This window comes from Engraulis encrasicolus, chromosome 24 (genome assembly GCF_034702125.1).
Source record: "Engraulis encrasicolus isolate BLACKSEA-1 chromosome 24, IST_EnEncr_1.0, whole genome shotgun sequence".
NCBI classification, from domain to species: Eukaryota; Metazoa; Chordata; class Actinopteri; order Clupeiformes; family Engraulidae; genus Engraulis; species Engraulis encrasicolus.
In genome coordinates this window covers 22,638,496-22,710,584 of record NC_085880.1, presented here as the reverse complement: position 1 = coordinate 22,710,584, position 72,089 = coordinate 22,638,496, and the positions used below count along the sequence as shown (strand labels likewise).

Here is a 72,089-nt window from a genome sequence, read left to right as displayed (position 1 = left end):
CCGGGCGGCTGTCAAACGCGCATCCATTCTCAGGTCATCGTACAGAAAAGACACTGGATTTATTTTCTGATAGCCAAAGCAGTAAGCACAATGGTCGTCCCTGCTCATCAGTAGGCCTAATACAAAAATAGGCTATTGAATAAATTAATGATGTAGGCTAGCCTGCCTCAAAATTGGTGTTTTAAACTGTGATATCATGTTGTTGCCTAAACTGATAATAGCTATGACCAACGGTGAAAAAATATGGCCTAAGAAAAAAAAGCTAAACTGATAAGCTGAATGTCTTGCAGACTTGCTCCCGTTTTGCTTTTTCTTACTTAGGCTATTTGTTTTCAACCATAAGAAAAACCACAACGGTTGTGCACACGGCCGGTTTTGTTTCCGTGATTATCTGTCCCTTTGTCTTGCACCTGCATTTTGGATGGGCGCAGAAAGGTGATTAATGGTCGAGTTGCGCTCTCTGCCCAATTCACAATGAAGTTTCCACGGACGGCAAACAAACCATGGCCGCCAGCAAACAAACCGATTAGGTACGAGCAGTCGTAAAGGTTTACGTTTGCACTTGCGTCGAGGCGTCGAGACGATTGGATAAGTGACAGCGCAGCTCAGCAAGCAATTGGCTCTCGTTACCGGACAGGTGGGAGTGAAGCCGGCAAACGCCATGTTCGCGTAGCCAAATGCTCTCGTTCATTCCTATGGAAGGTTTCATGAGTGATTCGTCTCGTATAAGACCGTCTCTGGTTGTCAGTCAGTGAGCCATCTTCCGCCCCCACTCTCGCAGGCTCTGGGGGTGTTTTACTCTTAAGACTCTTCGTACCCAAGTTTGGGTGGGACCCATACACCACTCGTGCTGGGTCCCGCCACCATGGGTAGCTAACCCATGGTGGTCCCAGTGGGGTCTATTCCCTCCTCTGTCTCTCCATGCTGTCACAAGGTCTTCCCCTTGTTGCCAGCTGCACGTTCACATCTGGTTAACCAGATGATCATATCTGTTGTGTAGGACAAGATATAGGCTATCCCATTAGATACCTAAGGCACCGACGAGACACTTGTGCACTTCAGGCACTGTTTTTCAGTGCCTAGGGCGCTCACGCTGAAAATTTCAGTTGAGCCAGTGCACTGAAAGTGCCAGGATGATCCCCTAACAATGGCGGAAAAATGCAGTGCTTGAATGATGGACACTGCACGCACTAAACAGCGGCCATGTTGACAATGACACGGAGGAAATGTGGCATTCAGTTCAGTAGAAGAGTTTGGTCAACAGTCTCCTAATTCTGTTGTTGATGGGACACCAACCTTTTCATGCCAACCAAAGTACTGTATGTGTGATTGTTGTAATGCCATGCTCAGCAGTCACTTCCAGCGAGGGCACAGTGCATAGTGCTCAAATTTTTCCACGGCACTATGCACTAAAGACCTCAGTGCACTGTGTGCACTGTGCGCACTGACAAAAGTGTGTCATTTGAGACATAGCCACTATGACGATCAAGTGAGTGATCCCTTGGGTTATCAAGTGGGTGCCCTCCATCTTGGGTGTTTCGCTGATGGGCCTACGACACCTCAAGAGGGTTATAATAATAATAATAATAATAATAATAATAATAATAATAATAATACATGGAATTTGTATAGCGCTTTTCAAGACACCCAAAGCGCTTTACAGAGCATAACATAAAAAAACAAAAACACATACATTTAGACATACAAAACTCGACAAAAGTACAACAACAAAAATAAACGGGAGGGTTTTGTGTCCATGATGTTAGGGAAACGGTGGTGGAGAGAAACCAAAAACCACAACGGGAGTGGCGATGAAAGGCCGTGGGGATATGAAAATTCAGAAGCTCCAGTTGTGGAGGCGAATTTAGCCATGGGAGGCGGCCAAACAAGCCGGGGAAGTTTTATTGAGGGACGGCGAATGGCCCCGTACGGAGCCGCTGGTTGAGGAAGGCAATGAACAGCAAGTAGCAGGAGGCATCGAGCTGCAAGACACGATGGGCGATGCGACGACGACGAGACCGCAGACAGAGGTAGCACAATGTGTGGTGGCTGGCGAAGCCAACAGCCAGGCTGGATCACCAACAGTCCAGACCTCCAGGCAGGGGCGCAACTACAAATTTCTGGGGGGGTATGCAAGAACTATTTTGGTGCCCCCTCCCAAAAAAAACCCACTTAATAATTATTTGGCGCCCTCCAATACCCTCTCTTTGGCGCCCCCCTCTCTCTGACGCCCCCCTGCAACGCATACGTCGCATATACTGTAGTTGCGCCCCTGCCTCCAGGTGCAGCGATCGATGGAACGGGCGTCGGAAGCAGCGATGGAAGCCATCCCTTCCAGCCGCAGGTGTTGAGGAACGCAACCGCAGGTGTTGAGGAAAGCAGCCAGCCACATCGACGGGCCAGCGCACGTCAGCAGTGAATCCCAGCGTCTCAGGTTCACTCCCATCAACCATCATTCACTTGGAGCCCCAGGCCAGGTCCTTCCTTCTGGCCCACAGCCACTGGCTCCCCTTTTCAGTGGCCCTGGCGAGGTCCTTGATGACCTGCCTGTATGCCTTCCCTCGCACCCCCATCTCCCTGAGTATCCTAGATGTTGAGGTGCCTATGAATCCCCTACAGTCTACTTCCACCGGGCGTACCTTCACGTTCCATCCTTGTTGTTGGGCGTCTGCTGCAAGATCAGTGTATCTCAGGTACCATGGGTACCATGAGTTCAATGATGTACACCAGCTTGAGTGAGGAAGACCACAGAACAAGGTCAGGACGCAGGTTGGTGGATGCGATTTGAATTCTGGTGGAAAGCAGCATTTTCCTGTCCTGTGCTCTGCCCAGCTGCCCAATGTCAGGCCTACTGGTGATGGTGTGGCTGGCTTGACCCTCTCGAACTAAAAAAATATTGGCTGCCGATGGGATGGAGGGGGGGGAGCACATTTGCACTCATCTGATGGCATTCCAGCACTGCTGCAAGACTTGAGCACCTGGTTGTGTCGCCAGGGTAAGGCTGGTCTTGCATCCCACTAAGATGTGCTTTAGTGTTGCTGGCCTTGGGCACAAAGAGCATGTGGGGTCACCACCATACCATGGGGCACCTAAGTCACGCCCTCTACTTCCTGGTTCATGGGGCAATAAGTTGCAACAAGTTGAATGGAAGTGAACGAGGCGAGTTGTGGTGGATTTGTGGTGCATTGGTGGAGGTCCAAGGTTTGGATTTGTGTCGAAAAACCACTCATTTCAAGCCCAGCAATTATTTTTTTGACTCCCCATGAACCAGGAAGGAGAGGGCGTGACTTAGGTGCCCCATTGGCTTAGGTTTGCAGGTGAAGCTAAGACATCATACGCAGCTTTGATGGTAAGGCTTGCCCTGAATGCCTCCATCTCCCATAGGTCTTTCCAGGAGAGCTTTCTTTTCTCAACTCCTTCCCACGCCATCCACTGCCCCTGTTTCGTCTGTGCCACGGCTTGTGTGCGCCTTGCTGATCCTCTTCTCGTCGTACCTCTTGGACCACCAGCTTGCCCTTCTGAGTTGGATTGGCCTTGCTCCAAGTTGGTCTAATAGTTCCAAGGCCAAGACCACTCCTCCTTTAATGAACATGTCCGACAATGTCCCGGTATCGGAGTGCGGCCTTTGCCTGCTCTGTTGCAGCCAGCGGGGTCCACGATGGGTGCTGCTTGGGACACAAGTGGCTCACAGGAGTCTTGGAGCGTCATCTCCAGTCTGACCTTGGCACCCCCCTGCCTTAACGACTATTGGGATACCCCTACCCCTACACATGAACACGCAAAAAGGAGGGGGAGGGGTAAGGGGTAGGGCCAATGGGTGAATTGAGATTGAGCCTTGTACTCCTCCGCCAGGCTAGTGATGGGAAGTTCCATGTTAAAGACCACCATTGAAATTCTGTACCGAACATTTCCTTATTTGTGGACAAACAAGTAATCAGCCAGAAATTCAATAATTATTCATTACACTTTGTATTTTGTGTTACAATAACACGGGAAGAGTAAATAGCAATGTATGAAATGTTATGAAAGATATGTTGTTCAAATTCTGTATTGAATTAGTAATCATTTCTGTGTATGTCTGAGCTGACACCACCAAAATTCGCCTAAATGTTACACATTTCTGCTTGAAAAACAGCTAGTTATGTAATTGTCTAAAATGTTTTTGGTACTTTGGTACAAGGAAACTTTATCAACTTTGATGTGGTAGGCCTACCACCCAGAATTCTCTATGGTGAATCATAGTGCAATTATGAAGCGGTCAGTCAAAAGCTTGTGGGCTATGGCTGCAGCAAAACCAACATTAAAGGTCCACTCTAATAGAAAACTATAAGTTTACATGGTTTCAAACGTGTTTTCATGTGTCCAGAAACAGAACTGTAATGTACAGAAGTTTTTTTGTTCAGTAGTAAGGACTGTTTGTAAACGTTGTTTTAACCGTTTTTCAACACTCTTAGTCCCGCCCCCCAAAAACAAAAACGAGCCGGAATTGATGTCAAAAGATGAAAAATCACGTCTCAATCCACGCACTTGTGTCAGCCAAAATATCTGCACTTATTTGCCGTTAAGCTGAGGGTGGGAAGTGCACTGCATCTCAGTACACAGTGCACAGTGCAGGGAATGGAACGCCACCGGGTCATTAGCAGCGTCTTGGCTAACTGGATCTGTGCACACTGTGGGAGCTGTGAAATTTGAGTGCGGATACGATAGTGATGTTATAGTTCAAATATACTATCTCTTTGCGTTATAGAGTGCATGGTGTTCATTATCCAAGACGGCGAACAGTTTGCAAGGAAATGTTTTCGATTTCAATTAAATAGAAAGTCTAACAGCACGAGTTCTGCAACTACAAGGCGAGCTTATTAGCTTTCCCCACGTCACCACACTACCAAGCAAACTCCCAAGCACAACAACCACTGTATAAAATATAGGACACCGTCCACAGACATGGAGTGAAACAATTAGCTCCGATACCAAATCTGCCCCCCGACATTTTCGCTGTTGGGGTGAATATCTAACACCGTTACATTGTAAGCTTGACCTCAAAAGACACGTAGTAGCAACATGGGGTTTCTAAACAGTCTGGAATAGCCAGTAGCACCAAAAGAGTAGAACATGTCACACGGATATTATGTATCTGACACACTTACAATATATGTTCACACCGGTATACGGTAGCTGAACGGTCAATCAAGGGAGCCAAAGTTACGGAAAGTGTTTCATCTGTTACATACTGTATCATATTTACAGCTATTCAACCCAACCAACCCTGAAAGCACAGTAGGTCGACGAAGCTAGCAGGCTAGCTAGTCCTAATCACCGATGTGTTGACTGAGACCCAGGCGAGCACCATTAGCAGTCTCACGATCCGTTTCCAAATACAGTATCTGTCAGGGCTCCTATGAATTATAATTTCAACGATCGAACACCCCATTCTTGCCTGCCGTCAATCACATGTCTTCGTGCTGCTGTCGTTTCACATTGTTAGCCTTGTCATTTCTCCAGCTGCTACTGTATGTTTTTGCAATGGCCAGGACAACAATCGCGGTCTTTACAAATTACATCAACATACTGTGTTTGAAAACTGATCAAATCTGTAAGAACTAAGTTGTAATGTAGACTCGGAAGTACATTTTCAAACTTTATAGTCAGTCAGGACAGCGTCTCATCTCGAGTCGCACTTTGGCTTGCTAGCTCTGCCTTGTCTCGTTGGAGTAGTAAACAACACTCCCCATGGCTCTGAAATATGAGGTAACGGTGCCACCTAGTGGTTTGCCAACATGTAGGCACAACCACTACCGGCACCCACAGTAGGCCTACAATGCCATATAAAACAGCGTTGAAGCATTACAAAAAATCTTGTTTTAATTTTTGTTAAAAAAAAATCGATATTTCCGCAGTCATGAAATTCGGTGACTTGTGACGTCACATATGTGATATCCAATCAGAAATGTGTATTTTGTAAATTAACTAAAACCTATAAAATTATAAACCCAAATTATTTTATACTTAATTAATGATTCAGGTTTATGGGTTTTGAATAATGGTGCACATAACATGTAAGAATGGTTTTCTATTAGAGTGGACCTTTAAAGGGTTAATATCTGAAATTGGCATATCACCCACTCTCATCTTGATGAGTAAGTGTCGGGCAACAACAAACAGCAAAACGAAACAACCCACTATGAGGTATAAAGCCAGGTTTGGCAAAATGTTGGCCTTTTGTGTCTCAGACTTGGAAAACCAGGCTTTTTGGGTGAATGCCCCGCCCCCACACATGCATGACCCCACCCCCACTGATGTCCATACCTCACCTCCAATTCTTGTACACATCCTACAATGTAAACAAACACAAACATAAGTATGGTATAGGGTATTTGGTCAGGATAACATGAATGGGAGCAGAAAACTGGCTGCAGCACATCCGGCATAAAAGGCTCAATATCTGGAAATGCTCAAGGGATATCTAGCCTGGTCCTGACCATCCCATAATACTACAATTTCATTTCGTATTCATGGTCTGGCATTTGTTTGCTCTGAAGCGATTGTTGGAAGCAGGAAGTTTGCACTCAGTTATGGTTTGAAATTATTGGACACCTCTCACCCAATCGCTGGCAGTTACTCAACAACAACATAGCGCAGACCAATGGCTCTGGCGCAGATGTGTACGTCATTGTCACGAGCGTCCTCCCCCTTTCGCCCTAGGTGGGGGGCGTATTCGATTACTGGCTGTTTTCTCGGGGGGGGGGGGGGGGGGGTTGCGATCAAAATTCTACTGCTCCAGGCACTCCACAGAGAAGCACGGCCAGATTACAGTAGTGGAGCCAATCCTTTGGTGGAAGTACGTAGGATGGCTCGCGAGGCTAAGGGATATCACCGGGCACCCTCTGGAATCTTATTAGGTACACCTTGGGTAACAACAAACTGCAAAGAAAAAAAACTTTATCAGACGAAACTGGGTTGGGCTGATATTTGGCTTTTGGCTGCCGGACTACACCCACTGCTGGACAACACCCCAACACCCCTCAGGCTGCACCCCCGTACTACACCATGGTCAATGCATTTTCCAGGAAGTAATAGTTTTTTCTCCATCCAAGTTTCTTTGGTTTGAAGTGTATTGAGAGACAGGAGACGTGGACTCCAGTTTGTAGTAAGACGACACAGATCATATAACCATACAGCCAGTGATTTCAGTATGGCTTTAGACGGCACATTTCTGATATGTGCCTGTGTTTCTTTTTTTTAGCACATAGTTGGCGTGCGCTCAGCAGATTGTCAGTTTCTCTTTCCTGTGTGGGCTGTCTGGAAGTTATGATATTTGTGTTAAGAGTTATGTTGGCTTTGGCCTGCCTAACAATAACCGTGTTAACGGTTATGCTGACTTACAATTAAGATGAAGTGTGTCTGTGCAATGGATATCCAAAGGGGTAGTATATTACTGATGATGACAGGGTCAAGTGGGAGGGTTGTTTGCAGTATAAAATTATTACTGTCTTCTGTGGGGCTATGGCTGTTGGCAAACTAGACTGTAGTGTGTCCATTTATGTTTACATGTTTTTCTTTGTAACATATACTGAATGTTTCCTGTGTGCCCTACTACTCAATGACCATATTAGTATATCCTCCTTGACATGCCTGGGCAAGCCCAGACAAGTCCAGACATGTCTAGCTCAGGGGTTCCCAAACTTTACCATGACAAGGCCCCCCATACACCGGTGCATTCTAGTCAAACTTTCTGTGGAATCCCTTTTCACAACCATAATGTAGGGCCTGTGAGGCAGTGTCCCACTAGGATATAAAATGATATCAATGGGAATGCGAATAGAAATATTGTTCAGCTTTTTTTTTTTTGTATGTTATTCAGTTGTTTATTCAATTATTTGCTTTTTGTTGTGGCATATTTTTCCTGCCATCCTGCCGCGGCTCCCCAGGGGTCCCCGGCCCCCAGTTTGAAAACCACTGGTCTAGCTGTTCAAGGTCATTCTGTAGTGCACTTGATGCCCTCTCCTTTCTACTCCTGCATGTTTCACACCGCGTGTTCATGTACTGCTCCATGTGGTTCATTTGGATGGGATCCATAAACGCATGTTGATGTTTGAATGAATTCCATAAGAATGTTGTCTGCATAGAGAGAAAGATCAGGTGGGGAAACTACTTTGGCTCAATAGATCTTAAAAGGGGCACAATGTAGGATGACGTAGTTTGCGCAGTGCCCGTGGTATGCCTGTCTCAAAATCTACAGTCATGAAAAAATGAAAAGTTTAAATAAACTCGCTATGAGAATGTTTTTCATCATGGAAGGCCAGCAGTTGATACAAATATGAAGAGTATGTAAAGCGATTTTTCGTATGAGAAGTGTTTCCCACGACACTCGTTTGGACCGCTCTGTCAAAAGTTGTATGTCTCGAGAGTCATCGTTCACCTACTAATGACTCAAATAAGCATTGGCTGACTCGGGACAGTGATTAATTAAACTTTTAATCCTACTTAGAGCCCATTTAAATGAGTCTATCCTATGTGACAAAAGCTTTATGTCTTTTCTATGGGGAAGAGGAACGTTCAGAGTTTTTGACTTAATGAAGTGAACATATTCAAAAGGCTTAAGGAAGAAAAATCCGCACTCACAAACTGCGTTTCATTATTTATTTATATTACCACCATGTCCAAAAAGCAAACGCCTTTCGGGTATCAGGCCTTCATCAGTGCGTGGTGCGGATTTTTCTTCCTTAACTTGATACATTTTATCAGGCACCCAAAGACTTTCGTTTTTCCAAGACGTTGAGTGGGTCCTTTGCCAAAACTTATATTCAAAAGGCCACACATTCATCAGACATCACCATTGTCAAGTTTAATGTATCATTGTAAGGGGTCTTACACACTAGGGCGGTAAAGCGTCGCGGAACGGCCACCATTTTTACGGGCGTCTGTGAAAATACATAGAAACATATCTGTCCTTACACACCAACTGGCGGTAGTCGGGCGTCAGCGGCGCGGGAGCCGGCTCCGCGCTGCGCTGCATTATAATACAAAATAGAACTCGAGCGTATTTTTCACGCCGGCGACCGGCGGTGTCTCATTCAAATGAATGGCAAAGTAGCACGCTAGCTTTGGCTGTGGGGAGGGTTTTGAACCGGACTGGCCGCGCACGCCGGAGCTGTCAGCGTGAAAGGCAGAGTAGAACACACCAGACAGACTGCGTTCGTCTCATGTCCGTTCCGTTCGGCTTTGGTATGTCTGACCCCGGCCTAAAGCGTATAATCTGCTCTATCGGAATCTATTAATAATTTAATGTGCCCTGGGGCCTATTTGTGGTCCGTTGTCCAGTGTCTAGTCACATATGTGAGAACTTTTCAAATACAATATCATTGAAGCAGGCTGGCTATACTTGCACAATATGGTTGACCCTACAGGGCACACAAATTTCAGCTCCAGAGTGAAAAAAAACGTTTGACAGGTTCCAGGCCACTGCTGGTTGGTCAAATGTCAATATGTCCCTATCTGTCTGAAAGGCTAATTTCTCCTGATTAATTTGATATAACCCAATTGGGTGTACACCCTTGTAGAGAGGCATGGCAGGGGCATTTGTGATGGGTGTGCAAGTAATCGGAAATGGTCAAACATAGTCACTTGCCCTATAAAGGGTTAAGGTATGTACTGTATGTACACGGGTGTTTTAATTTGTAGTTGAGACCTTGGTTCTCTTTCTGTGTGTTATCTGGTTGTGTGAGCTCTTGCCAGTGAATTATGTGACATCTGTACTAGGAGGAGACATCTCTCCCAAGTTTCTCTCAGACAAAAGTTAACACTTAGCTGAACTATGACTTGTACGGTATGTTTCTTTGTTCTTTGGTGCGTTTTCCATTTAAGATTGCCGTGGAAGGAGAGACCGAAAGACCAAAGATTCTGGGTTAGGAACATTTTCCCAGGCATCCCAATCTCTCCTTTTAAGTCAATTGTAAATCTGATCTGATTGTTGTAGTCTCGTTGTGTATTGTGAAATTAATTTGTTTTCTTAACAATGTATCAATTCAGCTCGGTGGCCATTTTAAACTTCACCTGATGCCTGCTGTAGGCGGCGTATTGCACCATGACATGACCACATCTGCATCTAAGCCCTCTTATTGCTGAAGTGGTTTTCCTCCGAAACCTCATTTTGTATACTTCCTTCCTGACACAAGCTTGAAGCGTGCCACACTTTTTCATCTCGACGTTTTCATCTCGTTAACTTGATTTCTTCAAGTTTGTAAGTCTTGGTAAGTCTTTGTTTCTTATATTCTACATTCTCTTGTGTTGTAAGTTAGATGATTTCTTGCAATAGGACTTGTTTTTGAAATGGCTTACAGTCTGCTCTGTAACAGAACACAGTGTACTGTGACTGTACTGTCACTGTAAAAAAAAAAGTTGGTTTCAATGCAGATTTTCAAGGCAACTTACTGCACAGCGTTGAAAAGCAAAGTTTCAACTTATAACTTAAGGTTTTGGAGTACTGCTCTTATTAAGTTAAGTCAACTAACTTCCCATACGGGAAAAAAATAGTATAAAGAACTTACAGGAATCACCGTCTCAGCAGTAAATCCTTGTATAGTATTTATATAAAATATGCCAAGTATGATTTACTCCTGAAAGTAGACCCTTTTGGTGTTTCCTCATACATTATTATTAGGTGAAACTAGTATGAGTACAAATTGTGCATGGAATTTACATATATGTTTACAGTTTTTAATTCAATTTTTCCGGGTCCAAATGTATATGCATTTTATTTGTTTGGTGGCTTTCTGGAGCAGAGCGGGACGGTACCATGCTTAGGGTACCTCATTCATTAAGGAGGAGGGGGAAGAGTAGAACTACTGCTAATTACTCCCCCACCAACCTGCTGGGTAGGGAGTCGAACCGGCAATCTTTAGGCTACAAGTCTGACACCCTAATCGCTTACCCATGACTGTCCAATGAGCAAATAGAAAATGTACAAATTATGTAACTATGGACCTTTATGATACATCCACTTTCCAAACAGAAAATGTTTATATTTGTATGAACTTACATTTGACGCTGAAAAATAGAATTGAAAACTATAAACATTATCCTCCTCCACTGAGGTATCCTGAGCATGATACCGTCCCGCCGCACTGCTCCCTTGGGGCGCCATTGGGGGCTGCCCCTTGCACAGGTGAGGCAATGCAATTAAATGCAATTTCGTTGTGTGCAGTGAACACTTGTGTGCTGTGGAGTGATGTGTCAAAATGACAATGGGAGTTGGAGTTTCCCAGTTGGGCTTTCACTTCACTTTCACCACAGTATGAGGCATACAAGGAGTATCATGCATTATCTGTAAATGCAAAACAGAATTAAAATCTATAAACATTATATGAAGCATACAAAGAACGTAATTGTAACATACACATTATCTGTAAATGCAATGTATAATTTGTACTTTATTCATACAGGTTCACCTAATAATTCTGTATGAGGAAAGGAAACAGTAAAAGGGACCACTTTCAGGAGTAAATCACACATAGCATATATTTTATATAAATACTTCTGAATGAATGAAAAGAGATGGCCTGATGAAGGTCTAGTACCGAAACGTCGTTCATTAAAGAAAAACAACGAAATGGTCAGTGTGAGGGAGTTTCTTCAAGTTGTCTGCTGAGTGACCCATGGGCCATCTCCGACACACCTGCCAGCTGAGGTGTGCGAAAAAAATCCATATTTTATATAAATACTTCTTCAAGGATACTGCTGAGACAATGTGAAATTTCTTACCATTGTTCTTACCATTGTTTTTTTCCATATGGGTTTGTTCTTCTGTGCTGGTAAGGGTGAAAACTTTATTTGGCCTTTCACATTTGTAAGGATACTCTATTAGGGACTGGTGTCATACGTACGGCTTTAGCTTAGTTTAGTTTCAAAAATGTTATTTTGTTTCATGTTACACAAGTTAACCAAAAAAGTGTACATCTTTTAAAAAAAATAATGACTGATGTATGCATTTGGAAGCCACAGTGACTTGCAGTGTCAGAAACTGGTAAACACAGAAGTCATCTCAATGAAAGATGATTCCACACGCACACACAAGCACAAATGAATCTGTATCGAAACTTTTATGGACATTCTGTAGTAATAAGATTATGAACTGTACTTGTGTACTTTCGAGGCGTGGACAAAAGCACAAGCATCTAAAGTGTGTGTGTGTGTGTGTGTGTGTGTGTGTGTGTGTGTGTGTGTGTGTGTGTGAGAGAGAGAGAGAGAGAGAGAGAGAGAGCGAGCAAGTACTACATCAGGCATGGGGAAACTTTTTCATTTGAAGGGCCACTTCAACTTCCTCCAAGGTCCATAAAAGTCCTCCAAGGGCCGTTCTATGAGCACAAAACAGGAATTCTCCCTGCACTTTACTGTAGGCCTATATTGAAGGTGGCCACCTTTACAACAGACCCCACCTTCTATAGGGCCCCAGAAATATAATTTAATGGTATTGCAAATGTAATTTCTAAGATTACTTTACAAAACATCATGTGAAGCTGCATAACATTAAAATCATATCGGGGGGCTGGATAAGACGACCTCAAGGGTCATAAACGGCCCTCAAGACATAGGTTCTCACCCCTGTCTACATAAATTCATTTTGCTTTGTTGGTTTTGATTAAGTGAAAATTAAATTTCATCTTCAGAAACCCTGCGTCAACGTTATGTCTCTCTGTGTCAACAGATCATGGCTGAACACTATGAAGACAATGGCATTCAGCAGCGGGTCAACGAAAGGGGGATCACCGAGAGCTACGTCCGCGGGACCCACATGACTGTTAAGCAGCTCAAGGCTGAGTCTGAAGATCTACACTGTGTCGACTACATCAGTAAACATGTAGCTGCTGGACACAGTGACATACCGGATCAATTTTCAGTTCCTCATTACCCTCGACCTGTGCAGTTCCGCCTGTCCAAATTAGCACACGTGACAACTAAAGAGGGCATGGATGGCATTCTGGATAGGAGCGGGTTTACGGGGGGCATCAATGACCTTCTGTGGTGGGGTCTTGCGATTCGTCCAGGGGAGAGGCGTTGGGCGGAGCGGCGGTACCTGAACACGGTCTTCCCTGAACGCACTTTACATCAGAGGAGGAACCAGGAGCCTTTCCTGCACGCGTTCGCCAAGTCTCCTGCGTTCAAGAGAGGGTCTCGCTACGGAAACTTCCGTTTCGCCTTGCCACTGCAGGAGGTTCTGCAGGCGTACAGCACTCAGTTCTGTGGCGGGAAGGAGCCCATCCTTAGAGTGTGGGAGACTGTTGTGTACAAGCAGGAGATCATGTACAGTGTGCTGGTCCACAGTCCTGATGTTCATGATTACGATGACTGCCCAGAGCTGTTCAGTAATGAGGAGGGAGTGTGTGCTTACCACAATAGGAAGATTATCTGGCGTGCTCAAGCCATCTCGAAAACACACCAATTTGGGCTGATAGAGGACGAATTTGACAGGCAGTGCAGTGTAGAGGATTTAGAGTATGATGTGTTTTACGTGTGGGATCATGTGACTCTGGCCTTCCACATTCCCCAGGGTAACTGTCTGTATTTCCCCCAGGAGAGGCTTCTTGATTGCCTGAATGCATGTCCTAATGGGGAAACAGGCCTAAATGAGCTCATTGGCCGTAAAAAAGCCAAGGCCATAGTGAACGAGAGAAAGGCAGTGGCTTACAGTAAAGTAAATGGATGCTTCAATGGGTGTAATTGATCTCTTGGATAAAAAATGGTCTGCAAAAAATGTAGACTGTGATTATGTGGTGGCCCTCTGATGGCGGCGATGAAATGATGTTGCTCACTGACTGCCCAAATTGTTAGGAAGGAAGAGATGTGTATTCTACTGACCAACAGTATAATAACTGATTTATTCAGTTGTGGTTTAAAAAAAAATCTGGTCATTATTGTTTTGAATTACTGTTTTATCTACAGGCCGCACTCAGTGAGAAGGAAGGATTGGCAAAGGTATCGAACCTGGGTCGGCCACATAGCAGACGACTGCCCTACCGTTAAGCCATATAAAGAAGCACATATAGAAATAGGACAAAAACACAAACAGACATATGAATTATACACGTTTCCAAACTAAGCTTCTGTTTTTCTAACAACAATTCTGTGCAACTAGCAGAGATAGACAGTGATAAAATTTCAACACTGTTGCTTCAAACAAATGGAGAACTAGACTCAAAGTTGTGAAAAACCACAATGCAGGGGCAGTTTATTTTTAGACTCTAAGGCCGAGAGGGTGAACAAAAGGTCAGATATACTTTACGTTATTATATTTGACACGGATTATAGCTCATATACAACATGCGATTGTGTGTAACGTGTATAACATACAATTGAGCCAAATTACAACCATAAGGTTATTTGTCAGCTGTAGTCATTGGACAAGAATTGTTGTTGAAAAGGAGGATGTTTAGAATGTATGATAATAAAATATAGTACGTAGTATAGTAAAGTAAGCAACCATGCTATGATGGGATTAAGGACACAAAAAACACAACACAAGATTAATGACTAAAATGTACACAGTGTTACCCTGTTCTTTAACCATTTTTTAAGGTGTGCGCGAGTGCATGATTGAAGAGATCAAAGAGTTGCAACCAGTAGCAGTTGAGCTACTAAGTCTGTGTTTTTTTTTCTAACCAACTGTGCCGGGGAACACTAGTGTGTTGTGAGAGATCATCTGGTGTGTCGTAAAAAATCGTATAATGACTGTACATTATTCATTAGGCATGGGGGTGTTATTTTTCTTATTTTCTTTCCTTCTTATTTTCTTATTCTTTCTCATTTACTTTTGTTATTTTTGTTGTTATTCTTATTATTTTTGTTATATTTTTGCTATAACATTAACAATTGATGATTTGCCTTGGCATCTTTGTCTTCGAATAGGTTGCCAATTACGGTACACATGTCTCTACAACTGTTGTTTGCTTGTATGCCCTGTGTGATACAGAGAAAGAAGGGAATTTGAAATTACCAAGATGAAGAATAAATAAATAAATAAACAAAAATGTTTTCATGACATGGACACTGACAGTGATTGGCTGAGGAAATGGAACATGCTAGAAGGGCCTGAGCTGATAAAAAGTGAGAGGAGCCAGGCCATCGTGTCACTTGCTTTGGGTGTGCTATTAGAAGCATCTCAGGGTAGGTTTCCAGGTTTCATCTCTGTGTCGTGTGTTGTCTGTCTTTTAAGATGGCTGTTTGCAGAAACGCTGCATCAGACTTCTACATTTATTGTATCACTACATTTGTGGTTTACTGTCTTGTGTGCATCTTGAGTAAATACAGTAAATAGGCTTAAACAATGTTTAGATATGTTTGGACATTTTTTCTCTGATTTGAGACGACTGGACCTGATGGACGAGTCCAACCTCTGAGAAGGTCAGAAGCAGGGGTGGTTCTGGACCGAAATCACCAGGGGGCCGAGGTGGGGCCATTATTTTTTCAGGGGGTACATCAATTGGCAAAAGATGCATTTCTAATGTTATGAATTTATTATATGCAGAAATGAAATATACAAGGGCAGTATTAATTCAACATAAAGAGAGTAGATTTACACTATCTAGAGACTATCTACAACGCCACCCCCCACAGTATTAAAAAAGTAAATGGACCATTGAAGTTTATAGCCGTATAAGCTTAGAGGTCAGTGAAATGGACTAATGCCCCCAATGGCAACTAAGCACTGCCCCCTCTCAGCTGTATCTTTCTCACCCCAATCCTAGAGCTCCCCAACACCCCCCGGAGGTCTGTTCCGCACCCCCGTTGAGAAAGACTAATATATAGAGTAGATTCACCATCTAGGTATTTGATCCCAGGTTACTCTGTAAGTGTTGTATTGACACTACATTTCACTGTATGGGCAGGAAGAGGCCCCTGGCTCCTTGTAAGCGTCATATCATTTGTTATCTAGCTTTGCTTTGGTTAGTCGTAAATTCAACACACAGAGTAGGCCTATGTTGAATGCCAGAGCCACTGCAAGGCCATGCTTCACACAGCATGCTTTATGCTCTCTGTGGATCGGGCAAATGATAGTTTGTATGTTAAAATGTTAAGGGCTATTATTCCCTCATGTGATATTCATTCCACTAATGGGTTAGATCAGTGTTTCCCAACCAGGGGTACGTGTACCACTAGGGGTACGCGAGCACACTGCAGGGGGTACTTGGAAAAATGAAATTGTAACAAATATTTGGAGCTCAGTTACATTGGGATGGAAAAATCTATATAGAACTTGACTTGGGGGGTACTCATGGCACAACGAAAAGGCTTGGGGGTACACAAGACAAAAAAGGTTGGGAAACACTGGGTTAGATACTTTTTTGCAAAAGTCTGACGCAGTGCCTTTCCACAAAAGAGCAGAATCACTTTCTTTCAAGCCTTTATCAAGGACGTTTACAGTTTTCTGAAGGAAAACACTTCAGCAATCAAAGGGCTCCAATGCAGATTGTGGTCAGGTGGGTCTTCACACAGAGAGGCACTAGTAACCAAGGATTTTTGTGTAGCCTTGTGTATTATGTAGGCTATTGATTGATTTATTTTACACATTATTTTACTAAATAAGTTAATTTATCCCTACATTGGATTCATTTTAATTGGCCTATATAAGATTGACCAAAAGGCTATAAACCCCAAATTTAAGTAAGCACCAAATGCAGTTTAACTCTGCGGCTTAAATTTGGATGTCTTATCTGTCATAAAAAAGGTTTTAGAGCCTTTAGCCAATCCTAGGCTGCTGTAGGCCAATTGAAATGAATCAAATATATAAATGAACTGATTCAGAAAATGTGCAAATACATAAAAATACAAAAAAGTGAATTTCTCTGGATAAGTGTGAAGACCTCGCCTGCCACAGTCTGCATAGAGGCGCCTGATGGGTGGAGTAGTTGTCTTCTCAAAATTGTAAACGTCCTTCCTGACCCGGCTTCAAAGTGATTCTGCTCTTTGTGAAAAGGCGTCAGTCAGACATCTGCAGCACTATACATTATTTGCATTTCTGCATCTCTGGGGTTAAGTTGATCGATTCATTACAATAAGGTTGACGTTGGATAAATCGGTGTGGCTTACAGTTGCCATCTTGGGAGTTTCTTCAGGTCTACGCTGTGGAGTTGTATTCTTTCAAGAGGACGTTTTTTTAACATAACGGTAGGCTGCGTAACGGTACACCCCTGTTAATAATGTGCGTCTTATGGCCGTGCCAATAGGCCTATGGTTGCCGGCTACACACGTTTGCAATGCGTGTATGCTGAGTCTATTTCAAACCTCGTAGCCTGCAAATCAAAAGTAGCCTAGGCCTAGTTCTCTTCAAAAGTTACCTGTTGGTACGCAGTCTGACTCACTTCGCTGAACATTGCAGTGTGCATCTCTCGACGCGCATGTTTTGTCAGATTTGAACATTTTGTCATTTGAGTAGTCTAATGCAGACGTTTATTTCTACCCTTCCCGCGTTTAAAATTATACAAACATAGAAAATACTCAAATACCGAGATGTAACCTGTTGTAATAGGCCTATGTAGACTAACGAGTACGCTTGTCCGGACATGTTCTAAGACAGTGGAACCTGGCGTGCGGGCACCCCCTGGGGGTGCGCCATGGCAGGGGGTGCACGAAATTTTTGGCTATGTCGAGGTTGTGACCAAAACTCTGCTTGCAAACATTATAATGAAATGAGGCCAAATTAAAACATGTTTTGTCCCCATTTTCAGTCAGTAAGGTATTGATAATGCCTCAAGCGAGATTCATGATTTTAATAAAAATTTGGGTTGGGTCAGGTGTGTGTTTTGGGCACAGGTGCACTGTAGAGTAGAGTAGAGTAGAGTAGAGTAGAGTAAGATGGTGGCAAGAGAAGGTATTGCAAGTTGGCCTATGCTGCTCATTCAAACTGTGCAGCCTTTTGCCAAATCTTTTCATGAATATTTACTAGTATGACCAAAAATGTCTAAAAATGTCTATTTCTGGAAATTAAAAATGGCAGACCATGGAGAAGATCCCCCTTTTGATGTATGAAACATGCATGTTTCCCATTCATAATGAATACTTAGAATTTGATGGTGGTGATCAATATTTGTGGAAAATGTAACATTTGTGAATGGGCAGCATGTATTCTGGAAATAAACTATAAAAATATTACACGAGATAATGCTAAGGATGTTCTGTCAGACATGTCTGTCCTACATCGCCAAATGGCCCTACATCACCAAAGATAGACATCAGACATCAAACAACTTCAAAAAAAACCCAGATTTTTCAGAAAATTTCCTTCCCGATTTCTGCAATCGCGTCAGATCAAACAACCTCCAGGCCATGAATACGAAATGAAATAGTTGTATTATGAGATGGTCAGGACCAGGCTAAAAGTAAATGGCATTGGTACCACAGTAGCTTGACAATGAGGCATAGGCCTACAATCCCATGGTTAAGTAAATAATTTACCCTTTGAAATCATATTATTGTTCTATCCATAGTCTACATTTATTTAGAAATAAAACAAAATAGATTGGAGCCAACAAAACTCATTTGCTATACATTCAAATTAATTGGCAATAAGGCTTGCACTGACTTTGCTACGTCCAACAACATAATAAGACTTCACATTGCGCGATGTTGTGACAGTTAGGCTTAGATTAGTACAGAGTGCGCTCCCTCGCCAAAGTCTCCTCTCACCAGAACTCAGAGAAACATGAACAGGGCAACAGTTACATACCTAATGATACGTATGTTTTTTAAAATCACCACCTGCATTTGTTCTATCAATAAAAGACACAAACAGATAATATATCATGCCTTTTTTCTGACCGGTTTTCTTTTGATGAACAGGGCATTTCTCAGGGGTGCAGGACTTGTTTCTGGGGGGCAGCTCAGGGGGACACATCCCTAACCCCCACACCCTGGACACACCCATGATATTTACTAAGAATATTTACTTAGTAAATACTCATGTAAAGTTCATATTTGGCAGTATGCAGCACAGTTTCAATGCACATGGTAGTTGCAATACCTACTCTGGCCACATCCTATACCATGGGTCCCCAACCTTTCTGGGTCTGAGGGCTATCAAGGGCTACCCGAGGGCTCCTGAGGGATACCCGAGGGCTACTTTAGTTCAAAATTCTCCACTGATGTCTTAGCATCATTCTCAAATCACACTACTATTGAATGATAATTTGCTTATAGGTTATAAAGAATAAATAAGCTCATATTTAAATCAAGAAAAGCATTAACTGTGACTAAAATCTGGTAGTCGTCACTGTTTATTAACATCCTTGGTGAGCACCTCAGAAGCTCCTGGAGGGCTACCTGGCGCCTGCGGGCACAATGTTGGTGACCCCTGTCCTACACAGTGCACCTTTGATACATGTCTTAGCACACAAAAAGGAGAGGTGTACACTGTCAGCTGCAGCAACATCAATTTGGGTTGTTGGTTTTGTCAGTGTTTTCAGAAATAGGCCAAGGCTACGTATATAGCACTGCATTACTATTTAGAAGTACTCCTGTTGTCTTGAAATTGGCCTGTATGTGTAGGCTACATGAAAAGTGGCCCATGAAAAGTGGCCAATAGTTTCTATGTATTATGTAGTTTCAACCTTTTTCTGGTTTTGACACTGCCTCGCCTCAAGTAGTTTCAATTAGGCCTGTCACGATAACAAATTTTGCTGGACGATAAATTGGCCAAGAAATTATTGCGATAAACAATAATATTGTCTTCAATGTCTTTTCAAAAATAGGCCTATATAATGACAATGGTAGACAAACTGAAAATTAAAAGTACACCAACATTTAATCATCATTGCGCTGAGTGAAATGTGCCTATCAATATTCAGTCTAAAAGAGAGTGACAAGGAAAACAAAGAAGCATGCAATAACTTATTGTGGCAAAAAAGTTATCATGCTTGTAAAAACATATTGTACGATATATTGACTTATTGAATATTGTGACAGCCCTAGTTTCAATGTTATTCTACACAAAACCATACTAATTAGCCTATTAGATTGTGTGTTATATTAATCAAAATAATAATGATACCAATATCCTGCTAAATGTCACTTAACTATTACTGGATGTCATGTTACATTGCAATAGAAATACTATAAGCTATACTAAAATGTCATGATGAAATCATTTTTTTAATTCCAGCAATCACAAATGCTTGTGTCCATGTGTTAACAGGTCATGGCTGAATTCTACCTAAATGGACGAGGGAGAGGAGGGAATTCTGTCCAACAGCCTGGGATGGGGTGTTATGGTCCGCAACAACCCGGAATGAGGAGTTATAGTCAACAGCAACAACCTGGGTTGGGGTTCTATGAGCAGCCCTGCGTGGGGAATTCTTATCAACAACCCGGAAATGGCAGTCTGAGGGGTAGAGGGAACACCGGTCAGCAGCACTGGTACAGCAGAGGGGGGGTGATGTATCCTAGCCAACAGCCTGCAGTGGTCAATACTGCACCCCAGTATGCAGTGTGGGATTATGTGCCACAGCCTGTGTATACTGGACCACAGCCTCTCTATACTGCACCACAACTTGTTGTGAGCTATCCTGTACAACAGCCTCCAGCGGGCTATAGTGTCCAACAGCCTCCAGTTGTCTCTACTGGACAACTGCTTGCAGTGGCGAATTCTGTCCAACAGTCTTCAGGGGGCTATAGTGTCCAACAACCTGCCATGGGGAATTCTAGCCAACAGTCAGGAATGGGGTATCCTGGACAACAACCTGCAGTGGGGAATTCTAGCCAACAGTCAGGAATGGGGTATCCTGGACAACAACCTGCAGTGGGGAATTCTAGCCAACAGTCAGGAATGGGGTATCCTGGACAACAACCTGCAGTGGGGAATTCTAGCCAACAGTCATGGATGGGGTATCCTGGACAACAACCTGCCATGGGGAATTCTAGCCAACAGTCGGGAATGGGGTATCCTGGACAACAACCTGTCATGGGGAATTCTAGCCAACAGTCGGGAATGGGGTATCCTGGACAACAACCTGTCATGGGGAATTCTAGCCAACAGTTGGGAATGGGGTATCCTGGACAACAGCCGGCAGTGGGGAATTCTGGTCAACAGCAAATTAATGGCTGGGGGGACACGGGTAGCCGTCTTCAGCAGCGGGTCAATAAAAGGGGGATAGAGGAGAGATATGTGTCCGGCGTCCACATGACTGTTGGGCAGCTCAAGGCTGAACGCTCATGTTTTGAAAAAAACCAGTACTTTGGGAAGCAAGTGGCTGCAGCCAATGAAATGACAGAGGATAAAGAGATCGTCCCACATTACCCTCGTCCTGTGGAGTTCCATGTGTCCCGTATCGCTCACGTGACTACTGAAGAGGGCATGAATACTGTCATGAGCCTGATGGGATTTATTGGGAAGAGCAGCGCCATCGTGTGGTGGGATCTTGCAATTGGTCCAGAGGAGGTCGGTGGGGCGGAGCAGAGGTACCTGGACAAGGTCTTCCCTGATCGCACTGAGGAGGAGAAGAGGAGAAAAATGCTGTTCCTGCGCAAGTTCACCACCTCACCTGTGTTCAAGGACGGGTCTCGCTACGGAAACTTCCGCTTTACCCTACCACTGAAGGAGGTTCTGGAAGCCTACCGTTCTCAGTTCTGCGGCGAGAAGGAGCCCATCCTTAGAGTGTGGCAGACTGTTGTGTACAAGCAGGAGATCATGTACAGTGTGATGGTCCACAGTCCTGATGTTCACTGCTATGATAATTTCCCAATACTGGGTGATAACGAGGAAGGTATGTGTGCCTACCGCAATGGGGAGATTATCTGGCGTGCTCAGGCCATCTCAGAAACTCATGAATTTAGGCTGAAAACCAGACATGACAGGAGACAGGTCAGTGCACAGCGTGTTAACGAGAAGGTGTTTTACGTGTGGGATCACGTGACCCTGGCCTTTGACATTCCAGAGGGTAATCTCCTGTCTTTCCCTCGGGAGAAACTCATCGGCTCCCTGACTGCATGTGATATTGAGGAGCCAAAACTTATCTCTAACAACCAGGTCGTTGATTATTACGAAGCAATGCGCATAGTGGAGGAAATAAAGAACAGAGAAAGAGTAGAGTTCAATAAGTCCATTGGAAGAGCGAGATTCATTGGGAGAGACATTTTGCCGTAGCAAAACATGAATGTGGATGAGTAGAGAGGGATGAAATTGGTTCACTAGCTCAAATGTCTTTAACTACAGTATATTGTGCTGTCATGAGATGTGTGCACTGCATGAGGTTATTATTCAACATGAGCATTACTCTATTATATGCTCAAATGTACAGAGCAGCCAGAGAAGAGCAGAGAGAATCAGTTAAGGCACACTCCATCCAGCTAACTCTCTGCTCAAACACAAGCACTGCACATACAAACTGAGACACAGTAGAGCGGACAGCATCCCTACCAAAAAAAGGCAAGGTTTTTTAACAGCTTCTTCCCAGCAAGTGAGGCTGAGGGCAGAAAAGAAAAAAATATTGAACCCACTTTTGTATTCTTTTGATCTCTTTGATTTTTATCACTTTTTAATGTATTTTGTCTTCTTCCTCTTTTTTTATTTCATTCTATTTGTTTATTGACTCAGAGGGCCTGCACAAGAGTTCCTATGTGCTTGGACTACTAGTTTATGCACACATGGCCAATAAAGAACTGTATATGTAGGTGTCTGTATTTATCTTGCCAATGTGACTTTATAACAATCTTCATTCTATACACATGATACAATTATAATTTTAATGGTGTGTATTTTTTATCTTTTGTTTTATTTCATATCTTGTAGGCTTCTTGACTGTCTTTTAGTGACTATTGTATTCTATTTTAAAGGTATTTTGTGTCTAGGCCTAGTTGTATCAATGCTTGAACTCAACTGCATAAATTGACAACAAAAAATATTCTGCACCCTGAAATCCAAATGAGGGCACAGTAAAGTAATAAAATGGTTGATAGGCCTGTCTGAACCGTGTCTTCATGTTTTTTTTTGCTACTGTGTGTGTGTGTGTCCATTTGTGTCACTTTAGCCTCTTGTGCTCCTTCCTCTGACAGACTCTTCTATAATCTGAAGCTCACAAAACGCCTGCTGAATGCCAATGCCCTTTTTGGGAAAAGGTGCCCTCAGCCTATAAAAACCTAAATATCTCAGCCTCCCAAGCACAAAAAAAACATGAAATGTTTTTTTTATGATATAACGTAAAAGCTATGATCCTCATCTTGCTAGAATATGTTCGTTCAGCTCTAACATACCAACATTTTTAATTTAAAAGAAAAAGCCTCAAATCTCAAGAGTCTGAATGCAGCATCTGTCGCTCCAGGCACCTAGGTCAATGCAGTGTATACACAGCATCAGGCTTAAATGGGTTAAAATAAATGCATCTGATACAGTATCAGATAGATTAGTCATTGTAAATTAAGACCAAGCTGATTTAGCAGTGATATGCTAAACATCTTAGCATCTCAACATGATCATCAGATCTGTGATGTGTGAGGCATTTTTGTTATCTTGCGGAACTTTCATGGTAGACAAATCAAGTCCTCTTTCCACACAGCAAATCGGACACAAATATGATGTTTCATCATCATTACACATGGACCAAATCACACATGGTTTTATTTCACAATCCCAAGTTGTCAAGACAGGATACAACTGGAAGGAGGAGGAGCAGACAGGAAAGGGGAACACGAGGAGACGAGGAGGAGGAGGAGGAGAGAGAAAAGAGAGGAGGAGAGGAGGGGGGAGTAATGGAGGAGAGGCTGAAAGAAAAGGAGAGGAGAGAGGGAGGGTGAGTCGTCATTCCTATCAGGCCAAATAGTTTAATATTAAAATAAATTGTAAAATACAGTATAGAATGTGCTTTCATGAGTAATGAAAGGTTACCCATGAAACCTTTTCCTCAGCAAACAAACATTTCAGAACAGACACTCTATTTGTCTTTCCAGTAGAGGTGGGGGAGACACACTTTTTGTGGCCCCAATTTGTGTCCTGATTTGTCTTAGTGTTTGAAGAGACGTTAAAGTTGTTATGAAAACTTATGATCATGATGTGACCCCTGCCTGCCTTCTCGTAATGCTATTAGTGGGCACCAGCCCTTTGGAGTGTCTGGTCATGTAATTGTAAGACCGTCTCCCCTCTGTACAGAGAAATATGTGAGCTCTTTGACATCTTTCGGAAAGCTTTCTCCAACCTTATGACTGTGACTCAAAGTTGTTGGATAAAGCTGTCTGAACCCCTAAGTGTTCTGTATGATGGTTATATAGAACGTGTCCCCTAAATTCTGATTGGCCAACATCTCCTCTGGCTCCCCAAGTCTGAAATTTCGTCTAGTCCACTTTATCCCAGTGGCAGTTTACTGATATCTAACGCTGTATCTCAAAGTCAAGGATCCTGGCCTTGCTAGGACGTGAAACGCCCAGTGATTGGATACTCCGCGGAGTTCACTAAAGTAGGGCTGGGACGATTAATCGACTAATCGTGACTAATCGACTATAAAAATTAGTCAACAAGAATTTTCATAGTCGACTAATCATTTCATTTAATTCAATGCTTTTTTACTTACTTTACTAATGCTTTATTACTTTAATGAAACCTAAAATTGCCCAGCACGTATGAATTGGATGTTGTATCTCAGAGTAAATAAGCTACTATCATGATTTAAAGCTCATTGTGAGCTCAGGGACCTAATTTTAACGGTTTGTTTCTTTTTTCCCAATTTCCTTGAAGACTAAAGTCCTAGAGTACTTGAAAAATTAATCGTTTGACTAATCGACTATTAAAAAAAAATAGTTGATAGATTGATCGGGATAAAAAATAATCGTTTAGGACAGCCCTACACTAAAGAGTATACAATCACTGGGCGTTTCACGTCCTAGTAAGGCCAGGATCCTTGACTTTGAGATACAGCCATAGTTGATTTAGCATCAGGATGTGTCTGCAGTGTCTTGTGGTTTCCCTATGTCTTGTCTGGCCTTGCCATATGCTTGCTTGACTTCATGTCTGGTTGTCTGGTTGTCATATTACAGGTTGCATAACCCTTTTGACCCCTTTTAGTATTAGTGCTATGCCAAGCTTATGTCTTCATGTTACATATTCATGTTTATTTGGGTGAGCATGACACCCTTTTGTGGAAAAAAAGTTTGCGCACTCCTTTGGATTTTTTCTTCTTTAAGTTATTTTTTTCTTTTTATTCATTCACTGGCAAGCATGATGACGTGTCAATCTCTCGGTCTTCCTCAGATTCGAATCTAAGCTTTGTTCATATTCTGAGTGTATGACAATAATAATCGGCTGCTCTCTCTGGTTCCCTTAGACTTTTATAGTGTGTCAGTCCTCTAGCCGGTCCTCTAGACCTCTACTTATTATAGATGCAACTTATCAAGACTCATTTAAGCGAACCGTTCTGAGACCACATCAATAAAGAATCTCAGAATGGTTTTCTCCAGAGGGGTCTGATAACACTTTGGAGCGTTCACATATGCACAGAATATGCTGAGTCACTGATCTGAGTTCACGTAAATGGCTGAAAGGGAGAAAGTTTGAAAACACCTTACTGTGTGTAGAAGAGGCCCCTTGTAAGTGTCATATCATTAGTTATCTTTGTTTTAGTCGTTAATTCAACACACAGAGTACAGTCAATCCGGAAAGTATTCACAGCGCTTCACTTTTTTCACATTTTATTGTCTTACAGCCTTATTCCAAATGCTACAAATGAATCTCTGTTGTCAAAATCCTAAAAAAAATATTCCATTATGACCATGTGAAAAACAAATTGTCTTGACAGCTTTGAAAATTTCTAAAAACAAAAAACAAAGAAATCATATTTACAAAAGCCTTTGCTTAATACTTTGTAGAACCACTTTTGGCAGCAACTACATTTTTTTCATTTCATAATGAAAAGGGATTTAAAGGGAGGTCATCTGTGTGTGTTTCAACCTTTCAGTACATTGAAATTGTAGATTTTGAGTCTGCACCTGGCTAAAATACATGGGTGTGAGTTTTGAATGAAATCCTATGGAGAGTATCATGATCTGCTTCTGTAGTCACAGTGCATGTTGATATGCATTCTTCTTTAGGTGTAATTCAGATTTCCAATGTTGACGGCATTCATACATCCCCAAACGATGTCAGTCCCACTACCATGCTTGACTAGCCAGATGATGCACTTTTTTGATAAAAATTCACTTGTTTACCACCACACATGCTTAACACCATCTAAAGCAAATTTGTTTCTCTTGGTCTCATCAGACCGCACGACATGGTTCCAGTGATCCATATCTTTGGTCTGTTCATCTCTCTTGAGACCAAGATAAACAAATTTGCTTGAGATGGCGTCAAGCATGTGGGGTGGTAAACAAGTGAGTTTTACACAAAAAGTGCATCATCTGGCTAGTCTAGCATGGTTGTGGGACTGACATGGTTTGGCGATGTATGGATGCCGTCAACATTGGAAATCTAGATCATGATACTCTCCATAGGATTTCATTCAAAACTCACACCCATGTATTTTAGCCAGGTGCAGACTCAAAATCTACAATTTCAATGTACTGAAAGGTTGAAACACACACCGATGACCTCCCTTTTAATCCCTTTTCATTTTGAAATGAAAAAAGGAATGTAGTTGCTGCCAAAGGTGGTTCTACAAAGTATTAAGCAAAGGCTGTGAATACTTTTGTAAAAATGATTTCTTTGTTTTTTTTTTTTTTTTTATACATTTTCAAAACTGTCAAAACGACTTGTTTTTCACATGGTCATAATGAAATAATTTGTGTAGGATTTTGACAACAGATTCATTTGTAGCATTTCGAATAAGGCTGTAAGATAATAAAATGTGAAAAAAGTGAAGCACTGTGAATACTTTCCGGATTGACTGTATGTTGAATGCCATAGCTATTGCAAGGCCATGCTTCATACAGCATGCTTTATGCCAGGGATATCAAACTCAGGCCCGGGGGCCAAATTTGGCCCGCGGAGCCATTTTATTTGGCCTGCGAGATAATTTCAAATGTGTATTACAATTGGCCCACATACACCATTTATGTAGAAAAAATATGACTTGAAGGCAAAATTTCGTGCATCACAGTAATTATGAGTGGGTCAAGAATGTAAGCACATACTAGCACTAGAAGTATACAATAGTATGATGGGAATGTGTTATTTGCCCAGCTTTAAGTCTACTGTTGCATAATAGTAGTGTATTTAAATATTGAATTCGGCTGTCACCAGTCTGTTTAGCTATACAATACCAGAAAGGAGACCCCAGGATGTGGCCCCTATAAGTACAAAAAAGTACACAGACAAGAGAAAAGTTTCCATGAGAATTAGAGATGTCATAATTCTTTTAACAGGGCTCCAATGCACATTGTGGTCAGGTCAGGTCTTAACACTGAGATACACTAGCTGCAGACAAAAAGATAATCAGGTCAGCCATCCAGGAACTGTACACTTCACACTGTTCTAAGAGGACAATGAACATCATTAAAGACTGTTGGATTCCAGCTATTCTACTCAAAATCTTGAATATCGTTTTATAAACCATCCTAAAAACTTACTATGTGCTAACCGGAATCCTGTGTGTTCATTTTTAAGAGTCGGAGAGCGCGGTGTTCAATTTTCGAATTAAGCAGGTTTATTCTTCCAATATAAAAAATACAAGGTCATACATTAATGTTTAAATGATTAAAGCATTGCCAGAGTTCTGTAGTTTCCATCTTACCCTAACCACCAACAGATCAGAACTGACTCTTTTTCTCTGTGCTCTTGCTTAAAACTGCTTCCTTGGGTGTGTCTGAGTGTCTGGCCCAGCCCTTGGGCCTTTGTCCATTGTAGTCATCCTGATGTTTGCTTGGTGGGGTCTGGTTCTTGGTCCATCTTCCTGGTTAACGTTTACACATACTGACCAACAGATGCCCAAACCTCTAAGACCAATTGCCTATTCATCATGTAGAGCTTGAAAGTTCCTTGTGACCTTTCTGACCTTTGAGGTGGTCAGTGTGGGGGCACTCACTAAGTATTTAGCATCAAATCATCAAGTTTTCACATCCTACAAACTTAAAGATACCCAAAAGTCTACAAGTCATCAGATTAATCACATATAGCTATAAAACAAAAGTATCTTATTACAACACACAAACACACAGTAGTTTTAAACATCCTGGGACACAGAGACACATATACTTAAACAAGCACACACAAACATACACACACAGAGTGGGGGTAGCGAAACTCTGGACACACACTCAAGCACACAGATAAGAACACATGCTCTCTTCTCTTACACACTCTGAAACTTAGAGAGGCATTCAATTTCTCTTAAATTCTTATCCTCTCTAAGACCATACTCCTTAGTCCAATACAACGTATTCTATTAAGCAAATAATACTTCTGATATTTTTTGACTATAGATTATGCATACATATTCAGTGAATTGATTTACTAGTAAAATATTTTTCAAATGAGCACTTATTATTACGTCACTAAATTGATTTCATTGCTAAATTATGACTCATATATCTTGTTGAATTTGAGTGGTATATCCTGCTGCATTTTGCAGCTGACCAACAACTGATTGACCATACTGTTAAGTTTTATAATGAAGCTTTAGCCCTTCCAGTGTTCCAATCAATTGGGCCCTGGAATGTGGCATGTTTATTGTTACTTTGCTGGAGAGCTCAGAGCGAGAGCCTCTGCTGTCGAAGGCCATTGTGCCAGGGCACAGTGTGCTCGCGCCTAACTTTCCAGATAGCAGACACATCTAGGCTGTGTGTTATCCTTAGCGATAGGTGTTTTTATGCTTCGTCACTACTGGAGACATGGAGACGACATCTTCCTTAACTAATATCATACTTGCATACGTGTAACCTGCTGACATGAGGAAGACGGTATAAAAACCGTTGCCACCATTTTGTCAGCTGTCGATCGATTTGCCTGTCATTCGCCAGAGATAGGATGCTGCCTAGATAGTGAGACGCTGTGAGACTTTGTCTCATTTTTATTTCTTTTTAACCTTTTTATTCTTCTTTTACTTTTACTTATTTTTATTTTCTTCTTATTCTTTTTGTAATCTCACTTTTTCTATAATAAATTGTATCCTGATCGATCCTTTTAACTACGAAGTCAAGACTTATTTTTTATTATTGCAAGTGAGTCAACTAAAACACAACGCAGAGCATTCATCCTTTAATTTTTATTGGACAAGAGTTTTCAGCCTTCAATTTTTGTTGGAGAAGAGAATTTTGGAACACCTCCAAAATCTAACAATCTACAACTCCCCCCTTTTGGTCTGATTTAACATCAGACCATAACATAATGTCTTAAAATTTGCTCTTTCTGAAATGCAAATAACTTCTTGAATGATTTGAGTTATGTAGGCAGATGTGCATGGGTATTATATGGTAGCTATTCCATTAATTGTCACATTATTCCCTTTAAAAACAAACAAAAAAACAACAATCAAAACTAAAAACCTAATAAAACAACAAAAAAACGGTCATGGATTTTGTAATTTAACCTGTATTTATATTTTCGTTGTTTGAACCTTCTTTTCACCGCCTTATTCATTCTGCTATCTGTCCATCGTTCTGCTGCCCTACTTGTCACAATCTTTTTCCTTGTACTTTTAATCTTAAGTGTATGGACCAGTGCTCGTAATATCTTTTTAAAATCATAAACCATTCTAACATAAATAATTCCAGCATTCCTCATTCTGCATCCTAGAGATAAACAAAATCATATATTTAATTCCATCATGACAATATTGCAAATCAGGACGTTCTGTGAATTTGTCTTCCAGTAATGTGAAGTCCTTCAAATGTATCTGCATGCGTTTCATTTGGCAACCTCATAAAATCTGCTGTGGTGCAATATTTCTTGTGAATATGTGTTAAAATTATCCGATGTAAGTCACACTCAAAAAGAAAATGATGTGAATGAAAAAATATATATATAATATTCATCCAGCACACAGACTGTTCTCCCTTCTACCATTAGGGAAGCGGTACCGCAACCTGCGTTCCACACAAGCAGACTGAGCAACAGCTTTTTTCCACAAGCCATCAGACTCATCAACACACTGAAGAGAACCACATTAACATTCCAAGGTCACTGGATGACATTCCATGAACATTTCTTTCACCATGCCACTGGCACTTAAATAGGCCTACAAATCTACACTTTTCACTTTACTACTATGACCACTAATTGTACTTCTGATGTGTGTCACTAGTACTACTATGCAGAGTAGGCTATAGCACATAGGACATAATTATTGCTGCATAGTTAAACTAATTTTTTTGGTGAGATTAATTTGTCACGTCTGTCATTTAAAAAAAAAAACTTTTATATCTAATCCCTGCCGTGGGCAATTGAAATGAATCAAGTTAGCTGATTAGAAAATTGTGTAAAATAAAGAAATACAACAAAAAAGCGTATGAAGACCCACCTGACCACAATCTGCATTGGAGCCCTCTGATTGGTGGAATAGTTTTTTTCCGGAAAACTGTGGAACTAACTAAACGTTACCCTTTCAGATTTAGGCTTGAAAGAAGTGCTTCTGCTGCCCTATTGTGAAAAGGCGTCAGACTTCTGCATTTGATGTCAAGTTGATCGCATTATTATCACAAAAACGTTGGATAAATCGGCGTGGCTTATTGTTGTCAACTTTGGAGATTCTCAGGATCTGCATTCTTTCAAGAGGACGTTTGACATAACGGTAGGCTGTGTAGGCTATGATAAGCGTCTTCTGGTCATGTCGACATGTTGCCTGTTACTCAAGTAGGCTAATGCGTGTAACGTGGTTATTTCAAAACCTGTTAGGCCCTAGTCTGCAAAATCTAGTCTAGGCTGGATGCGAAGCAGTTCTCTTAAAAAGTTACCTGTCTGATTCACTTCGCTGAGTTGCTTGCAGTGCCTCCCGCCATCTCTCGTCGTGTTTTGTCAGATGTGAGTTTTGTAATTTCTTCAAAACCGAAAGTAGGCCTAGCTTCATGTAGGACTAGCCTACATCATTTCAACGAGGGAAAGTTATTGACGAAGTTTTGTTTTGGAAAAAGTGTCATTTTTAACCCTCCTATCTTGTGGTCAATTTGACCCCATTCAATGTTCAACATCCGAAAATAGTGTAGGCCTAGGCCTGCCGGGATGTGCGCGCATCCCCAGGTGTTCCACATTGGGCTCAATGCCTAATATTTTTCAGAAGCGTTGCAGGACTACTAGTCTAGTCGTGATTTCATGAACCCAGAAATGTTGAGTACCCTAAAGTTTTATTGCAGAAATGTCATCTATAGGTCAAATGAAGGGGATTTAGCTTGGTTGCCCAAAGTTGCACTTTGGGCAATTTGCATAATTACCATAAATACATGTATATTGTTAAGGTAAGTCTAATACAGGTGAATAGGCAAAAAAAAACTTAAATCATAGATATCACCTTGAAACTTTCTCAGTTGATTATTGATGATAAGAGAAGAAAAAAATGTATTGGATGTTTTTTGTATTTTGATGTTATGCAAATGAAGGCATGAATGTTCAATTATGCACTAATTTGCATACACAAGAAATCAGCTTTGCATGGTAAAACCAGACTCAAAATTATTTTTCTGTGGGTAAAGTATTATTTCAGGGTTGACTTAGTGACAACCCTCTGAGGAACCTGGTCAAGAAGATGTTTTGACCTGGATAGATTAAGGAATTGCCTCATACAATGCATATTATATAAAGTGTATTTATTACATCGCCTACTGCATAGTTTGTATACAGCATGCAGACATGCAGGGTCGAATAACTATTTGCAGCTTGCTTGTGTATACAAACACAAAATAACTATAGGCCTACAAGAGTAATTTCACTGGTTTGAGGAAGGGCTTAAAGGCCTTAAATATCATATACTGTATGGTAGTGAAACGTTTTGGAGCAAAATCTGATTGTAGCACACTTTCACTACCTACTACCTACTACTGCTAAGATGCTGAACAAATGGGCTGCTCTCCGGAGCTCAGTGAATTCATGTGTGAATTCTATTCCCATAAAATGTCACCTGTGTTACAAATTCAGTTGTGAAATTTTCTCATTTCTATATACGTATTCCACAATCAACTATCAGCTTTATTATAAGAAAATGGACACTGGGAACCACAGAAACTCAACCATACTGAAGTGGTAGGCCACATAAACTGACAGAGAAGGACATCATGCAAAGATATCATCGAATAGAGTTGATTGTTACAGAGCCCCAAACTTCATGTGACCTGCAGATTAGTCCAAATACAGTGTGCAGAGTGCTTCATGGAATGGGTTCAATCATCAAGTGCTAAACGAAGCCCCAGATGCAATGGTGTAAAGCACACTGCCACTGGACTCTAGATTGTTGGAGACTTCTGGGGTTCTTTGGAGTGATACACAGGCATATCCATCTGGCAATCTGATGGACAAGTCTGGGTTTTGGAGGATGCCAGGAGAAGGGTCAATTTCGGACTGCATTGTGCCAAGTATGCCATTTGGTGCATGAGAAATTATGATGTGGGGTTGTTTTGGAGTTGGCATTGGCCCCTTTGTTCCGGTGAGATGAACTTTGAATGCTTCAGGATACCAAAACCTTTTGAACAATTCCATGCTCCCAACCTTGAAGGAACAGTTTGGAGAAGGCCCCTTCCTCTTACAACATGACTATGTACCTTGTTTGTGCATAGGTGCACACAGACCTGAATGAGTGGTGTAGATAAACTTGACTGGCACAGAGCACAGAATCCTAACCTGAGTTTGGTATGAATTACTGAGAGCCAACCAATCCATTAATTATTGTATACCATTGTGTAAGCAAGCGCACACAAAAACACATTTAGAACCACATAGCCTTCACCATCTCCATATTCTGTTTTGAGACATTCTTCAGCCCCATTATCTTCTTGGTATTCATCCAATGAACTGTGAATGGTTTATTTTTGTTGTGTAGTAATTTTTTGTCCCCCCCCCAAAACTTTTTAAATGGTGTGGTGAGGGATGCAAATTATTGATTAATGTTATCACGATTGATAGATTATGCATAGAGTAAGCTACTGCTGTTAAGCATGAAACACCTAATTCATCCATCTACGGTACATGTCAAAACTGCCTCTTGAAATACACATATTTCATTATACACAAAACCCTGAAATACACATACTTTACCCACAGAAAAATAATTTGGAGTCTGGTTTTAAGATGATTTCTTGTGTATGCAAATTAGTGCATAATTGATGATTCATGCCCTCATTTGCATACCTTAACATCAATATACAAAAAACATCCAATACATTTTTTTCTTCTCTTATCATCAATAATCAACTGAGAAAGTTTCAAGGTGATATCTATGATTTAAGTTTTTTTGCCTATTCACCTATAGTAGGTTTACCTTAACAATATATTTATGCTAATTATGCAAATTGCCCAAAGTGCAACTTTGGGCAACCAAGCTAAATCCCCTTCATTTGACCTATAGATGACATTTCTGCAATAAAACTTTAGGGTACTCAACATTTCTGGGTTCAGTATAGGGGCCTATGGGGATCACGACTGGACTGTAACGTAGCCATGGATAGGTTTTTTTGGTGTGTTAGGTGTTTGTGGGGGTGCTTGGTTATTTTAAGTTTTTTTCCCCCATCAACACAACAATGTTAAATATTTTAGACATTGACCTGTGCTAAAATTTTGGTTTCTACTGATTTTGTAGACAGTTAAGTGGCTGTGTTGTTGAAATTGATGTCTAGGCCTGCAAGCCGAGGCCATTCAAACATTAGCCATGTGGCCAGTGGCCATGGAGGTGGACTAAAAAAATTGGCCATGAAAATTGTTCCATTCTCTTTCGCTTAAGTTACGCCTCCGGATGATCGGGCTCAGCGAGTCATGTGGTCCCCTTTCCACAAAAGCAAACTAATTAAACTAGTATAAGATTACATGTATGTTATATTACTCAACTGATGATACACTATTATCCAAATTGTAGCGTAACTATTATTGAATTTCATGTTACATAGCAATGGAAGTACTGTAAGCTATGTCATACTAAATAAAATGTCATGATGAAATGAAAACTGAAAAATTCCAGCAACCACAAATTCTTGTCTCAATGTGTTAACAGGTCATGGCTGGATACTACCCAAATAGACGTGGGAGAGGAGGGAATTCTGGCCAACAACATCATATGAGGAATTCTGGTCAACAGCAACACCCTGGGTTGGGGTACTATGAGCAGCTTGCAGTGGGGAATTCTGGCCAAGAGCAAAGGGATGACATGAAGGGCACGGGCCACATCATTCATCAGCAGGTCAATGAAAGGGGGATAGAGGAGAGCCATGTGTGCGGCGTCCACATGACTGTTGGGCAACTCATGGATGAATGCTTCTGCTTTGAAAAAAATCAGTACATTGGGAAGCAAGTGGCTGCAGCCAATGAAATGACAGAGGATAAAGAGATCGTCCCACATTATCCTCGTCCTGTGGAGTTCCATGTGTCCCATATCGCTCACGTGACTACTGAAGAGGGCATGAATACTGTCATGAGCCTGATGGGATTTATTGGGAAGAGCAGCGCCATCGTGTGGTGGGACCTTGCAATTGGTCCAGAGGAGGTCGGTGGGGCGGAGCAGAGGTACCTGGACAAGGTCTTCCCTGATCGCACTGAAGAGGAGAAGAGGAGAAAAATGCCGTTCCTGCGCAAGTTCACCACCTCACCTGTGTTCAAGGACGGGTCTCGCTACGGAAACTTCCGCTTTACCTTACCACTGAAGGAGGTTCTGGAAGCCTACCGTTCTCAGTTCTGTGGCGAGAAGGAGCCCATCCTTAGAGTGTGGCAGACTGTTGTGTACAAGCAGGAGATCATGTACAGTGTGATGGTCCACTGCCCTGATGTTCACTGCTATGATAATTTCCCAATACTGGGCGATAATGAGGAAGGTATGTGTGCCTACCGCAATGGGGAGATTATCTGGCGTGCTCAGGCCATCTCAGAAACTCATGAATTTAGGCTGAAAACCAGACATGACAGGAGACAGGTCAGTGCACAGCGTGTTAACGAGAAGGTGTTTTACGTGTGGGATCACGTGGCCCTGGCCTTCCACGTTCCCAGTGAGGATGGCCTGTCTTTCCCCCGTCAGAAGCTCGTTGACTGCCTGACTGCATGTCCTGATGGGGACATGGCGCTGAACGAGCTCATTGGCTATGAGAAGGCGAAGAAGGCAGTCGATGATTGGATAGAGCTGCAGGAGATGTTGGAGCAGCTGGATGACTTGGAGGGTATGTCAATGGGTGAGAGGGTGGCAATGGGCAAGTACTTCCCACTGAGCATCATTGGGTAGATCAGTGTCATTTCAAATTATGCTGCTTTCCTATTGGTCGCCAGGCATGCATTACAATTGTTTATCATCGCACATGACCCAAAAGCAGTTCTGTCAAAAAAAAGTTCTATATGGAAAAAAGTTACACTATCACAATTTCTAGCAATTGTTAAACAAATGACATAGTCATGGCAGAGGGACTGTGCAGGGCTCCACTAATGTTAGTCTACATTGTAGCCAAAAGATGTCAAAACATTTTTTGTTCCACACTCTCCCAAGTACTGTCACTGTGTGTGTGCTACTACTTTTATGATTGTGTACACATTATGCTATATTCTGTCATTATCATTCTATCATTTCTATCACATAATTTGTTCTGTTGTATGTTCTGTTCCTATTAAAGTTGTCAATTTGGGGGGGGGAAAAAAACTTTTTTGGTAGTTTATAAATTCTTACATTACGTTCTGCTCATGTCTCCTGAATGTTGATCACGTGCAAAAAAAATCACCTCTAAAAATTCTTAATCCTTACATTCTATGTGAGTAAAAAAAATAAAGCTTTTGTTAAACTGGATAATGTGCATTTCTCTTTTTATCTGCCTTGTACTGTGTGTGCTCCCACTGTTGGGATGTTGGTGTTCTCTTCTCTGCTTTCTCTGTCAAATGTCGCGTAAAACCCTGCTTAACAGACAAGCAAAAATGGCCGGCTAAGCGGGCTAAGCCCCCCACATTTGGGCTTGCATGCCCACGGGGACCCCGGTTCGAGTCCGGCCGGGGTCATTTCCCGATCCCACCCTGTCTCTTTGCCCCACTGGCTTCCTGTCACCATCTCAGACTGTCCTATCAAATAAAGGCATAAAATTCCCTAAAAATATATTTTAAAAAATGGCCGATTACTGTATATGATGATGGAGAAAGATGATCTGTTTCTGTTTAAAAGTGCACTATGTAATTTTTTTAGTAGTTTATTTCCAGAATTCATGCTGCCCATTCACAAATGTTGGCTTTTTCATGAATACTTACCGGAATCACCACCATCAAATTGTAAGTATTCATTATAATTTTCAAACATGAAAAGGGGGATTTTCTCCATGGTCTGCCATTTTGGATTTCCAGAAAGGGGCCTTTTCAGCTGACATACTGTACTTTGGTCATACTAGTAAATATTAGTTGATTAAATATATCATTCATAAATCATGAAAACATAAACTCTGGCAGTAGACAACACAATTTCACTGAACAGTGTAGTTGCGATGCCTACTCTGGCCACCATCTTTCACAGTTGCTGAATCTCAAATGGTGCACTTGTGCACTTCAGGCACTGAGTGCGTTTTAATATGCGACCTTGCCTCCTCCACTTGCCTCCTCCACTTGCTTCTCGTCATGATGACATCACTGACAACAGCATTATATTTCAATATCTTGCAAAAGCTCAATTGTAGAGTCTTTTTCACATTTGCAATTGGGATGGTGAATGAAAAACAGTCCCTCAAAAGTTGTTGTGGCTAGGCTGACAGCTGGGAAACTTAATCGTTTTCTCCACGGAGGAGGGGCCAGGAGGCGGGACGAGGAGACAAACGCAAGTGGAGGAGGTCGCATATTAAGACGCACACACTATGTTTCAGTGTGTAACCAATACACCATACGTACTGAAACATGAACACTGAAGTGCACAAGTGCACCATTTGAGATCCAGAAAGTATCATGTTTCAGCCACCACCAGCTTACTTATGTTGAAAATGGATGACGCCAGGTTGCTTCCTTTTTACGGTGCATTCACACAGACAGCGCGGACGTCCACTTAACATCCACTTAACGTGTCCGTTATCAGCCCGAAACGGTTAGAATACATCATGCCTTGCACACAGGAGCACGGTGTAAGCGCGGCGCATGTCCGGCCCGACCGGACATGTCCGCGATGCTCCTTGAAAATAGAACTCGAGTCTATTTTCCTGCGCGGACGTCTGCGTTCAATGAGCGGCTTCCATTGAAAATTAATGGCTGCTGCCCGCGGATAGAACGTGGACGTTGACTGTGCAGTGTGAAAGGCAGCCTGCGAACCTCTTGGACTCGCAATGCTCCCGGAGACGAACGCGAGTATCTTGGTGTGCATGTACCGTTAGATGGGCAGTATTATGTCCGCAGGGTCGGTTCTAGTCAAGATCTTGCCCTAGGCGGGCATCCCCTTCCCTCTTTCCTTTTTGTGCATTTAGAGATTGGCATCTGTAAACTCAACGTTGTACATCTGATCGAACACATCTGCTGATCTAGTACCTACTGTATATACTTTATATATCAGGGACGGGCAACTTAGATGATGAGGAGGGCCACATTTTTTTCTTCGCCTCCATCGGAGGGCCATACAGTATGAATACGGATCTGACTGCAACTCGCAGAGTTTGAGGTGCAGTTGGTTGCTCACTGACTGCGGATATTGTTTGAAAGGACAGTTGTTCTCTGTGGGATACCACTATAATTACAATAGATGCATTCAGTAGTGGGTTTCTTAAATCTTGCCATTTAAAAAAATATTACGTTTTATTTACTGGCGGCAGTGAGAGAGGGGGTAGGCCGCATATGGCTGGTAATGGAAAATGCATGACTGCGAGTGGCTTTGAGGTGTTTATAGAAGGTGGGGCAGTGTGTCTCTTAATGTATTGTCATTACACTCTCACAGGTGTGGCAGTAAATCCCTTTATCTGGTTAGAAGAAGGCAGTGCACCTGTTCCATGTTTGAAGTGTGACTGGAGACTGTGCATGTGTTATTACTGCATTGTTACAGCTGGGGCAGTGCAGCTCTCTATGTTAGTAATAAACTGTCACAAGTGGGCAGATGCATAATTTTTTTGTCTATGTTTCCTTTCTCGTGTCATCTCAACCTTACCACCAAACATGACATGATGAATGTGATGCACTTTGTTTACAATAATGACACAAATACACATTACAGTTGGTTACTCACTACAGTTCACTGTCTATGTCTGTACTCTGTTGTGTTTGGTGTTGGGAATATGTGTACATGGCAATTAACTTGAATCTTGAATCTATTGACAGTGATGGGAATTGAACAACATTATCGTTGTAAAAAAACTAAAAAGAATTGGCACATGTCCTGTGCACAGATTGAAGTCATGAATGTGATCTCTCTAACAGTCTTTGAATGAAGTTTATAGGTTAAACGGTTCAGTCACAAATGGACCTCTTGTGGAACATGTGCTGACCTCTTGAAAAAGGCACTTCAAGAGCCAATGGGAAAAGCAATGGGGCCAGCCCTGCCGTTTTTACACACCTGCCATTTAAAAAGTAATGGGAGTTCGGACATGAAACTTTCACAGTTTGGGGACATCTCATAGAGCTCGCTAACAACGCGTCAACTAAACTTCTAGGTGAAAGTGTTGATGTTTTATGACCGAAAAAGCCTCCTACACTCTGATCTGTAGAGTGGCGGAACCATAGATCCATTTTCTATTTTTACTGCCCTGCACAAGAAAGCAACAAAGCAAGCAAGCATAATAAACAGACTTAGAGATTACTAGAATCAGGCCTTGCTCTGCAAGCCCGCTTAATAAACGGACTTAGAGATTACTAGAATCGGGCCTTGCTCTGCAAGCCCGCTTAACTAAACAGGACTTAGAGATTACTAGAATCGGGCCTTGCTCTGCAAGCCCGCTATATAATAAACAGTACTTAGAGATTACTATAAGCGTGGCAAGCCCGCTTAATAATAAACTGTACTTATGAATTTCTAGAATCGGGCCTTGCTCTGCAAGCCCGCTTAATAATAATACCTAAACAGGACTTAGAGATTACTAGAATCGGGCCTTGCTCTGCAAGCCCGCTTAAAAAGGTTTACAGTATATATAGGCCTATGTATACTTTGGTCAAAGTTATTAGACTACGATACTATGAAGTACCATGAATATCTATGTGACCTAATGTAATAATGAATATACAAAAAATAAAGTAATAATTCAGTTTATATGTGTATGTAGTTGCAGTTTTGCATTTAGTGTTGACAATAAGATCATTGGGCACAGCTTCTCTCACAGATTTCGTTCTGTTGTGTTGAAGGACGGTAGTTAGTACAGCATTTATTTTGTGGAGGTATTGTGCGGGTGTTTATGTCATATTTCCAAACTTCAGTCGGATAGCAGCCTAAGTGTAACATGTCATAGCTGCAGTATATATTGTGAGGGGAGATGAAAATGGATGTTTACAGCTCTCTAGTGGTCAACATTAAACTGCAAGTGATGCTTACAAGTATTTGTCTGCTATGGTGAAGAGCAGCAGAGTCTCTGTGCAAGAGACAAACTTGTGCAAGAGACAAACTATTGCGCAATCCACAGTATAGGCAGGGCATAGCAGCAAATTGTGGGCGCTATATGTACAATCCGCTCCAATGGATCCCCCAGCCATATAGCTACATAAATCTGACTGTATGTGGGCCCCCTATATACATGGGGCCCTGGTGACTCAGTCACACTTTACCCTAGATCTAGGTAAATTACTCTTTCTTAATGGGGGCTCTACAACCCCCAGAGGGCGCTAGGGAGCCCTTAGGGGTGTTGAGAAGAATACAGCTGAGAAGGGGCTTACTCAGTTACCAATGGGATGCATTAGTCTATTGTATTTTTTAATACTAAGGGTCATTGGCAGGCTAATGACGAGGCCAAGGCCACTGGGGGGCTTTTAAGTAGGTCAAAGGGGCATTTGTTCCAAAAAGGTTGAGAACCACTGAACATTTAGAAGGAATGCACATAATGTTTAACGGCTAAACTTTGATACTTATCTGTGTGTTTTTTTTAACAATAAGGGATAACAGTAAAATACTTTTTGTCAATGTATGCCTTAGTGCTGTGATTCTCAAAGTGTGGTCCGGGGACCACTGGTGGTCTGTAACAGAACTCAGGTGGTCCGCATGGCAATTTCTACTTTTCCAAGACAAGCTAGCAGTAGGATACATTTGTAATATTATTACAAAGTTAAGCATAGCCGAAGTCTTATTTTCACCACAAAGTGGTTCTCGTTCTGAAAAGGTTTGAGAAACATTGCCTTAGTGAACACTGTCGCCTCTCAAGATCATGAACACTGTAACCTTTCAAGGTCATGAGATGAGGTCACTGTTCCCCAGACTAACGGAGGGCCTAATTGACTGGCAGAGAGCCCACTGCCTTGGCGCTGTTCACTGCCCATGGTGTTGCCCCAGTGCTGTTCACGAAATGAACAGGCTTTCACAGGTGAGAAACCCTTTGGACTGCAACAGACTTTCCAAGAATTTATGACACTGTAGATAGATAGATAGAATGAGAGAGAGACAGAGAGAGAGAGAGAGAGAGAGAGAGAGAGAGAGAGAGAGAGAGAGAGAGAGAGAGAGAGAGACAGAGAGAGAGAGAGAGACAGAGACAGAGACAGAGACAGAGACTTTGTCTAACAGATACCTGACAGGACCTTTGCATGGTTTTATTCTAACAAGTTATAACAGTTTTTGGTTGCCAGTTGAATTTATCAATTTGAGTAGAGTATCATTTATTGATCTCAGGGGGAATTTAATGTCTCAAGTGGCATAAATACAGAAGACATGACACATGCAGCTCCAGGCCACATAGAAACAGTTGATTAATATCCATAATTCCAATAATGTTAAACTATCATGGATTATAGATTCATTGCCCAGATTTTGAACTATTCCAATCATTCATTTGTTTATGTTTATATATTTTGGCTTTCCAGCAAAAAAAAAAAAAAAAAAAAACATGAATTGGGGAATTAACATTATTAGAATATTGTAATAAAATCACAATTTTCTTCAGCAAAGGTCGGGTTACATCAAATCAGTTGAAATGTGGTAATTTCTACATATCATGCAATGTTCAATACATGGTTAGGACTCGCATGGGAGTTATGGAAGCCCAGATATCCTTGATGCTTTGCTGTCAGCTGTTCTTGTTTGTTGATCTGGTGACCTACACTTCATATGCCCCGTAGATTTCCATGCCACGTTTTGGTGCTTTGGTGGTAAAGACATTCTAACGCACTAGTAATAAAACCCCATTGCCCTTGAGCAAGACATCTGGGACTCTAACCAATATACATTATATACTGTAAATGACCATGTCGCTTTGGATAAAACATCATCTTAGGGTAATGTCATGTGTTTATATTGACATAAGGCAACAACTAAGCATAATGATAGGCTATGAATGGTTAAATGGCCACACACCCTTCAAACAAACAATTAACATGGGCACTACAGACCTACTGTAGTATATCGCTGCATGCCTATTTGAGGCTGAGGATTTCCAGCCCAAAAAATGCTCAAAACCTGCCTGGAAGCACTAAATCCCACCCAATTCTATTGATTCCTATGGCCAAAAATTGGGCGTTTTTCGTTTCCATCCATTTTTACCCGTTTACCACACATCCATCCTAAGCAGCCCAATTGGGCGCCCAATCTGGCAACATTGCATGTGGTTTTACGTTTTCTACTTAATTAACCTTACTTTTTTCACATGTTTTTTATGGTCGCAGTAAACTCTTATCGGTAGGCCTACTGCACACCGGCTGTAAATTTTATACCGGTGCTATGCACCTGTGCACACCCGTCTACTTTCAAACCAAGTATACAGTGCACCCATGTGAAAATTTCCAAATTGACCAGTAGAAGTCATTGTCATTCCCATAGACATGTAACTTGTTAGCATTAAAAAAATGTCAGGTGCGAACAGGAAATAGATATGTTAAATTAGGTGCTTTGCTTCACACACATTCCTGTGAATAGCCTAGAAATCTAGATGCCCCTAGAGGCCGCAGGGGTTTAGCTCGCTAGGCTATCCTTTGAACTGACCAGTAGAACAAAGTACAAAATCAGATATGAAGGTTCCTTTATTACTCTGCTTTAATGACAAGTCAACTGAGTGAAAGAGGACAGAAAGTCTTTGAGAGGAACGTAATCCTATCCAGTGGTACTTAGGGAGCAGTGTTGCCAGATGTGTCTGATCAAACCCCGCCCAAAAGGTTCTCAAAAAAAATTCCGCCCAATTTAAACAAATTGCATTGATTTCTATGGGCCTAAAACTTCAAAAAAAAAAAAAGCCAAATGGCCATTTTTTCCTGTTTCTACCCACAGACGCCCATCCCAAGCAGCCCAATTGGGCGGGTAACCGCCCAATCTGGCAACACTGCTTGGGGGAACAACCACTGCAGCTCTGTCCTCGAGTGTCCTACTGCAACAGTCAATGACCACTGCACGACAGTTACAAATAATTTCCAGTGTTACAGATCATTTTCTGAGGAGGAAAGCGATATTGAGGTAAGACATAACATTATAATAAAATAACTTGAAATACATTCCCACATTGTACATGTCATAAAGTATTCTTTTTACAGATTAGTTCCGGTGTTACAGATCATTTTCTGAGGAGGAAACAGATATTGAGGTAAGACATAACATTAGAATAAATTAACTTGAAATTGGCCTACATTTCCACATTGTACATGTCATAAAGTAGGCCTATTCTTTTTTTTTGCTGTTGTTGGGTTAGGTGGGGGGGCTGTCCCTTATTTTTTCCCCCGTAGGGTGTTGGCAACCCCAGGTGTGAATTGAGTTGGCCGACTTGATTTTTATCTTAATTGCCAGAGAGCAGCTTCACAGGATGCCTGATGTCGGTCCTTTTCTTCCTCTCCCTCATAGGCGTTGTGCTGCAATAGACAAAAGTACAAGCTGTTCAAACAACACATGACCTACCAAGACATTGATGTGTACATGTCATACACAGTGTTTGTAAGTAGGGTGCGCACGTCCATAAGTAGTTGTCCAGGTGCCAGACAAAAGGTAGTTGGTAATGTGATGAAGCGGTCTGTACACTGTGTATTAACTCCAAAAAGACACATCCACATCTCGCGCCCCCTTCACCTCTGTATAGATTCTTAAAGGCCAACTTCCGATAAAAAAAAAGAAAGAAACAGTTTTACTCACCTCTGATGTCTCCGCGGGATTCTAGTTGTCGAGAAACTAAAACTAGCGCGCAAGAAAGACAGGGCAGAGGAGAATGCAGCAAAATTCCTAAAATGTAATACAATGTAACCACGCCAGTTTCCCGGACGCAGAGATCCCTAAAACTGTTTTAAAGTCAAAATAGCCTCGGGGACTGGTGAAATGGCACGGAACCTCCGATTGACAATGTGCATTGCTATGCATGAGTGGCAGGAGAGGCGACAGCAAAATAATATTCCTGAAAACGACGATAGAGGCGAAATAGTCTACGATTGTACCGAGCAAGTTTTGGCGCGCACAGATTTTGAACCAGCCCCGTACCTGAGCAAGCGAGAGAGGAAATGACAACCGCTGTTTGGCCAAAGAAAGTGGATCTGAAAATGCGCACGTGACTTTCGTCTTCCTGGCAGAACTACCGCAAGCTCCTTGTCTACTTTTCTGTTTGTTGGGCGCTTTGCCAACTTCAGTTGACCCTGGTGAGCCTTTCTTGATTTGCTTGATATTTTTGATTACACCTTTTGTGTTCATGCACTTTGATGCTCCTAGTTTTTATATATAGGCTATTATATAGGCCTATTGAAGAATAGCTGCTAAGGACTTTTGCTAATTATGAATATTTTGTGGGTTTTTTCCCTTCTGGGACGAACTGCCTCCTGGAAATCTGAACGTTTGTGATTCTTCTCAGTTTTTGGAATTAAAAAGAACACTTTTTTTTTTACTTGAACCTCTGCACTTGAGTCTGCTATCTGCCGGTGTGGCAGCTTTTGTGATATGCACCGGAATTCTCATCCGCCCTGTATCTGCTTGTAGACCGAGTACAGTACAGGGTACAGTTGGGGTAAATCAAATATACCTGTGTAACAACAAGACTCTGATCTAATTCCAAAGTGTAGGCATAACATAAATGACAGTCCCAAAACAATTGCTGACCATATCGAAGATTGTGTAGGCCTAATCTCTGTTTATGTTGACATTCGGTTCCTGCCATACATTTGTCCCACAGCTCAGGATTAAAGCACCAGTCTGCCAAGCCATCGACCCAGATTCAATCCTTGATAGTTCTAATGGTACATTCCCCAGAGGTAGGAGCTTCCTAGTAGGCCAAAAGGCAGCTACCTCCTACTTGAAAGCGTTCCAACCAGCAAGCCAACCAAACTACAAACAAGGGACACAAATACATATCCACTTCTCTAAGATGTCAGCAATGTAAACAATGAGGTGTAAACAACACCATTTTTTCATGTAGCTGCATTCCATCTTTGAAAGAGGCAATGCCAATAACTACACCTTAGAAAGGTTCATGGGCGTTTTTTACCCTGTCCAACTCTATTTGTCCATAAAATTGTGATTGCTGAGTAATGTGCAACATAAACTAGGCTATTCCTAACACTGCTGCCATTGCTGTGATGACATCACGATTGTCAATGGGACGAAGTCGGTTTGCTTCGCTTTTGCCCCAGCTCGTGACTTGAACATTCCGCTTCAGCAGGCGATGCATTTCAGCAAGTAGGAGGTCAGAAACATCCCATCTCCCAATCCTGGGGAATGCACCATAACACCATGCACTGCGTCCTCCACTTGCCCCTCATCGTCAGTGAACTTGACCAAAATATCATGCAGAGGGTTAATTGAATCCCTCAGTGCACCGTCTCATATATTTGCACGGTTGATGTTGAACCGGCTACAGGATGTTTTTGTTATCTTGGTGGTCAATTCTGCAATAACGTCCTCAGCATTCAAAAGCTGTGACCTACAAAAGAATGTCAGTGTAATTGGTGTCCATTAGGCCTATGTAAACACAAAAAATAATCTCATTAGTAGCCTACATCATACCTTTCCTCTTTAGAGTTGTCGGTGTCATCCGAGTCATCCTCCTTTGGTTGCAACCGTATCTCGGTCATTTCGGGAAAAAAATGGGGAAATTAACTTTAAACTTCGTGGTGCATTCACGTTATTGCCCGTTTTTCGTGGTTGGGCAACGCTTCCGCTGTCTAGTCTTTTGAATTGCCCGACTGCTGCCGAGCGACCCACTAGTGTGACGCCCTTTCGGTACCGTCACATGGTAATCAAACAAAGTCTGCCAGATATGCCATCAGGTCCTGCAGCTCGTATGACATAAGGCGTAAGTACCGAAAGGGCGTCGAATTAGTGAGTCCCGAGTGTATCAACCACAGACATCATATGAAGACTAGATACGTCATCGCGTATTTCAAGCACGTCCGCACAGGTCGGCCATATTAGAGCAGCCTAAACTCTCCACAGACCCTCCGTTACACCTGAAGTAAAGTGAAGAGTTGAAACGTTGGGATACTTAAAAATGTATTCTGTTGCTTCGCTGAAATATTGACACGTGTTTATAAATGGTAGGGCTCCTTAAAACTTAAGTGTAGACTGGGGTAAAACGCCCAGGAGAGTAATAGGCCTATGCTTCCCACTTAACCTATTTGTCCAAAAAATTAGATAGACCTACAGCTAATACACATTTTAATCATTGCTGTGCATTACGTTGACGGCATGAATATATTCATTGCATCAAATTATAGACGACAGAGATGACGTACTGGAAGAGAGATGTAGCCTACAGCGCAACAAGTTGCTGGATGGCTTTAGCGTCACGACTCATTTTGAACACAAGGTGGAGCTGTCGAAACCAAAGTAGAATGTAGACTAAAGTGAACGTTTATTTTTTATTTTACTGAAAACATAAAAGATTACTTTGTGCATTTGTTTATGGGGTCTATTTAATTACCTGAATAAGCCTACTGAATTATATTATACATGATTTTAGACCTATGAACATTATAATATAATGTAATATAATATAATAATAATGTGGATATGCATCACTATGCAGTATCAACATATACTTTCGTTTGGAATTTTTTATACTGTGTAAAAAACCAACCCTTTCGAAAATCGAAATAAATTTGAGGGAATTATGGCCATCTGAAGATGGCCAAAACCAAAAACTCACTGCAACTGGTTGAGCCAGCAGGCTGCTCTAACATGGCCGCCATGCGCGGACGTTCGGCTTGCATGACGGGAACGCGGACGACGCATCTAGTCTTCATATATGATGTCTGTGGTATCAGCAGTGTTCTGTCAGCACCCCCTCCCCGCCCCTGCAGACGCTTGGATAACCATAGCAACAACACGAGCTGAAAATACTGACCACGAGTCGCTAGGCAGCAGTCAGGCAATTCAAATTAATAGGCAGCGGAAGCGTTGCCCAACCACGAAAAACGGGCAATAACGTGAATGCACCACGAAGTTAAAAGTTAATTTCCCCATTTTGGGATAACCATAGCAACAACACGAGCTGAAAATACTGACCACGAGTTGCTAGGCAGCAGTCAGGCAATTCAAATTAATAGGCAGCGGAAGCGTTGCCCAACCACGAAAAACGGGCAATAACGTGAATGCACCACGAAGTTAAAAGTTAATTTCCCCATTTTTTCCGTGAAAACTTCACGAGATAGGGCTCTCCTTTGACTCACTGTCTCCCACAATAGGTGGTGCATACATGATGGTGTAGTTGCTGTAGGGGAACAGATGTTTCAATCAAAAATATTTCAGATTTCCAGTACTTTCCCCTTATAAGGCCCTCGGTACGCTTGCTACGAGCAGTAAATTACGCTCGTCACCGCTCACAACCGACTGCACATAGCCTACTTGCTTTATGTAAAAGCAGACCAACCCGCAAAATACTGGTGGTGTCATCCAGGGGGGCAGAAAACGCAGCATTGCGATCCGGAAACTTGGAACACAGACTGTAAGGAAAACAAAACAAAAACAACCCTGGGCAATGAGATGATACTGCTACTGCGCCTACATTTGTGTGCCTCTTTTTTAAAGTGCAATGAGGAAGTAGGCTATGATCCCAAATGTTTGTAATTTTGGACAGGCTCAATGAGACGGTCTTAAAAGTTGCCGCCATCGTCATTTTCACCAGAAGCATTCGCGTGGAACAGTGCAGTGTTTCTTACAATCGCCCCCAGCGAAGATATTGCATCTGTAACGCATGTGTATGGATGCAGCGTTTTACCCGTGCAAAATTGACATGAAATACGCATGTTAGCGCGTTCATGCACGAATCATGCCCACCCACGCGTAGCCTATCCTGCAACAAGCATACCGAGGGCCTAATTCAACAAATTCACACACCAATCACAGCAAGTCTTCACTATCTAGCAGATGATCAGATTTTGTATGACCTCATCCTGGGCAGTTGATTGTTGTTCATCCTGGCAAAACAACAACAACGATACACGCTTTGAGTTAATCACTTTATTATTCCATAGTTGAGTAAATTAATCTGTCAAAATCCATTATCTCCTGCGATTGTTGTTGTTGGCTTTTAGAGGACCTGTGAGTAACAAATAAGTACTTTTCCCATAACTGTGTAAACATTACTATACACTATATTTAGCAGACACCTTTACCCTTTATCCATCTTTATAACTTGCAAAGCAGTCATTTTGTGAACATTATGCAAGTAAACTCGAAGACATGAATCTTCACAAGCCAAGTTTAAAGCATAACAAGGCAATTTGGCCCTTGCACAATGTTGTCCTGTTTTGGTCATAATGTTTGAGTTTGAGTATTTGCTTTTGTCTTGCACAGATAAGCTAAACATGAGAAAACGCTGAAAAAGAAGCCATGAATGTAACATAAGATTCAACTCTTAAAACTGCTTTCAAAGTCCTCTGCAGAGTAATTCTCTAGGTCTTCCCAGTGGCTTCCTTGTATTTTTGAACGGTGAAATCCTCACTCGTCCCAGGGATATTTACACTTCCCTGCTATCTGGGTAAAGCAGTAGGCCTGCATGGGCAACATCCTGCCAGTTGCCAGATTATTGGGCTACTTAGGATGGCCGTCTGCGGGTAAAAATTATTTTGGAGAAAAAAAACCACAGAATTTTTGGCCGTAGAAATCAATAGAATTGGGTGGGATTCAGCACTTCCAGGCGGGGTTTGAGCATATTTTGGGCTGGTTATAATCAACCTCATATGGCAACCTTGCATCCTGCATATCTTGGTGAAAATCAATCTGCATCAGCTAAAACTTGGTCTTTTGTCCAGTGTGGCAGAATTGCCAGAGGGAGCCCTTTCCCTCGCACAGGTTTTAGAGACCCATGCATCCGTGTAGCATACTACATGTTACAGTGATCCATCGACTTTCACTAGCTTAGCTACATACTCCCTCTTTTATCTTGTCTTAAAGCAAGACAACGCTTAACATGAAAAATAAGACATTTTACCACCTTTATAAACCCCTGCCAATGATTTTAACTGTATTAAGCCCCAAAATAGTGGCATACCCCTTTAAGGGCCGTACACACACATCGCTGCTATTTACTAGCTTCTCGCTTGCTCGCCTACTCGCCACTCTATCATGGAACGTTCGCTGAAAGTTCCTGCGCCTTTAACTGCCAATGAACAGGCGAGAAGTAGGCCTACCAAGCTCGAAGATAAAATATTTTCAACTCGGGATCCGCCCACATCGCACCGCTTGTACAGTACTCGCCTACTCGCCTGCTTGTCTTGCTGGAACACATTGACATTGTATTGAGTTCATTTGCTGAGCGAGTAACTAGCAGCGACGTGTGTACGGCCCTTTAGACGGCTGCTCCAGTGATTTCATATTTCTGGAATTACAAGTTAGTTCACACACTCCCAACCAAATGAAGTACAGTTAAAAAAAAAAAACTGAATGGAAGAAATGACAGTGCATATAGGATCTGCTCAGGAGGCCATTGGCAGGCTCATTTCTCTCTCATTTCCTCTTCTCCTATCTGCTCCTCTCCTCCTATCCGGTCCTCTCCACTTCCACTCCTCTTGGCCTCATCAGCCTGTCAGCACAGCACACCTCCTGTAAACAACCCTCTCTCATGTCTGGAGAAATTTGATTCTTCATATCCTTGTTTTGTCGTTTGTATGTTTTGTTGCTTACCAATCTTTTTTTTCTCCTTTAAATATTTTCCCCACGTTTTTTCTTGTGTGTTGTCTCACTTAGACCTCCATCTGGAACTCTTGAAAACCAACATGAAGCCAGTGATTGTGGTGCATGGCGGCTCGGGGGCTTGTCCAGACGCGCTGTGCAGAGCCAGCGTAGACGGTGTGAAGGCAGCGGCTCGGGCTGGATATGCGGTGCTGGAGAAGGGAGCCTCTGCCCTGGACGCCGTGGAGGCCGCTGTCAGATCTCTGGAAGACAACCCTGCCTTTGACGCCGGTGAGGGCTGTTGGTTTCGTCTCAGCTGTCTGCATAGTATACGCTGTACATAACACACATGCATAGTAATATGCATCCATGCATAGCACACATGTAACACATAGGCATAGGTGCCAGGAAGGGGGACGCAGTGGTCCATTTTCGTCCCCATTGGGCTTCCTGAATGAGGCTTTCTCAACTGCAGACAAATGAGTTGAGTGCAGTAGCAGTAACACTGTTAAGAAATAAAGAAAAAAATGCACCACCACTTTAAAACTTGTTCCGGCGTGCTTGCACACAGGCAGCAGTCAGATCTCTGGAAGACATCCCTGTCTTTGACGCAAGTGAGGTCTGTTAGGGTCCCCATATACTGTACATATCACACATGCATAGTAATAAGAGCATGGCTCCATTAAACATTTTTCCAATGCATATTGCTTCATAAATAATTAACTTTCATTTTTTTCATATTACTGGTATGTATTGTTCTCTCAGGGGAGTTCACGGACATGAGCAGGGATAAGGGCAGTGTTATCAGCGTCTAAATGCATAAAACGTAGAGTAGCAATAAATAACTACGTAACTAACTCTGCTAATGGTCATCAGAAGGTCATGACTTTGAAAGAGTTTGCCAAATGTGAGTGCCAAAAACAAGGAAGTGTTGTTTACAGAAGAGTGATGTAAGCAAACATAATTGGTCGACTTTCTAATATAACACAGGAGATAACACAATTCTATCTTGATCAGGCATAGATTGCATGCCAGTTTACACAGTACTGCAGAGTGATAAAGCATGGTAAACTTGTGCAAGAGTAAAATTTTGCTAAATCCGTTCAGTCTGCCCATCCACAATGTCGCATCCAACAGTTTCTGTCTGCACAGTTGTGTAATGCTTTAAAAATGTTTTGTCAAGTATTGTATTCTTTTTACAGACTTAATAAGTGTTTGTCAGTAAGTCAAATTATCTAGGTACATTATTAGATACATTATCTGTTACCAGAATGGCAATGACCAAGTTGTAATGTATTACTAAAGTCCCCTCTGCACTGTCATAGTGGTGTAGTACTATAGTTCAACAAGTGCTGGGCCATTGACCCTCTGCTTGAGTGAAAAATTAGGACTGGGGCTGTGCTCTCTATTTCTGAAAGAGACGTCCTAACCTTTGATTGAGCTGGCACAGCATTGTGTATGTACTGTACTTATGTGTGTGTGTGTACTGTGTGCGTGCGTACGTGCACGTGGGTAATCAGGTCACGGCTCGGTGATGAATGCGGCTGGGGATGTGGAACTTGACGCCATCATCATGGACGGCAGCACGCTGGCCTCAGGAGCCGTCACCTCCGTCAGGAACATCGCCAACCCTGTCACCCTGGCCAGGGCCGTCATGGAAAAGGTACACTCGACATTACCGTACATTCATCATCATCATCAGCGGTCACTCGAAACGAGTATGACTGTCCTCTCAGTAGGGTTTTCCTATTTGTGGGTCTTCAGGTGACTGTGGAGACCAATCCTTGATCCACTTATCTTGGTGCAGTTAGGGCATGGGAAAGTAGAGGTGGTGGGTATTTCTGCAGCCTTTTTCATGTGATCCTTTCGGCGTTGTTGCTTTGCTTGTGTGGCATGGTGGAGTTTGTTTTCATGGTGTTCTGCACCCTCATGCAATGCTTTCCTCCAGATATGTCCGTCCATGGCAAGATCCTCCCAGTTACTAGATGGTATATTGGACTTACATTACATTACACTACACCTACAGTTATTTAGGTACAGGCGATCAGAACATCAACTTCCCCATCACACTTGCCACACTTTTACATGCCATGAATGTGGACATGATATTGGACCGGCCTGAGGCTTACTTTTCACACACTGTGGAGCATACCATTGACACCCTGGTGGAACCTCTTATAATTTATTATATATTATATCAATTATAGAATTTATTATTTACCCCTTACTGCAGGTTAATTTGACTCATTGTCAAAAAGCCACAGCTGTAACAACAACAAGTGAAGTTCGGCCCGTTGCTCAAGTGGTACCGTAGGGCACTGCACTGCTACATCGGCGATCCAAGTTCGATTCCGGCCCGGGTCATTTGCCGACCCTTCCCCGTCTATCTCTCCCCACTCACTTCCTGTCTCTTAGCTGTCCTGTCAATAAAGGCAAAAAGCCCAAAACATATCTTTTAAAAAAAGTTAAATTGTAAAATGGAGTGGAATTTATGATGAACATATTCATCATCTACTTATACTCTCTTTAGTATGTCTTGGTTTATTTGGTTTTGGATTGAAACGCTGCAAATATCCGAGCGCAGTTAAGGCATTCTACTAATAGAGCTGGTAATAGATCCAGATTTCCAGGATTGATTCGATTTTGATCCAGAAGGTCACAATCCGATTCGATCCATGATCTGATCCGATTCGAAGTTTCTAAAACCTTGGAACATATTAATTGTAGATATTTGATAAAGCATTAATAAAACTTAGTTAATAATAATAACTAGAAATGCATTCTCACAGAAAATGCTGGAAGCGGGCTTGCCTTTTGGGGCAGAGATGAAACAAAGTACTATTGAGAAAACAAAGCTAAAAGAAATCTTGGAAAAACTCCATCCACCCAGTCAATAGTTATGGGCCAAACAATTCAGCCATCTTGGATTCAGCCATCTTGAAAGTGTTGTAGCTCTGCGTTTTGGGGATATACTAAATGACATACATGGTATTTTAAGTTGGCTAAGGAACACTGCATATGATATAATTTTGAAAATCAACATGGCTTCGAGCGGGATTCGAACTCACAACCTCCATATCTGTAATCCAACCCCTTTGCCATTGATATTAAATGACATACAATACATGATATTTGAAGTTGGCTAAGAAACACTGCATATGATATCATTTTGAAAATCAACATGGCTTCGACTGGGGTTTGAACCTCCAACCCCCATATCCCTAATTCAGCACATTTGCCATTCATACTAAATGACATACATGGCATTTTAAGTTGGCCAAGGAACCAGCATATGATATAATTTTGAAAATCAACATGGCTTTGACTGGGATTCGAACCCCCAACCTCCATATCTGTAATCCAGCACATTTGCCATGCATACTAAATGACATACATGGCATTTTAAGTTGGCCAAGGAACACTGCATATGATATAATTTTGAAAATCAACATGGCTTTGACTGGGTTTCGAACCCCCAACCTCAATATCTGTAATTCAGCACATTTGCCATCCATACTAAATGATATACATGGCATTTTAAGTCGGCCAAGGAACGCTGCATATGATATAATTTAGAAAATCAACATGGCTTTGACTGGGATTCGAACCCCCAACCTCCATATCTGTAATCCAGCACATTTGCCATGCATACTAAATGATATACATGGCATTTTAAGTCGGCCAAGGAACGCTGCATATGATATAATTTAGAAAATCAACATGGCTTTGACTGGGATTCGAACCCCCAACCTCAATATCTGTAATCCAGCACATTTGCCATGCATACTAAATGACATTCATGGCATTTTAAGTCGGCCAAGGAACGCTGCATATGATATAATTTAGAAAATCAACATGGCTTCGGATGGGATTCAAACCCTCAACCTCCATATCTCTAATGCAGCGGCATGCATTACCACTAAGCCAAGCAGCTAGCTGTCATACACAGTCCAGCAAGACTATATTAGATTGCATTGAAGAGCTGAACAATAGACTTCTAGAATGGCTGCTCGCACCTGCTCGTTAAGAATAGAATCTTGAGACAGTGGCAGTTAAGATGGAATCCTTCATTGGGAGCACCTGTTCTGATACTAACTGACAGTTAGTATTGAGCCTTTAACAGGGGAGAAAATGAGAATGAGTTTTTTGTCTTTACAACATCGTTGTAAAAAAACTAAAAGGAGTTGGCACGTGTCCTTTTCACAGATCGGAGTCATGCTTGTGATCTCTCTAACAGTCTTTGAATGAAGTTTATAGGTGAAAGGGTTCAGGCACAAATGGACCTCCGTGTGGGACATGCGCTGATCTCTTGAAAAATGCACTTTTCAAAAGACTGGGATTCTCCATAGAGCCAGGCCTGTTTTTTTTACAAACCTGCCATTTAAAAAGTATTGGGAGTTGGGAGATGAAACTTTCACAATTTGGAGACATCCCATAGAGCTCGCTAACAACGCGTCAACTAAACTTCTAGGTGAAAGTGTTGATGTTTTATGACCGAAAAAGCCTCCTACACTCTAATCTCTAGAGTGGCGGAACCTTGGTTCATGGAGGTTCCACCACTGTTTTCAATGGGGACCTAGGCTTTAACAAAATCGCCAAAAACGGGAAAACGACAAGAGACACGGAGAAGCCTATCACCATACGCATTCTCCAAGCCGAGCCGGTCGTTTTAGTGTTTGAACGGTGTCTCTATCTCGAAAGGCCTAGGAGGAGATCCATTTTCTATTTTACTGCTGCCCTGCACAAGAGAACCAATAATAAACTAGAAATGCATTCTCACAGAAAATGCTGGAAGCGGGCTTGCCTTTTGGGGCAGAGATGAAACAAAGTACTATTGAGAAAACAAAGCTAAAAGAAATCTTGGAAAAACTCCATCCACCCAGTCAGAAGTTATGGGCCAAACAATTCAGCCATCTTGGATTCAGCCATCTTGAAAGTGTTGTAGCTCTGCGTTTTGGGGATATACTAAATGACATACATGGTATTTTAAGTTGGCTAAGGAACACTGCATATGATATAATTTTGAAAATCAACATGGCTTCGAGCGGGATTAGAACTCACAACCTCCATATCTGTAATCCAACCCCTTTGCCATTGATATTAAATGACATACGATACATGATATTTGAAGTTGGCTAAGGAACACTGCATATGATATCATTTTGAAAATCAACATGGCTTCGACTGGGGTTCGAACCTCCAACCCCCATATCCCTAATTCAGCACATTTGCCATTCATACTAAATGACATACATGGCATTTTAAGTTGGCCAAGGAACACTGCATATGATATAATTTTGAAAATCAACATGGCTTTGACTGGGATTCGAACCCCCAACTTCCATATCTGTAATCCAGCACATTTGCCATGCATACTAAATGACATACATGGCATTTTAGGTTGGTCAAGGAACACTGCATATGATATAATTTTGAAAATCAACATGGCTTTGACTGGGTTTCGAACCCCCAACCTCAATATCTGTAATTCAGCACATTTGCCATCCATACTAAATGATATACATGGCATTTTAAGTCGGCCAAGGAACGCTGCATATGATATAATTTAGAAAATCAACATGGCTTCGAGCGGGATTAGAACTCAAAACCTCCATATCTGTAATCCAACCCCTTTGCCATTGATATTAAATGACATACAATACATGATATTTGAAGTTGGCTAAGGAACACTGCATATGATATCATTTTGAAAATCAACATGGCTTCGACTGGGGTTCGAACCTCCAACCCCCATATCCCTAATTCAGCACATTTGCCATTCATACTAAATGACATACATGGCATTTTAAGTTGGCCAAGGAACACTGCATATGATATAATTTTGAAAGTCAACATGGCTTTGACTGGGATTCGAACCCCCAACCTCCATATCTGTAATCCAGCACATTTGCCATGCATACTAAATGACATACATGGCATTTTAAGTTGGCCAAGGAACACTGCATATGATGTAATTTTGAAAATCAACATGGCTTTGACTGGGTTTCGAACCCCCAACCTCAATATCTGTAATTCAGCACATTTGCCGTCCATACTAAATGATATACATGGCATTTTAAGTCGGCCAAGGAACGCTGCATATGATATAATTTAGAAAATCAACATGGCTTCGGATGAGATTCGAACCCTCAACCTCCATATCTCTAATGCAGCGGCATGCATTACCACTAAGCCAAGCAGCTAATTGTCATGCATAGTCCAGCAAGACTATATGACATTGCATTGCAGAGCTGAACAATAGACTTCTAGAATGCTTGCTCGCACCTGCTCGTTAAGAATGGAATCTTGAGACAGTGACAGTTGAAATGGAATCCTTCACTGGCTGCACCTGTTGTGATTGACTGAAAGACAGTTAGTATTGAGCTGGGGAGAAAATGAGAATGAGTTTTTTGTCTTTACAACATCGTTGTAAAAAAACTAAAAGGAGTTGGCACGTGTCCTTTTCACAGATCGGAGTCATGCTTGTGATCTCTCTAACAGTCTTTGAATGAAGTTTATAGGTTAAATTTTTCAGGCACAAATGGACCTCCGTGTGGGACATGCGCTGATCTCTTGAAAAATGCCCTTTTCGAAAGACTGGGATTCTCCATAGAGCCAGGCCTGTTTTTTTTACAAACCTGCCATTTAAAAAGTATTGGGATTTGGGAGATGAAACTTTGACAATTTGGAGACATCCCATAGAGCTCGCTAACAACGCGTCAACTAAACTTCTAGGTGAAAGTGTTGATGTTTTATGACCGAAAAAGCCTCCTACACTCTAATCTTTAGAGTGGCGGAACCTTGGTTCATGAAGGTTCCAGCATTGTTTTCAATGGGGACCAAAGCTTTCACAAAATCGCCAAAAACGGGAAAACGACAAGAGACACGGAAAAGCCTATTAATATACGCGATCTCCAAGCCGAGCCGGTCGTTTTAGTGTTTGAACGGTGTCTCTATCTCGAAAGGCCTAGGAGGAGATCCATTTTCTATTTTTACTGCTGCCCTGCACAAGAACGATAAATAATAAAGAAACAGGACTTAGAGATTACTATAATCGGGCCTTGCTCTGCAAGGGCCATGCTCTGCATGGTCCTTGCTCCGCAAGCCTGCTTAAATAAAGAAACAGGACTTAGAGATTACTATAATCGGGCCTTGCTCTGCAAGGGCCATGCTCTGCATGTGCAATGTTTTGTTCATCATTGGTTAATTATTAAGCGGGCTTGCGGAGCAAGGACCATGCAGAGCATGGCCCTTGCAGAGCAAGGCCCGTTTATAGTAATCTCTAAGTCCTGTTTCTTTTATTATTATTATTATAGCTTGGTCTTGTGCAGGGCAGCAGTAAAATAGAAAATGGATCTCCTCCTAGGCCTTTCGAGATAGAGACACCGTTCAAACACTAAAACGACCGGCTCGGCTTGGAGATCGTGTATGGTGATAGGCTTCTCCGTGTCTCTTGTCGTTTTCCCGTTTTTGGCGATTTTGTTAAAAACTAGGTCCCCATTGAAAACAGTGGTGGAACCTCCATGAACCAAGGTTCCGCCACTCTAGAGATTAGAGTGTAGGAGGCTTTTTCGGTCATAAAACATCAACACTTTCACCTAGAAGTTTAGTTGACGCGTTGTTAGCGAGCTCTATGGGATGTCTCCAAATTGTGAAAGTTTCATCTCCCAACTCCCAATACTTTTTAAATGACAGGTTTGTAAAAAAAACAGGCCTGGCTCTATGGAGAATCCCAGTCTTTTGAAAAGTGCATTTTTCAAGAGATCAGCGCATGTCCCACACGGAGGTCCATTTGTGCCTGAAACATTTAACCTATAAACTTCATTCAAAGACTGTTAGAGAGATCACAAGCATGACTCCGATCTGTGAAAAGGACACGTGCCAACTCCTTTTAGCTTTTTTACAACGATGTTGTAAAGACAAAAAACTCATTCTCATTTTCTCCCCAGTTTAGAGCTCAATACTAACTGTCTTTCAGTCAATCACAACAGGTGCAGCCAGTGAAGGATTCCATTTCAACTGTCACTGTCTCAAGATTCTATTCTTAACGAGCAGGTGCGAGCAAGCATTCTAGAAGTCTATTGTTCAGCTCTGCAATGCAATGTAATATAGTCTTGCTGGACTATGCATGACAATTAGCTGCTTGGTTTAGTGGTAATGCATGCCGCTGCATTAGAGATATGGAGGTTGAGGGTTCAAATCCTGCCCGAAGCCATGTTGATTTTCGAAATTATATCATATGCAGTGTTCCTTGGCCAACTTAAAATGCCATGTATGTCATTTATTATCAATGGCAAATGTGCTGAATTACAGATATTGAGGTTGGGGGTTCGAAACCCAGTCAAAGCCATGTTGATTTTCAAAATTATATCATATGCAGTGTTCCTTGGCCAACTTAAAATGCCATGTATGTCATTTAGTATGCATGGCAAATGTGCTGGATTACAGATATGGAGGTTGGGGGTTCGAATCCCAGTCAAAGCCATGTTGATTTTCAAAATTATATCATATGCAGTGTTCCTTGGCCAACTTAAAATGCCATGTATGTCATTTAGTATGAATGGCAAATGTGCTGAATTAGGGATATGGGGGTTGGAGGTTCGAACCCCAGTCGAAGCCATGTTGATTTTCAAAATGATATCATATGCAGTGTTCCTTAGCCAACTTCAAATATCATGTATTGTATGTCATTTAATATCAATGGCAAAGGGGTTGGATTACAGATATGGAGGTTGTGAGTTCTAATCCCGCTCGAAGCCATGTTGATTTTCAAAATTTTATCATATGCAGTGTTCCTTAGCCAACTTAAAATACCATGTATGTCATTTAGTATATCCCCAAAACACAGAGCTACAACACTTTCAAGATGGCTGAATCCAAGATGGCTGAATTGTTTGGCCCATAACTTCTGACTGGGTGGATGGAGTTTTTCCAAGATTTCTTTTAGCTTTGTTTTCTCAATAGTACTTTGTTTCATCTCTGCCCCAAAAGGCAAGCCCGCTTCCAGCATTTTCTGTGAGAATGCATTTCTAGTTTACTTTGTCGTTATAGTCGGGGACCCAAAGTCCCAAAATTGGGTTGGACCTGACACGGCGCGTTATACTTTTTATTTGTGATTTTTATGATAGTTCTATCCCTTAGGACAAATAATTGGAGGGTCTGCTCGGTCTGAAATATCGCGAAAAAAAGTTGTGCCTATTTTAATGCATGTACCCTTCATTTTTCGAGATAAATTTCTGAAAAATGAAAAGTAACCTGAAATCCTTGGTGGCTTGGGTAAGCTGTCAAAAAAGGCTTTCCTAGTGCACAGGACACAACTACTGACTATATTAAATTAAGAAAATATTGTTAAACCACATTTGAACATGATTTTGTCTCAATTTTATGTCATAAAAATAGGCGTTTTTTTTCCCTTTTTTGATATATTTTGGACTTTTCTTCATCTGCAATCAGGTTTTTTGTCAAGGTTTGACACCAAACAATATGCCATTCTTTTTATTAAGCACTATACTGATTCCACAGCAAAAACTATAAAAATACAACCAAAATCGATGGATCTGTGTGACTTCAACTCTAGTTTGTGATCAATAGGCCCAGAAACTCGATCAATAGGCCCAGAAACTCAATAGAATTTCCGGCTACAATCAAAATGCTGAAAAGCACACTGAATACTTCACAATATGCCATACATCCTCACACACACACACACACACACACACACACACACACACACACACACACACACACACACACACACACACACACACACACACACACACACAAAGTAATCTGGGGATCATACAATGATTTGCACCCCCCACAACGTACATATGTAGGCCTACTATGTACAGTACCGTACATCACCTGTATATACTTTACATACTTTGTGGATTTGACAGTGATCTATTTTCACAGAAGGGGGAGATGGCAGATGTTAACAACTACCATTGAACACCTAGCGTACCTTCTGCCATCTGCAGGCACAGTAACCAAGAGGAAAGCCTAGAGACTACTCTCAAAATTGTGAAAAATACATTGTGTGGAGTACACATTTTTTTAATCCTGAATGAAATTAAGGTATTGAGCAGCATACATAAATAGATATGAAAAACACAATACATATTATTGCACAACATATTTAACATATAACACACATTTAACTATAAGTCAGTTCACACAACCACACACATAATGTAATACACATCATATACGCAGCGCACATACAGCAGTATGTCATGGAGATGAGGTTCTAGTGATAAAATGTCCATTCATTACCAGAAATAGCTCACTTCTGGCTTGAAAGTTGTGGGTCCTCATCTTCCAGTCTTGGTATAGGAGAGGGTGGTGTTACCATAAGAATATGTAGGTCTATCATATTCAAGCAGGCACAGATGCATATGGTGCATAGTATGAGGTCACACTCAATCTGCAATATCTGGACTGTTTCCATCCAGTGTTGCTTTAAGTTTTCACCAAGGTATTGTGTGATGGTAGAATTTGAACACTGTATTAAGCCTTCTCCAACCAACCTCAAGATTCTGAATGAGATTGAGATCTAAACTCTAATACCAATTATGTTCCCTGAACCAATAGGTGCAACAACTCGTTTTAACTTTAAAACTTCTTTAAACAAAAGACCATATAATGTCATGTAAAATATGCTAGTCTGTTTGAGGGGTTCAAAATAATCGCTGAAATATTTGGTGACAGGTCTAATTTCCTGTTTCCTGTCTAAGAATGAGGAAAGCTGAATCAATATGTAATTCTATATATATTTTTAAATACAGGCATATTCATCAGGCTCACATTTTAATGAGACATCATTGGTACACATGGATTGTCCACCACAAAGTCTAGACCTCAACCTCACTGAGAATCTTTGGGATATCCTGGACAAGGCGTGGCATAGTGCCCAGACTCTACCATCATCCATATAAGATCTTGTATTGGTGAAAACTTGGTGAAAGTAAGTCCAGACTTTGTAGAAGTTTATTAAGACAATACAACACCAAATTTGTATCACAATCAAAGAAAAGGGCAGTCATACAACATGTGTGTGAGACCTTTTTGATGCTGATGTTTTAGGCCACACTGTGTAGAACCCTCTCTTATAGAGTGGAGGGGTGGTTCTCCTAAAGTTATCCACCTGTCGCCTGTACTCCCCCTCCAGCCCACCCTTGATCCACCTCACAATTGTAGTGTCATTATGGAAACTTGCATGTGGTAGATATAAGTGCTGTAGCAAAAGTAGGTATAGGATGAACAATACCTATGAACAATACCAAGGAGAACACCATTCTTTGTGGCACTCCAGTGCTGCTGACCACAATTCTGTATCCACCATCTGCAGAAGTGTGTCTCTAAGCAAGAGTGGCTGGATGTTGGAGGCACTACTGGAGAAATCAAAGAACATTATTCTCACAACACTGTCTCCTTTGTCCAAGTGAGAATGTGCCCTATGCAGTAGTTACAGGATAACATCCACACCTCCCACATTCTCCTGGTAAACTAACTATATGGAATCCAAAGCATGGCGAACCTGGGTTTTCTTTGTGTAGAGCAGCAGTACTCAGTCAGATGTCTTCATTATGTGAGCAGCTGGTCTGTAATCATTGGGGTGTGGCTTTTTGGGGACTGGTATGAGGGATGAGGTCTTCTACTGTAGGTACAATCTATAGGCGCCTTACCCATTTATACACTCTTGTTGACGATGTATTGCTGTGGCTCAGCTACCTCTTTTGCACATGTTTTAAATATTACAGGCTTGAGGCCCAAAATAAACACTACATCAATATGTACTGTAAAATACACAGTGCATCAATATTTCACTACAGCACACTTCATATACAGTACATACATATAAACAGGGAAGGCACTTATAACAGTGTTCCCAGTGTGCATAGACATGTCCCTCTTTGACCTGGATCAACTAATTGTGCTATCAGTTTGAAATAAGTTAACTTATGTAACTTGTGTAGTGCAGGGATGGAATAGCCAGCATAATGGCTTGGAAATATCACACTCTTCCCTGCTCATGTTGGCATCAGCCTCCAGTGTATCATTCAGGATGCAACACAGATATGTTGTGGTATTTGCTACCTAGCTGTTAGATAGATGGAAAGGAGGGAACTGTGTTACATTATCACACTCTTCCTATTATTATTATTAATGTCAGACTACCCCATAATCATAACAAATATAAAGGAGCTGTTGGAACCAACTGTTAATTGGAGATAGAATGGTATGGTTGGCTGCATATAACAAGTGATTAATCATCACCAACTATAGGCCTACTACGTGTTTGTTACCTAGACAGGTAATCGATAAGCATTAAATAAGGAGATAAAATTCCCCTCTGTCTTACACTGTTGCTGACATTAAAACGTGTAGATAGGATGTTCGCCCATTTAACATGCACATGTTGGTTAGAGTACCAGTAGGCTAAACGTTTTACCAAACTACTGGGAACTCCTCCATGCAGAGGTTGAGAGTCACTATTGAAATGATCTCCTACGTTTTCACTGTACTGCAGAACAGAACATTCAGTGGACTCAAAGCAGTATCTCAGCGCTTCTTCTGCTTCTGGTGTCCACATCCTCACAGTGCGTGTGGTAGTAGATAATTTCTGGTAGAAGAGACATTGAGATTCAGGTAGAAGGTACATAGTTGGGCCTTGCTGACCACTGAGCCTATGTGAATACTCCAGGACAGGTCTTCAGCTGCAGTGTCCTCCAGGGATTTAAAGATGTTGACCGTCTCCACCACCTACAAGTCACCACTACATGGGTTTGTGATTGTTTTTGTGAAAGTCCACAATGATTCCCTTGTTGTTTTTAGACTCAATGACGAAGTTATTGTTTTTACACCATGACGGCAGATGTTCTGTCTTGTTCCTGTAGTCTGTCTTGTCTTCATTCATAATTAGTGTGACATTATGTTAGCGAACAGGGTGTAGAGTAGAGGGCTTAGCTAATGCCCTTGCAGTGTGCTGGTGTTGATAGCAAGAGGGAACCGTAAAGGGGGATTCATACTTGTCGTGACTGGCGCTACCCTCCTTCATACTTCACTCGCGACCTCACTCGCGCCGTCACGTGACCCAAAATGACGTCACACGCCGTGGCGCGAGCTGCCGTGGCGCGACGTCGTGCACCCCACATTTTTTGTAACTTGTCGTGCGCCACCAGCGACCACGCAGGTAGGCAGACAAAGCAGGAGTTGCGAAGAGAGGCTACAACTACTGTAGGCTACTACAGAATGGATCCTGCATCATTTTGAGGATAATAAAATGTCCTAGAGAGTTATTTTATCTTCTCTCTTAAATGTTGTTCAGTGAAACAATTGTTTACTTTGTTCAGAAGCACGTTGTGTTCGGCGATCTATTTATAAATTCTGCCGCCAGAACAATGCTCTCACATGGTCTTGGAATGATCTGGCAATGTAGGCTACAACAAAAAAATATATGTTTCAATGTGGTAAGTCACAAGTCAGACGTTCAGTAGCCCTACAGCAGCCGTGTTTGGCTTTCTATTTTATACATCCGTAGAACTCACGCTGCGAGTTGCGAAAAATACTGCCGTTTCTCTCATGAACAGCAGAGGGCACTTCCGACAATGCGAGCGAAAGCGCTTTTGAAGTATGAATAGTCTGTCGCAAGTGATGACGTCATTAATGGTTCTCGCGCCACACGCGCCAAAGTGCGCACGTGAAGTATGCAGAGCCCTTTAGAGAGGAAATCCACAGTACATGATGGTTGGTCAGGCTCAGATAGTGGGGTTTAGAACAAAGACTCTGAGGCTGGATGGTGCTGAAGGTTGAACTGTAATTCAAAATTGTGCATATGTGTTCCTCAGCTTCATGTTCTCCAGTAGTATGAAGCATGCAGGTGATGGTGTCCTGTGTAGAGCAGTTTGCCCTGTATGCAAACTGAAATGGGTTATGTTAATCCTGAAAATATTGGCTTTCCAGAGAGTTACCAGTTGCAGAGTGGCAGGTCTGTTAGGTGTTTAATGGTAGTTGTGTAGGCCTGCGTTTCCCCCTTCTGTGTAAGTAGCTCACTGCGTCACATTCAGGAAGTAGGCCTATGTACAGTGAGTCCAATATGTATTTGATCCCTTTCTGATTTTGTTGGTTTGCCTACTAACAAAGACATGATCAGTCAATAAATGTTATGATAATATGTATTCTAATATGGAGAGACAGAATATCAAAAAGAAAATCCAGAAATGAACTGAAGAGAATATATATTAATTTATTTCCATTTCATCGAGCAAAATAAGTATTTGATCCCCTGCCAACTGATTACAGTTCCGGGCCCACAGACCAGCTGGGCACGTCCGATCAACTTGTCATCTGAATTAAAGACACCTGTACACACTAACATGCATATAAGACACATTGAATCAGCAGAATCAGTCCATAGTATGAGTGAATCAGTCACACTCCAACCTCACCACCATGGGAAAGACCAAAGAGTGGTCAAAGGATATCAGGGACACGATTTTAGACCTGAACAAAGATTAAATGGGCTGCAAAGCCACAAGAAAGACACTGGGTATTAATGACCCAGGTGTTGATGCATTTCTTCCAAAATGTGAGGAATACAAAATGACTATCCATCAGCCTGTCTGGGGTTCTATACAAGATTTGACCTTTTGTAGGGATTTGATAATCATGAGAACAGAAAGAAATCACCCTACAGCTGTACGGGATGAACTAGGCAATGATATCAAAGCTACTGGGACCAAAATCACTGAGAAAACTACTGGTAGCACTTAATGCCACAGAGGTTTAAAATCCTGTAGTGCACACATGGTACCTCTACTTCAGAAGGAACCTGCGCAGTCCCACTTGAGGTTTGCCTACGGACATCAGACTGGTTTAGGATATGATAAGGAGGTGCTGTAGTCAGATGAAACCAAAATCAAGCTGTTTGGCATTATCACAATTCAATGTGTTTTGAGAAAGAGAACTGCTGTCTATGATCCCAAGAACACCCTCCTGACCATCATGCATGAAAGTGGTATCATTATGGTTTGAGGGTGTTTGTCTGGCCAAGGCACAGGACAACTTCACATCGTCAATGAATGGATGGAGGGAGACATGTAATGTGCAATCCTGAGTGCAAACGTCCTTCCCTCCACCACTACACTGAAGGGTGGGCCATTTTTGGATCTCCCAACATGACAATAATACACAACATACAGTCAAAGCAAGGAAGGAGTGGCTCAATAAGAAGCATATTAAAGTCGTGAAGTGGCCTAGACAGTCTCCAAATATTAACCCTATAGTAATTCTATGGAGAGAACTGAACCTCCCATTTGCCAAGCTACAGCCACAAACTATTAATGTTTTAGAGATAATGTGCAAAGAAAAATGGGCAAAAATATTTTCTACTATATGCACAAACATTGTCATTAACTAAAAGAAGCATCTAACCTCAGTGCTAGACAACTAGGGCTTTGCCACAAAGCACTTTATCTTCTTTAGCTAGAGGGGTCAAATACTTATTTGCCTAAATTAAATACAAATAAATTAAAATATATTAATTTAAGTTATTTTCTGGAATTTCTTTTTGATATTCTGTCTCTCCATGTTTGAATACATATTATCATAAATTTATAGACTGATCATGTCTTTATTAGTGGGCAAACCGGCAAAATCAGCAAGGGATCAAATACATATTGGACTCACTGTATGTGTGGGATATGTTCAGGTGTGCAGGGTGTCACCTGGGGTGAACATGATTGAAGGATCCCCAGATTGTGTGGGTGGGTGTGTGTGTGAGTGGGTGTGTGGGTGGGTGGGTATGTCATATTGCTCAGTATTCAGCATGCCTTTCAGCATTTTAATTGTAACCTGAAATTCTATTGACTTTCTGGGCCTGTTGATCACCAACTAGAGTTCAAGTCCCCACAGATCCATTGATTTTGGTTGTATTTTCATAGTTTTTGCTGTGGTATCACTATACTGCGTACTGAAAAGAATGGCATATTGTCTGATGTCAAACCTTGGAGAAAAACTTGATTGCCAGAGAAGAAAAGTTGAAAATATAGCAAAAAAGTGAAAAAAAAGCCTAATTTTATGACATAAAATTGAGCCAAAATCATGTTCAAATGTGGTTTAACAATATTTTCTTTATTGAATATAGTCAGTAGGTGTGTCCTGTGCACCAGGCAAGCCTTTTTGGACAGCTTAACCAAACCACCAAGGATTTCAGGTCATTTTTCATTTTTCAGAAATTTCTCTCGAAAAATGAAGGGTACATACATTAAAATAGGCACAACTTTTTTTCGCGGTATTTCCGACCGAGCAGACCCTCTAATTATTTGTCCTAAGGGATAGAACTATCAAAAAAATTACAAATAAAAAGTATAACGCGCCGTGTCAGGTTCCTCCCATTTTAAAGCACTTTTGAGGGTTTGGGTCCCTGACTATTATAAGCAGACATTATTATAAAGTGTTACCTCTCTTTGCTGTAATTGCTCTAGTTTTGCCTATCTGTTGAGCGCAATATATATATTTGTTATAATCTGTCATTGTTGTCTAATATGCATTTGTTGTCATTCTTGTTTATTCTGGTGGGCCGATCCTCTCCATGACTGCAGACGGACCATGGCATACTGACTGATAGAGGTGCCAGCCTGTTCGCAGAGAAGCTGGGCATCCTCACGGTCCCCACTGAAGCCCTGGTGACAGAGATGGAGAGGAAGGAGTGGGAGAGACAGAAGTGCTACTCCAACCAGGTCAAGGAGGAGTTCAACACGCAGTGGTGAGTTCATAAGTCCTACTCTAGCTATTCAACAAGTCGTATCCCACATCCTGCATCCTTTTGATGTTTTTGTACGGTAAGGTAGTGAAAGGATTTGACTGGCTCCTGCCTGACCAGTGGTTTCGTGTAGCTTTGTGAGCTCTACTACTAGGTCTGGGAGACTGTAGCAGGATTCCATTTCTCCAGTCAAAAAATAATCGGAGCACTGTTGCTTCAATATCATGCATGCACTCTCAGAAATAAAGGTCAGGAAAATGATGGGAGGGTGGGACGGTAACATGGCCAGGGTACCACAGTTATGGAGGATGATGGGTAGGGCAGGAAGTTGCCACGGCCATATTCATTAATGCAGATATGACCCAGTAATTGCCTATCATCTCACAGTACAATCTTCTTATCAAACTTTTTAACTTAAGTGTACTGTTATTTTACCTATACAACTACAATATAGATATTGTAAAGCACTTTTATTTTAACAGTACTAATACTGTGAACGTTCTGTAGAGTATTGTTATTTTAACAGTTTGATTGCTGTTGAAATATTGTTGTGTACTGTGATACATTAAACAGCATTATGCGGCAGATGATGTTTGGCGTAAAATAACAGTAGAATTACAGGTAAAAAGAATTGCCTGTAGCATGCTGTTATTTTGCAGAGAAATTTCTTACAGTGGATGTATGTATATGTTCATTGTACTATGTATGCATGTATGTATGTATGTATGTATGTATGTATGTATGTATGTATGTATGTATGTATGTATGTATGTATGTATGTATGTGTTCTTTAATGTGTGATGTCCTGAAAAATAAAAGTAAAAGTAAAGCTTTCCATTGCGGTCCTCGCCAGACTAACTATCCTTGCCCTCTCCATGTTAGGTCAAATGACACAGTGGGTGCAGTAGCTTTGGATCGCCATGGTAATCTTGCCTGCGCCACATCAACTGGAGGAATCAGACACAAAATGGTGGGCAGGGTCGGAGGCGCCCCCATTATAGGTACCGTACTACTAACTACTACTTAGTTGCTATTTCACTTGTATGCACCATTTAAACACAGTATAGTATAGTGTAAGATAGTTTACGTTAGGGCTGCACGATTATCTAAAAAATATACTGTATAATCACGATTATTTGGATCAAAATTGAAATCACAATTATTAATTCAACAATTGACAACAGATTTTTGTGCAGAAAATCACGAACTGAAATATAACCGAGAATGTATCATAAGGGATGAACAAAATAAAACAGAATTGTAATGGGCCTAATTATGTACAAATCATTAGCATGAAGCTTACACGGGCCTATAGATATTTAGCCAGAAACACCAACCTGCCAACATGCTGGCTTCAAGGATGCCCGAAGGCAGGTCTCTTGCCCCCACGTGATCCCAATTAAATCACAATTTTCATTTTTGCAATTGTCTTGGCCAAAGTCGAGATTTTCGATTGATTTCCTTGAGCAGCCCTATTGTACGTACATACAGTATGTAGTGTATAGCAGTGATTCTCAAACTGTGGGCCGAGTTTCAAGTGGGCCCTAATTTGGAAAATGTTGGGAACCCCTGGTCTACTATACAGCCATTAAAGTGTTACACCATTTAAACATAGTGTACAGTACACAGTAGATTTTGCAGCATTAATTCAGCACTTTACATTTCACATTATTCTAGTTGGCCCTAGTCTCTTAGTGTTGAATTAACACTGTAACATTTACTTGTGTGACATTAAAGGTCAGGTTGTGCATTTCACTGATATTGTGCTGTATTGTACAGTACGTGCGCAATCACTGTTTCAAATGGTAAACAAAGAAACCAAAGCAGTGCCTCAATGTTATTTACATTTGCTGCAGTATAATAAAACAATATAGTCAGATCATCAGTTAGCATTGCGAGGCTTGTGCTGAGACCCAGCTGAATCTAAACTGTGTGACTGTTTAAAATCCAACAGGATCAGGAGCCTACGCTGACAACCAGAGTGGTGCGGTGTCCTGCACTGGCCATGGAGAATCCCTCCTCAAAGTCACCTTGGCCAGACTAATACTCTTCCACGTCGAGCAAGGTACTGTTCAGCATTTTACATTCTCCATGTATAAGATCTTCTTTCTGATCACGCACGTGTGTGTGTGTGTGTGTGTGTGTGTCTTTGATTGTATTGTTTGTGTCAGTCTTTGATTGTATGTGTTTGTGTGTGTCTATGTGTGCATTAGATTTGTCCATCCTGGATTCAGTTAATTTAAAAAAGCTGCCATACTGCTGCCTGTGCACGTTAATGCCAGTGATTTCACTTAGATGATGATTTGCACATTAGGATGTGGTGGTTCAGACAATGAAAATGACAACTGCTTGTTACACTGTTTGTTACACTCACCAAATAGTAAACTTAAGAATATCTGAATCTATCTGAAATGATAGTTAATCATTTAGTTACTTTCAACTCTTAAAGAGTTAAAATAACACTGCTGTTTCTGCTGTGTTCAGGACGTGGGATCCCGGAGGCGGTTGAGAAGTCCCTGCAGCACATGGGGGAGCGAGTGCGTGGCGGAGGCGGAGCCATAGCCGTGGGCCCCTCTGGCCAATGGGCCGCCAACTTCACCACAGTGCGCATGCCCTGGGCCTGTGTGGACGGGGTGGCTCTCCACTACGGCATCGAGCCCAAGGAGAAGAACCAGGAGGCGCCATAGAGGAGAGGGGGGGATAGGAGAGGAGGGGAGCGGAGAGGAGAGGACGGGACTTTCAGGAGGCTCCGGGGAGGAGAAGAGAGTATCAGCATCAGGAGGTGAGGAGAGGAGAGGCGTTTCAGGAAGGTCCATAGAGCAGTGTTTCTGAACAGGGGTGCCACGGAAATGTGGCTGATAAATAAAATTATGTAATATAATTCATATTTGTCTAAATTGATAAGTTGATGCTAGTCAGTGGAATATTTCATCTGCCATTTACGCACTATAAAGTAAATATAGGTCGCCCCAGTCAGCTGCAACTTCGAATGTAGGTCGTGTGACGTTTCCAAATGTGTTACTTTTCTAAGCTTGTGTGGTATCGGATGCGATGCCATGTTACGGCTTGTTGGTTTGGGGTGCCTTGAAATTTTTCATGAATTGAAAGGGTGCCTCGCCTTAAAAAGGGTTGAGAAACACTGCCATAGAGGATAGGAGCAGAGAGAAGAGGAGAGGAGCACCAGGAGGCGCTATAGAGGAGAGGAGAGAAGTCGAGAGGAGTGGAGGAGCACCAGGAAGTGCAACAGAGGGGAAAGGAGAGGAGAGGAGAGGAGAGGAGAGGAGAGGAGAGGAGAGGAGAGGAGAGGAGAGGAGAGGAGGAGCACCAGGAAGCGCTATAGATTGTCTCCCCCACCTGGCTAGAGGTGGTATCACAAGTCAAGTCAAGCGAGCTCACACCTATTATATGTGCAAACGATGAAGCCTGCAAACTGGCAATAAAATGTCCATAAATAATCTGTAAACAGATAAAAGGTTAAATTGTGTCTTGTTATGTTTTGTTTGTGTTTGTCCTTTGTAATCTAGTGTTATTGATCAGATAACACCATCAAATAGGCTTATGTAAAATACTATTTGATGTTCAGGGAGTTACATTTACACAGATTTAGTTGGAAAAAAAGTTAATAGCCATGGTAAAGTAGTTAACACAAATTTAGTGGCGCTATGTGCAAACAGGTTACACAATCCAATTTTTTGGAAGATTTTAGTAAGCTGATTCGGCAGTGATATTTGAGTTCTTTGCATTGACCTCCTTAATGGCTTCCATCACTTACTCATCTGAGCAGCATCGTAACAAACAAACACACACACACACAAAATGTACATCTTTATTTGGATTTACAGTCAATTGGTCAATGTGACGGAATGGCAGCGAGACGACTGAGGTCTTTGTTCTTACTTTCAGCCGGTGTGTTCTACTTAGCCTTTCACACTGGCAGCGTTGGCATGCGCAGCCAGTCTTGTTCGAAATCCCCCCAGAGCCAAAGCTAGTTCGCTACTTTGCCATTAATTTGAATGGGACACCGCCGGCCGCTGCCATCCAAAATCCGGTCGAGTTCTATTTTGCAAATGCAGCATGGAGCGGAGCTGACTCCCGCACCACTACCGCCCGACTACCGCCAGGTAATGTGGAAGGGCAGATCTGTTTCCATATATTTTCGCCACCGCTGGTAAAAATTGCTTCTGTCCCGCCCCGCTTCCCTGCTCTGGTATGAATTAGGCCTTTAAGTGTGGGAGACTGTTGTGTACAAGCAGGAGATCATATACAGTGTGCTGGTCCATGCTACACGGATCCATTGACTTTCACTAGCTTAGCGACATGCTCCCTCTTTTAACTTGTCTTAAAGCAAGACAATATCTTACATGAAAAAAATAAGACACTTTACCACCTTTATAAACCCTGGCCAACGATTTTAACTGCATTAAGCCCCAAAATAGTGGCATACCCCTTTAAGAGTCCTGACAAGGTATACCTGTGACTTCTATAGTGTAACTAGACTGCCTGTGCAGTCGCCTTAGACTGCTTAAGGTATATCCCCGAAACGCAACGCTTCCAGTCCCCCATCATTCCTACCACTCCCGTCCACCATTTCGTAAACGTATATGATACATACAGACGTGACATGACGTGCATAGGCTTAAAACCAAACGGCTATTGTGAAAATGAAGCAAAAAATGGGGCAAATGGTAATACTGTTTTAATGGTTCAGTGGATATACCACATTAGGTACAGTGTAATAACCAGTGTAAAAATATTGAAGACAATGTAATTCCAGTGTAACACCGCCATTTCTTTTACTTACATCATGTGTTTGTGCATAAGTGGTATTACATTGTATTGCATATTGTTACACTGGTATTACACTATATTACATGGTATTGCATACTGTTACACTCATTATTACACTGTACCTGATATTGCATATTGTTACACTGGTATTACACTAGTATTACATGGTATTAAATATTGTTACATTGGTTATTACACTGTACCTAATATGGTAGATTCACTGAAATGGTGAACCATTAAAATAAGGTGTTACCGGGCAAAACAATCCACCGCGTCAGAAGTTATGGGCCAAATGAAAATTCCGCCATTTTGAAAGTGTTGTCTTCCAAACTCCAATCAGTTCATGAACCTACCCTAGAGCATTCACACATCAAATCTGGGACAAATCCATCCACCCGGTCAGTAGTTATGGGCCAAACAATAATTCGGCCATCTTGAATTCAGCCATCTTGAAAGTGTTGACCTCCAAACTCGAATCAGTTCATGAACCTACCCTAGAGCATTCACACACCAAATCTGGGACAAATCCATCCACCCGGTCAGAAGTTATGGACCAAACAAAAATTCGGCCATCTTGAATTCAGACATCTTGAAAGTGTTGACCTCCCAACTCGAAGCAGTTCATGAACCTACCCTAGAGCATTCACACACCAAATCTGGGACAAATCCATCCACCCGGTCAGAAGTTATGGACCAAACAAAAATTCGGCCATCTTGAATTCAGCCATCTTGAAAGTGTTGACCCCAACTCAAAGCAGTTCATGAACCTGCCCTAGAGCATTCACACACCAAATCTGGGACAAATCCATCCACCCGGTCAGAAGTTATGGACCAAACAAAAATTCGGCCATCTTGAATTCAGCCATCTTGAAAGTGTTGACCTCCAAACTCGAATCAGTTCATGAACCTGCCCTAGAGCATTCACCCAAAAAATCTGGGAGAAATCCAAACATCCGTTCAAAAGTTATCGCGTTAACACGAAAGACCTTACGCGGCGGCGGACGCAGCGGCGGACGCGCACGCAAAACCATTACATCCCCGACGCTCCGCGTTTCGGGGATATAATTACAAAAGGAGAGCTCCAGAGCACCGGATGTGATCAAAAAGAGGACTGACACCCCATGAAAGCAAAACGGGACAATAAAGAGCACCATACTCTTTTTTTTTTTTTGTAAAGCTCACAATCTGAGGACAAACAGAATTGAATTCTTTTTCTGTTTGTTCACTTTTTGGCCCAATTACAGAAGACTGAGTTCCATTCTCTCACAGGGGGACTGTATGTGAAGATAAGCTTAGTTGATTTACACAAATGGGACAAT

The 72,089-nt window shown here is 41.8% G+C and overlaps 3 protein-coding genes across 4 annotated transcripts; all 3 read left to right on the top strand.

Annotated features, from left to right (window-relative positions):
* Positions 1-10,092: 10,092 nt before the first annotated feature.
* On the top strand, positions 10,093-15,326 carry LOC134440947 (uncharacterized). 2 transcript variants are annotated; one of them, XM_063191104.1, is made up of 2 exons: positions 10,093-10,250; positions 12,704-15,326. In XM_063191104.1, the coding sequence occupies exon 2, from the start codon at positions 12,707-12,709 to the stop codon at positions 13,718-13,720; it is 1,014 nt and encodes a 337-aa protein (XP_063047174.1). In that variant the 5' UTR covers positions 10,093-10,250; positions 12,704-12,706; the 3' UTR covers positions 13,721-15,326. The 2 variants fall into 2 exon arrangements, with proteins under 2 accessions (XP_063047174.1, XP_063047176.1); XM_063191106.1 differs by lacking the exon at positions 10,093-10,250 and adding an exon at positions 11,596-11,686 and having other exon boundaries at positions 12,726-15,326.
* A 15,184-nt stretch (positions 15,327-30,510) lies between these two features.
* LOC134441247 (uncharacterized) lies at positions 30,511-35,852 on the top strand. Its single transcript, XM_063191476.1, has 2 exons — positions 30,511-30,692; positions 34,092-35,852. The coding sequence occupies exon 2, from the start codon at positions 34,095-34,097 to the stop codon at positions 35,304-35,306; it is 1,212 nt and encodes a 403-aa protein (XP_063047546.1). The 5' UTR covers positions 30,511-30,692; positions 34,092-34,094; the 3' UTR covers positions 35,307-35,852.
* A 7,807-nt stretch (positions 35,853-43,659) lies between these two features.
* LOC134441823 (isoaspartyl peptidase/L-asparaginase-like) lies at positions 43,660-69,466 on the top strand. Its single transcript, XM_063192227.1, has 7 exons — positions 43,660-43,753; positions 49,293-49,508; positions 50,738-50,880; positions 65,822-65,985; positions 66,865-66,983; positions 67,937-68,047; positions 68,467-69,466. The coding sequence occupies exons 2-7, from the start codon at positions 49,322-49,324 to the stop codon at positions 68,667-68,669; spliced, it is 927 nt and encodes a 308-aa protein (XP_063048297.1). The 5' UTR covers positions 43,660-43,753; positions 49,293-49,321; the 3' UTR covers positions 68,670-69,466.
* The last annotated feature ends 2,623 nt before the right edge of the window (positions 69,467-72,089 follow it).

Coding starts and splice junctions, on each gene's coding strand:
- LOC134440947 (XM_063191104.1), top strand. CDS start 12,707: ATGGCTGAACACTATGAAGACAATGGCATTCAGCAGCGGGTCAACGAA.
- LOC134441247 (XM_063191476.1), top strand. CDS start 34,095: ATGGCTGGATACTACCCAAATAGACGTGGGAGAGGAGGGAATTCTGGC.
- LOC134441823 (XM_063192227.1), top strand. CDS start 49,322: ATGAAGCCAGTGATTGTGGTGCATGGCGGCTCGGGGGCTTGTCCAGAC. Junction 49,509..50,737: donor CAACCCTGCCTTTGACGCCG/GTGAGGGCTGTT, acceptor GTGGGTAATCAG/GTCACGGCTCGGTGATGAAT. Junction 66,984..67,936: donor CGGAGGCGCCCCCATTATAG/GTACCGTACTAC, acceptor AAAATCCAACAG/GATCAGGAGCCTACGCTGAC.